The 72,089-nt window shown below is 38.7% G+C and overlaps 1 protein-coding gene across 1 annotated transcript; it reads right to left on the bottom strand.

The window, feature by feature from the left end:
- Positions 1-23,245: 23,245 nt before the first annotated feature.
- LOC148123047 (uncharacterized) lies at positions 23,246-68,997 on the bottom strand. Its single transcript, XM_087897940.1, is given in 6 exon segments — positions 23,246-23,329; positions 23,331-23,576; positions 23,727-24,464; positions 56,228-56,417; positions 66,900-67,059; positions 68,934-68,997. Coding segments are annotated over 6 exon segments (1,482 nt in total).
- Between the last annotated feature and the right edge of the window lie 3,092 nt (positions 68,998-72,089).

Here is a 72,089-nt window from a genome sequence, read left to right as displayed (position 1 = left end):
TAGCGGGGATGACCAGTTCAGGCATTCTTTCCACTATTGCTAGGAGTCTTAGCTGGGGTCCTTGTGGATTCCTGGGAAATTCCCTAGCACCAGGTTTCTTGCTAACCCCATAATAGCTCCCTCTTTCAAGATATCTCTTTCATTGTTATCCCTTTCCATCCTTCACCCAACTTGGCCATCCCAAGACCCAATGTTGCTATTCCCCATTTGTTAACTTTTACCTCCCCTTGCAGTTTACCCACAAGATCTTAACTATTTCCCTTTCCTGGGGCCCTCCATATGTATCACTCGTTGGGTCCTACTTGTTTCCTTGCATTTCTGGAGTTACAGACTATAGTTTGGTTATCCTTTACTGTGTGTCTAATATCCACTTACAAGTGAATACAAACTCTGTTTGTCTTTCTGGGTCTGGGCTGCCTTACTCAGGATGGTTTTTCTAGTTCCATCCATTTGTCTGCAAAATTTTAAGATGCCATTTTAAAAGAAATGAGTAATACCCCATTGAGCAAATGTATGACATTTTCTTCATCTATTTTTTCAGTTGAAAGGCATCTAGTTTGTTTCCACATTCTGAATACTATGAATAATTCTGCTATGAACACGGTTGAGTAAATGTCCTTGTAGTATGATTGTGCATCTTTTGGTTTTATGCACAAGAGTTGTGTTGCTAGGTCTTGAGGTAGATTGATTCCCAATTTCTGAGAAACCACCATACTGATTTCCAAAGTTGCTGAACAAATTTTTCACTCTCACTAGCTGTGGGAGAGTTTTCCCCTTACTCCAACAGATGCTGTCATCAATGTCTTTGATCTTAGCCAGATTGACAGATGTAAGATGCCATCTCAGAGTTGCTTTGATTGACATTTCCTTGATGGTTAAAGATGTTGAGCAATTCCTTAAATGTCTTTCAGCCATTTGAGTTTCTTCTGTTGAGAATTATCTGTTTATATCTGGAGCCAATTTTGAAGTGGATTATTTGACATTTTGATGTCTGGTTTCTTGAGTTCTTTATATATTTTGGAGATCAGCCCTCTGTCAGATGTGAGGTGATGAAGATATTTTCCCATTGAATATGTAGGCTGCCTTTTTGTCTTATTACAAAAGCTTCTATGTTTCAGGAGGTGCCATTTATCAACTGTTGCTCTCAGTATCTATTCTACTGATGCTATATTTAGGACATGGTCTGCTGTGACCATGCATTCAAGGATACTACTCACTTTCTCTTCTATCAAGTTCAGTGTAACTGGATTTATAGTGAGATCTTTGATTTATTTGGACTTGATTTTTGTACATGGGGATAGATATGGATCTACTTGCATTTTTCTTTTTTTTAAAGTTTATTAAATTATAAAAGATTCCCTTTCCGCCCCTCCTCCCAACACCCTCCCACTTCCCTCACTCCCTCTCCTCCTCCCTCTCCATCCCTAAGAGTAGTCAGGGTTTCCTGCCCTGTGGGAAGTTCAAGTTCCTCCCCACTCCCTCCAGGTCCAGGAAGGTGAGTATCCAAACAGACTGGATCCCAAAAATCCAGTATATGCAGAGGAAACAAGTCCCAGTGTCATTGTCAATGGCTTTTCAGAAAGACTCCGGGCCAGCCACATCCAGAGAATCCGGCCACATTCAGAGAATCTGGTTAGATCACGTGCTCACTCAGTTCCAGTCCAGCTGGCCTTGGTGAACTCTCATTAGATCAGTCTCCTTGTATCAGTGGGTGATGGCGCCCGTCGCAGTCCTGATTTCTTTTTTCATTTTCTTCATCCTTCTGCTCCTCATTTGGACCGTGGAGGGTTCCGTCCGGTGCTCCAATGTGGGTCTCCGTCTGTATCGCCATCCAACGTCGGATGAAAGTTTCCTCTGCTCTTGCCCTCTTTGTTCACGTTCTCCTTCCTTCTGCCTCTCGTTTGGACCTAGGGAGCTAGGACCAGTGTTTCAACGTGGGTCTCTGCCTCCATCTCCCTCCATCGCCAGATGAGGGTTCTATGGTGATATGCAAAATGTTCATCAGTATGGTTGGGGGCCAAGGCCGGTTCAGACACCCTCTCCTCTGTCCAGAGAACAATCTGGGGATCTCTCCTTGGACCTGGGATCCCCTTTATACTCAAGTCTCTTGTAAACCATAATATGACTCCCTTAGTTGAGGTATATACTTCCCTGATCCCATATCTATCCATTCTCCCTCCCCCCCATCCCAGTCCCCCGATCTTTCCCCATTCCTCCCCTACTCCCTTCTCTCTAACCCTCTCCCCTTCCAACAGCCCCCCCACACCCCCATGCACCCGAGGTTACCTGGGACTCTTGTCTATTTCCAATCTCCAGGAGGATAGCTACATGATTTTCGTCAGGTTCACCTTCTTATATAGCTTCTCTAGGATCACGAATAATAGGCTCAAAGACCTTTAATTACGGTTAGAATCCACTTATGAGTGAATACATACCATATTCCTCTTTTTGAGTCTGGCTTACCTCACTCAGTAAAGCGTTTTCTATTTCCATCCATTTGCATGCAAAAGTCAAGATGTCATTGTTTTTTACCGCTGAGTAAAACTCTAATGTATATATGTTCCACACCTTTTTTAACCATTCTTCTATTGAGGGGCACCTAGGCTGTTTCCAGGTTCTGGCTATTACAAATAGTGCTGCTATGAACATAGTTGAACAAATACTTTTGTAGTATGATAGGGCATCTCTTGGGTATATTCCCAAGAGTGGAATTGCTGGGTCCTGAAGGAGGCTGACTCCCAGTTTCCTGAGAAACCGCCACACTGATTTTCACAGTGGCTGCACAAGTTTGCATTCCCACCAACAATGGATGAGTGTTCCCCTCATTCCACATCCTCTCCAGCATAGGCTATCATTGGTGTTTTTGAGTTTGGCTATTCTGACAGGTGTAAGATGATACCTCAAAGTTGTTTTGATTTGCATTTCCCTGATCGCTAAGGAGGTTGAGCATGACCTTAAGTGCTTTTTAGCCATTCAAAGTTCATCTGTTGTGAATTCTCTATTCAGTTCAGTTCCCCATTTTTTAATTGGGTTAATTAGAGTTTTAGTGTCTAGTTTCTTGAGTTGTTTGTATATTTTGGAGATCAGACCTTTGTCTGTTGAGGGGTTTGTGAAGATCTTCTCCCAGTCAGAAGGTAGCTTTTTTGTCTTACTGACAGTGTCCTTTGCTTTACAGAAGCTTCTCAGTTTCAGTAGGTCCCATTTATTTATTGTTTCTCTTATTATCTGCGCTCCTGGGGTTCTGCTTAGGAAGTGGTCTCCTGTGCTTATGTCTTGTAGACTACTTCCTAATTTGTCTTCTATGAGGTTCAAAGTGGTCGGATTAATGTTGATGTCTTTAATCCATTTGGACTTGAGTTTTGTGCATGGTGATAGATATGGATCTATTTTCATTCTTCTACAGGTTGACATCCAGTTATGCCAGCACCATTTGTTAAAGATGCTATCCTTCTTCGATTGTATAGCTTTAGCTCTCTTGTCAAAAATCAGGTGTACATACGTTTGTGGGTTAATACCCGGGTCTTCTATTTGATTCCATAGGTCTACTTCTCTGTTGTTATGCCAATACCAAGCTGTTTTCAATACTGTTGCTCTGTAATAGAGTTTGAAGTCAGGGATGGTAATGCCTCCAGAAGTTCCTTTATTGTATAAGATTGTGTTGGCTATCCTGGGTTTTTTGTTTTTCCATATAAACTTGATTATTGTTCTCTCCAGGTCTGTGAAGAAGTTTGATGGGATTTTGATGGGAATTGCATTGAATCTATAGATTGCTTTTGGTAGAATTGCCATTTTTACTATGTTGATTCTCCCAATCCAAGAGCAGGGGAGGTCTTTCCATTTTCTGGTATCCTCCTCAATTTCTTTCTTCAAAGATTTAAAGTTCTTATCAAATAGGTCATTCACTTCCTTGGTTAGAGTTACCCCAAGATACTTTATGCTATTTGTGGCTATCATGAAAGGTGATGTTTCTTTGATTTCTCTCTCTGCTTCTTTATCCTTTGTGTATAGGAGGGCTACCGATTTTTTGGAGTTGATCTTGTATCCTGCCACATTACTAAAGGTGTTTATCAACTGTAGGAGTTCTTTGGTAAAGTTTTTGGGATCGCTTATGTACACTATCATATCGTCTGCAAATAACGAAAGTTTAACTTCATCCTTTCCAATTCGTATCCCCTTGATGCCCTTATGTTGTCTTATTGCTATTGCTAGAACTTCAGCACTATATTGAAGAGGTATGGTGAGAGTGGACAGCCTTGTCGTGTTCCTGATTTTAGAGGAAAGGCTTTGAGTTTCTCTCCATTCAATTTGAAGTTAGCTGACGGCCTGCTGTATATTGCTTTTGTTATATTTAGGTATGATCCTTGTATCCCTAGTCTCTCCAATACCTTTATCATAAATGGGTGTTGAATTTTGTCAAATGCTTTTTCAGCATCCAATGAAATGATCATATGGTATTTTTCTTTCAGTTTATTTATATGATGGATTACATTGATAGATTTGCTTATGTTGAACCAGCCCTGCATCTCTGGGATGAAGCCCACTTCATCATAATGGATAATTTTTCTAATGTATTCTTTTATTCGGTTTGCCAGTATTTTATTGAGTATTTTTGCGTCAATGTTCATGAGTGAGATTGGCCTGTAATTCTCTTTCTTGGTCGTGTCTTTGTGTGGTTTTGGTATCAGGGTAACTGTAGCCTCATAAAAAGAGTTTCGCAATGATTCTTCTGTTCCTATATTGTGAAATACATTAAGGAGTATAGGTATTAGCTCTTCCTGGAAGTTCTGGTAGAATTCTGCATTGAAACCATCTGTTCCTGGGCTTTTTTTGGTAGGGAAATTTTTAATAACAGCTTCTAATTCTTCACGACTGATAGGTCTGTTTAGATTGTTCACTTGGTCTTGGTTCAACATTGGTATATGGTACTTATCTAAAAAAATGTCCATTTCTTGTACATTTTCCAACTTTGTGGCATATAAATTTTTGTAGTAAGATGTAATGATTCTCTGAATTTCCTCTGTGTCTGTGGTTATGTCCCCCTTTTCATTTCTGATCTTATTAATTTGCATGTTCTCTCTCTGCCGTTTGATTAGTTTGGATAGGGGTTTGTCGATCTTGTTGATTTTCTCCAAGAACCAGCTTTTTGATTCATTGATTCTTTGGATTGTTTTTTCTGTTTCTATTTTGTTGATTTCAGCCCTCAGTTTGATTATTTCCAGTCTTCTACTCCTCCTGGGTGAATCAGCTTCTTTTTTTTCTAGAGCTTTCAAGTGTGCTGTTAAGTCTCCAATGTGTGCTTTCTCCGTTTTCTTTAATTGGGCACTTAGTGCTATGAACTTTCCTGTTAGCACTGCTTTCATAGTGTCCCATAGGTTTGAGTATGTTGTGTCTTTATTTTCATTAAATTCAAGGAAGACTTTAATTTCTTTCTTTATTTCTTCCTTGACCCAGGCGTGATTCAGTAGTTGACTGTTCAACTTCCATGAATTTGTTGGCTTCCTGGGGGTAGCACTGTTGTTGAATTCTAACTTTAATCCATGGTGGTCTGACAAGACACAGGTAGTTACTAATATTTTTTTGTATCTGTGGAAGTTTGCTTTGTTACCAAGTATGTGGTCAATTTTCGAGAAGGTTCCATGAGCTGCAGAGAAGAAGGTATATTCTTTCCTATTTGGGTGGAAGATTCTATAGATGTCTGTTAAGTCCATTTGATTCAATACCTCCAATAATTCTCTTATTTCTCTGTTAGGTTTCTGTCTGATTGACCTGTCCATTGGTGAGAGAGGAGTGTTGAAGTCTCCTACTATTAGTGTGTGTGGTTTGATGACTGCCTTGAGTTCTTGAAGTGTTTCTTTTACATAAGCAGGAGGCTTTATATTAGGAGCGTAGATATTCAGGATTGAGACTTCCTCCTGATGAATTGTTCCTGTTATGAGTATAAAATGTCCATCTCCATCTCTTCTGATTAATTTTAGTTTGAAGTCAATTTTGTTGGAAATTAAAATGGCCATACCTGCTTGTTTCTTAGGTCCGTTTGCTTGAAAAACCTTTCCCCAGCCCTTTACTCTGAGTAGATGTCTATCTTTGTGTTTGAGGTGTGTTTCTTGTAAACAGCAGAATGTTGGATCCTGTTTTCGTATCCAATCTCTTAGTCTGTGCCTTTTTATAGGTGAATTGAGTCCATTAATATTAAGTGATATTAAAGACCAGTGGTTGTTGACTCCGGTTATTATTATTTTTTGTTTATTTGTTTAATAGAGTTTGTATGTGTCCCTTTTTTGAGTTAAGCTCGTGAAGGGTCGCTAGATGCTTGAGTTATTGTAGGCAATGTTGGATTCCTTGGGATTAATTTTTCTTCTAATATTCTCTGTAAGGCTGTATTAGTAGTTACGTATTGTTTAAATTTGTTTTTATCCTGGAATATTTTGTTTTCTCCGTTGATAGTGAATGATAGCTTGGCTGGGTATAGTACTCTGGGATTGCATCCATGGTCCCGGAGTTTCTGCAGTACCTCTATCCAGGACCTTCTGGCTTTCATGGTTTCTATAGAGAAGTCTGGTGTAAGTCTGATAGGTTTACCTTTTTAGGTTACTTGACCTTTTTCCTTTGCAGCTCTTATTATCCTTTCTTTAATCTGAATGCTTTGTGTTTTGATTATTATATGGCGAGGGGATGTTTTTTTTTTCTGATCCAGTCTATTCGGTGTTCTGTATGCTTCTTTCACCTTCATAGGAATATCACTCTTTAGGATGGGAAAGTTTTCTTCTATAATTTTGTTGAATATATTTTCTGGACCTTTGATCTGCAATTCTTCTCCTTCTTCTACTCCTATTATTCTTAGATTTGGTTTTTTTATTATGTCCCATATTTCCTGAATGTTTTGTGATAAGAATTTGTTGGATTTGCTGTTTTCTTTGGTCAGGGCATTTATTTTCTCTATGGTGTCTTCATAATCTGAGATTCGTTCTTCTATCTCTTGTATTCTATTGGTTATGCTTGTTTCTGAAGTCTCTGTTTGTTTATCTAGATTTTCCATATCCAGTTGGCCCTCGGTTTGTGTTTTCTTCACTGCCTCCATTTCAGTTTTCAATTCTTGAACTTATTCCATTACCTGTTTGATTGTTTTTTCTTGATTTCCCAGGTTATCATTTACGAATTTACTCATTTCTTCAAACTTTTTGTTATATTTGTCTTCCATTTCTTTACTCATTTCTTCCATCTTTTTGTTATATTTCTCTTCTATTTCTTTAAGTGAGTTATTCATACCCTGTTTAAGAGACTCTATTGCTTTCATAATGACACTGTTTCCACTTCTTCTGGAATAGGGTGTTCAAGTACTTCTGTCGTAAGATCGCTGGGATCTGGTGTTTTCATGTTGTTTTTCAGATTGTTGGAGGAATTCTTGCCTTGGCGCCTGCCCATCTCTTCCTTCAGATGCTCTCCAATGGTTCTTCCCTCCGCTGGGTCTTCTTCTACTGGATTAGTGCCCCTTGATATCCAGGAATCACTCTGCTTGCAGCCTTAGCTTGCTGCAGGCAGGCTATTAGAACAAAGGGACTTCCGTTCCTTTGCATTCACCGCCTGTCCGGCCCGCAGTGCCCACCCTGGCTGAGATGGAGGAATTTAAGCCCCAAAAAGGGAGAGGGGAGGGTATGGGTTCCATGCAGAAAGCTGGGATGGCGTAGCAGGAGAGAGGGTTTAGCTGGGGGAAGCTGCCCCTTTGGAGTAGCCAGGGAGATAAGGATGGCTGGAATATTGTATGTTCCATAACAGGACTTGTGTGGCGGTCAGGAACAACACACTTACCCCTCCACAGGATCAGAGCCCCTCGCTGGTCAGAAGTCTCCCTGCCTGCAGTCTTAGCTTGCTGCAGGCCGGCTATCAGAACAAAGGGACTCCCGTCCCTTTGCACTCACCGCCTGTCCTGGCCCGTGGTGCCCACCCCGGCTGAGATGGAGGAATTTAAGCCCCGAAAAAGGGAGAGGGGAGGGGAGGGGTTCCAGGCAGAAAGCTGGGATGACGTAGCAGGAGAGAGGGTTTAGCTGGGGGAAGCTGCCCCTTTGGAGTAGCCAGGGAGATAAGGATGGCGGGAATATTGTGTATTTCCTAACCGGACTTGTGTGGCAGTCAGGGACAGCACACTTATCCCTCCATTGTATCTTCTGGTACAGGATCAGAGCTCCTCGCTGGTCAGAAGTCTCCCTGCCTGCAGTCTTAGCTTGCTGCAGGTCGGCTCTTGCCTTTATTTTGATTAGGTATGTTCTATGTTCCTTGAGTTCTACAAGACCTTTATCATGAAGGGGTATTGAATTTGTCGAAGTCTTTTTCAGCATCTAGGTGATGATCATGTGTTATTCTTCTTTTAGTTGGTTTAAATGGTGGATTTCATTGACATATTTTCTTATGTTGTATCATCCCTGCATCTCTGAGAAGAAGTCTACTTCATCATGATGGATGAAGTGTTCTTGGATTCAGTTTGCCAGTATTTTATTGAGTATATTTGCATCAATGTTCATGAGAAAGATTAGTCTGTAATTCTCTTAGTTAAGTCTTTGTGTGGTTTAGATATCAGAGTAATTGTATCCTCACAAAAGAGTTGTCTGGCTATGTTCCTTCAGTTTCTATTATGTGTAGCATTCTATTGGTTCTTAAAAATAAAAACCTGGATCTGAATGGCTGTTCTACCTTGTCTTGGCAAAGTTCAACAGTCCTTTCTTTTGTGTCCTGTTTGTCCAATTTGCACAGCATACTGTCATCAATTGAGGCAAGAGCACTTTCTTACCCTGTGGCTAACCTTTGCCACAAAGAAAGTAAGTTCCATGTGCAGTTTCTTTGATGCCCATCATCTTCTCTGAAGTAAACATGTGCTGCCAGAAGCAGACATATCTCTTGGGAATGTGGGCATCATGTTCTTAAATTTACTTCCTTCTGCCTGAGGGTGATGGTATCATTTGGTATTTCAATAGAGCCGTTTACTCTTTCCTTGATTCATTATTTTCTGGATGATTTGTCCTTTTTCTTTAGATATCTCATTTGTCCAGTGATCTTCAGATTCCTTAGCTAGATACCTTTATTCTCCTGAAAAGATGAAGATAAAACCCTTCCCCAATCCTTACTTTTAGAAAGATTCCCTTACAGCAAATTATAAGTGAAGAAATGTAAAGAAGTTGTTAGTTTTAAAGTTAGTTTAGATTGAATGCCCATGCTCTTTGATTTAATATTACCTCTTCTAATCAAGGATTGTCTCTTGTTCAAATCTAATCTTTATCAATTTTGATGGTATCCATAGCTTTTCTTCTCCAGTGGAAACAAAAGCAAAACCCCTTCCCCAACCTAACCTATGTCTTGGATTCCATTCTGAGGTCAATCCATCTTTAAAATATACTGATTGATTTCATTCCATAGCTTTTTTCTACTATCCAGTGTCTTTCCACAGCTGTTTTTTCTAATTAGAATTTAGAAAATTCAAAGTTAATAAATCAATACACTGTCTATTTCTGGGGGTCTTTATCATACCTTTCTGTTTATTTAACATATCCCTTAGAGCTTGATTTGATTTTATCTTTAAGAAGTGGAGCCTAGGTAAGGCATGGGTTTCTGGGACCCGAGGAATAACCTGTGCACTGCCCAGTGTTCTTTCTTGCACCATTCTGGCTGAGCACTGCTGTGCTTGTTTTTCTCATTTCCTATTTTGTAAGTTCCCCCCTTATAATAATCAAAAATAAAATTGTTGTATCCTTCAGTTGGCCTGGTGATTTCAACATCTATATACTCATGTGTAAGAATTGCTACTAAGTTTGCTCAGACTACCTGACATTCATATCCTAAATTAAACTGACCCTTCTTCCTCCAAAAGCCATCAACTGCCACCAATTTCTCAGTAATGCGTGGGGCCTGTGAGCACCTTTCTCTTCCATTCTTGAGTGTTGACTGGCTTGACTTTGGAATTCATGAGTTCAGTAGTCTTGTACTGTATAGAGGGTACTGTTTTATTTCAAGCTTTCTAATATGCTACAAGCATTTCAGAGATAATCAAATTTGACATAAAATTTGAATAGTGTTGACAAGAAATCTGAAGAAACTGTTACTGTTTTTAATTTGACTGATTATATTCCTACGTTCATGAATTATATTTAAACTAATCAAGACATTACTGTATCACGAATCTGGTTGTTGCTTTGTATACTTGAAAAGGTTTGAGATATTTCTTATACCTATATAATTTATAAACTGCAAAGCCAAAAGCTGAATGTAACAAAATCCATTGGAAACTGAACGGAGCATACATCCATAATCTTGATATCCCAGATAGAATGATTGCATTCAGTGCTTGCAAGCTTGTTAGCCTAAAATCTGGGACACACTCAATTTTGTACTAAACCCAGTTTTTCTATTACACATTATCAGAAAGATTTACATTAAATATCGTGATTATCTTTAGTACTTGAATTGGCATTTTGGAGACCATTCATTTTGGAGGAATACATTGCTCAGCCTAGATATATTGAGGAGGGCCTACATCCTGCTTCAAACTGATTTTCAGACTTTGTTGCATCCACTTGGAAAGTCTTACACTCTGAGAACTGTGATGGAATTCAGGGGTGGAAGAAAGGAAGAGAGAGCAGGAAGAAGGAAGGGATTGGAATGTGGGATATGTGAGTGAAATGAGAAAAGTTTGTTCTAAAAAATAAATTTAATAAAAAAGAAAGTAGGCGTTGAACTAGTTGGAGGAAACAGATATTTGGGGACATACTAGAAAGGATATATGTTGTCATTTACCACATCTGCACATCCCTCCTCATTGTGACCATGAATTATAACCTTTGAAATTGTTATAAAATCAATATTACCACCCTGTAAACATATCTTATACAGTATGGGCTTGATTTCTCAAAGAAAGATCCCCATTGTACTATTTTGTATAGTCCCATGATGATGTGTAATGACAATCTTTAAAGCATTAACAAATAGAGGCTGTCCTCAAATTTTGTCAGGTTTCCTCTCATATTTAACTTTCCTTATTCCGACTTTTTTGATCTAACCTTCTGTAGTAAACCACCTCATCTGAACCTTTCAACTGTAGGTACCTCTACATTTCATCTCATCAACTTGTTGTGTCTCATATTTCCTGATAAAATTATAAGCCAATCATTAAATGGGGTTGTCTGTGGGTTGATGAGTTCAGTGCTAGAAACCCCCCTCTATGCAATGATATCTCCAAAAGACAAACTAGATAGTTCAATATATTCTAAGAAAGCCTATAAGAATGTAATGCTCAAAATAATTCAATTCCTGTTAGGTTTTAAAGGGGTATTTATTTTGGGAGGTAAAACTTACAAAACACCAATCATTAGGGAAAGAGTCTAGTTACTGGAGCTGGAGCTGGAACCCAGAGCCGAAACCAAGAGAGGGAACCGAGGCTGGCCACTCTTTTTTAAAGAGAAATATACCATGTCCCAGTGGGCTGGTATTTCAGCTGCTATTGGCTGAAGGAGCGGAAGGTGCTCCCACAGCACAATTCGCTCGTACTTCAGTGGCTATTGGCTGAAGGAGCAGAATGTGTTCCTGAAACATCTCCCCCTTTTGCTTAAGTAAGAGAGTTCTAAATCTACTACAAAATTATATACATTAAGAACAAATATCCTTTCCTAATTAGCCTAAGTCTCGCATGATAATTAACTTGGCCAAGTCATGAGAGAAAAGTAGCTAAAATTATCTAGTCTTCAACCCCATAGAAGATCCAAGAAGGGAAATAATGTTACCTGAGTAATAATGAAGTGCAATCAAACAACTTCCAAAACATGCAACAAATCACAGAGACAACTGGCTACATGGTCAATCACCAAAGTCACGCTTGCAGTGTTGAAGCAACCAACTTTGACTAAGGCCTAAAATAACTGACAGATTATTTTTAAAAGGCAAGAGATTTTTCAAAACTGTCTTACCCTGTCTTGACAAGATTTCACAGTTCTGCTTACTCATTTTCAGATTTTATCCATTTCTGGATTTTAACCGGCAAGAGATTTTCCAGAACCATCTTACCCTGTCTTGACAAGATTTCACAGTTCTGCTTATCCATTTCTGGATACTGTATATTTTGTCAGTAGTTGAGGTATGGGTAGTTCCTTGCCCAGAGGCCGGTTTTGTCAAGAAGACAAACTCCAAGTGGAGTGTCTTTGGCGCTCAACCATCTCTCGATTACAAGTTGGTGTTGTCAGGAGTGATTGTGTCTCACTTTCACAGAATTCGAAGATTAAATTAAATGACATTTTCTGTAGCTCTTTGAAGAGGTTGAAGATTATTTATACAGAATATAATCTCTATGAATCTAAAGAATTTGATTAGTTTAACTATAAATATGACAGACATAGATGACTATTGATCTACAATTCTTAATACCTATCTAACTTAAAGACTAAGAGAATAAACAACTGTGCAATAAATGAAGACAATTACCTCCAAATGTAAACAATGAATAACAATACATAAACAATATGTAAGTATCTTAATCAGAGATAGAATTGTACACTGCCATATGGTATACATATATCAATACAATATATATATCAATACATAAAAATGTTTTAAACAGAGGTAGAAGCATGCATACATACAATATTCAATATAATTTAACTTTGTATCCATATACAAAAATCTATGCCAATGTAAATATCTATAAACTATAACTCATAAATTCCAGTATTATCTATCCAATTTATTGGAGCATCGTGTACAATTCGAGGAAGAATCCAAGAAGTTTTCTTTATAAGGTTAAGTCTACCACTTTTTGGATAGTTGCTATTAATTTCTCCAAAAAAATTAGCACAAACCCTTTGCCATGGTTCATTGTCTTCCCATAACTTTTTTATTTCATCAGTAGTGAAAGGCACTATAATTTCTACTGGGTCTGTACCTGCTAGTTGACAAAGTCTCAGTTTACCTTTTATCATTAATTCAGAGACCATTTCTACATAAGTTTTCATTTTTTTTCTTGTTTTTTATGGTCAAAAGATCCCTTCTAAAATAGTATCTTTGTTCGGCATTAAAATTCCCATAGGAGAAATTCTGGAAGGCAATATGACTAGAATACAACTAAGAGTTGGATCTACCCTATCTACCTGTGCCTCCTGTAATTTTTTCCTCAACCATTGTCAATTCCTCTTCTGCTTCAACTGTTAACTCTCTGGGACTATTCAAATCTTTGTCACCATCTAAGATTTTATTTAAATGAATTATTAGATCAGGTGTTATCCCAACAACTGGTTACTCCTGTGTTCAGAGCTTTAAGTAATTTTTGTAAAATGTCAGTATAGGGTTCTCCCTTTCCCTGCCTAACCGTACTATAAAAGTCTACCTTTCTTCCTTGCTCTGGTAATCTATCCCATACATTTAAAGCTGCCTTGTGGCATAGAGACAATACTTCATCATCATAATGAGCTTGTACCTGTGGATCAGCATAAGCTCCTACACCAAGAATTTGATACCGTGAAACTTCCACACCTTTTGCTCTTCCTTGCTGTTCCATATGTTTGGATTCTTCCCTGAAATAAACTCCAAACATCAACGAAGGTCCACCTTTCAGGATTGCTGAAGCTAACTGTGAGAAATCCTGGGGAACAGCCCTGACATTAGAAGCCCAAGTCCTTATCATTTCCTTAACAAATGGAGAGTGCAAGCCATAATTAAGAATGGCTTGCTTAATTTTCTTTAGGTCATCTAGCTTCCATCTGGCATTCATCTAGCTTCTTTGGCTCCCTTTGAGCCTTTAGAAGTTGATGCTTTGTCAGAATAAATTACAGGGTATGTCGCTAAAACCCTTGGTAAGCCAGTTCTAACAGGTGGTGGTAGCATTGTATCCTGTCCTTGTATCTTCTCACCCAGTTCATCGGTTCCAATAATTTTTTCAATCATTTCAAATCTTTGTATCATTGTCTCCCTTAAATCCTGAATCTCCTGACCTGCATGTGTTTCTAGTAATTTCACTAAGGTATCAATTTTTTGGTCCCCATTCTGTACCTGTGAGTCCAAGGTCTTAATATTTCCTTTTAAAGATAATATCTCCTCCTTGAACTGCTCCTGGAGATTATGTAAGTTGCCATCCTGAACGTATATTCTGTCTGTTACCTTATCAAACCTCTGTGATAATTTCTCAAAGTCAAATTCAACAGCTTGGACCCTTTCAGGTAAGTTCCTAGTACCATTAGAGAAGGAGTCACTTTTTTTCTATCATGGTATTAATCCTCTCAATTAATCTCTGGTGCGGGAAAATTATCTATATTCTGTCAATCATATTTTAATAAAACGCTGGTTGGCCAGGCAGGCAATATAGGCAGGAAAGCCAGACAGGAAGTAGAGGTGGAGCAAAAAGACTGAGAGTATTCGAGGAAGCAGAAAGCTCCCTCCGCCACTCCTGCGCAGACCACAGAAGAGGCAGGATGGAACCTGCCCAGTTGAGAAAGGTACCGAGTCATTTGGCTAATGTAGATAAGGATAATGGAGTAACATAAGTTATAAGAGTTAATAAGTAGCCTGACCTAATAGGCCAATCAGTTTATAACCTAAAGTAGACTCTGTGTGATTTTCTTTGGGACTTGCTGGTTGTGGGGTACCGGGTGGACAGAAACGCCAACAAGCCGGCCCGCTTGCTACATATGGTGCCCAACTGAAGTCAAAAGGTATGTTACTTTGGAGAAGAGATTTTGCTTCTGTTTCCACAGAAAATGAGAGGCTATGGATTCATTCTGAGTTAAGAAAAATCAGCTTTGATGAAGGGAGGCCACCTGAAAAATCTCAGATAGGAACAGATGGCCCAGATGACAGAGTTCTACATCCAGAACAGATTCAAGACTGCTGCCTGAGATGATCAAGACTCACAGGATACTCCAGTCAGGACTTGATTATAACTCTAAATTTTCTTTAGGTCCCCATAAGATCATCAGCGCCCCTAACCAGCAGGAAGTGGCCTGAAATACTACGCCCACATTCCCAACAAATAGACTATGGGTATTTTACTTTGTTTAAAAAAAAGAGGGAAATGGTGTGGGAGAACTGTCTGTATTCTGTCAATCACATCTTAATATAACGCTGATTGGCCAGGGAGGCAGGATAGGCCAGAAAGCCAGACAGGAAGTAGAGGTGGAGCAAAGAGACTGGGAGTATTCTGGGAAGCAGAAAGCTCCCTCCACAGTTCTGCCAGACCACCAGAGAGGAAACATGTAAGCTGCCCAGCTGGAAAAGGTACTGAGCCATTATGGCTAACATAGAGAATGATAATGAATTAATATAAGTTACAAGGACTAATAAGAAGCCTGACCTAATGGGCCAATCAGTTTATAATCTTATGGAGTCTTGTGTGTGATTTTCTCTGGGGTTTGCTGGTTGTGGGGTACCAGGCAGGACAGAAACCCCAACAAATCGGCCCCTCATGCTACAAATCTCACATATTTCCACCATGACATAACATTAAGAAAGAAACTAAATCTAATAACCAGTAAATTGAGGCACCTCCATTGGCATATAGGCCACTTGTGATTTCTATCAAAGTGGCAGCAAAAGCCCTGGCTAGAGTCCCATTAAAAAAGAAACCTGCCATTTTACCTCTCAACCACCAGATGGTGATGTTTCCGAGTCACAACTGGAACCACTGCAGGCATCATGACAAATCCTGTTTTACAATCTGCTCTGTTATTTGTTTAAAAACTGTGGAATATGAGTCAATTGAGAGGTCAGATGTACACAGAGAGAAAGTCTGGAGGCTAGGCACAGAGTACAAAATTGTGCTCAGAGAACTTCTATTGGCCAATAAACAAAGCAGCCTGGCGTACCCTGGCCCAGCTCTCTTGCCCTGCTGCTCTGCTCAACCCTATGTAGAGGGTCATGACCCAGTCACTGCACTATTGCTAAAGAGGCCAAATGCTGTGAGTCCTGAGTCCCTGCCCTGGGATTAAGGGTCAAGCTGCTTGCCGAGCTCCCAATCAGTTTATGGCGAATGGCGGGAATTTCAAGCAATGTTGCTGGGACTTCAAACTCATGTTGCAAGGGAAAACAGGCCCAAGGAGAGGTCCCCAGATTGTACTCTGGGCAGCAGAGGAGAGGGTGCCTGAATTGGCCTTGGCCCATAACCATACTGACGAATATTTTGCATTTCACCACAGAACCTTCGTATGGCGATGGATGGAGATTGAGACAGGGACACATATTGGAACACTGGACTTAACTCCCTAGGTCCAAATGAGAAGCAGAGGGAGGGAGATCATGAGCAAGGAAAGCAAAATCAGAGGGGGCCTTCATCCGACGATGGATGGAGATAGAGATGGAGACCCACATTGGAGCACTGGAAGTCAGGACTGCGAAGGGTGCGTTCACCCAATGATACAAGGGGACTGATTGAATGAGAGCTCACCAAGGTCAGCTGGACTGGGACTGAACTTGCATTTGATCAAACTGGATTCTCTGAATGTGGCTGACATGGGGGCTGACTGAGCCCCCAAGGTCCAAATGAAGACTGAGAAGCCATTGACAATGGCACTGGGTCTTGTTTCATCTGCATGGACTGGCTTTTTGGGATCCTGGCCTGTTTGGATGCTCACCTTCCTGGACCCGGATGGAGGGGGGAGGAACTTGGATTCCCCACAGGACAGGAAACCCTGACTTCTCTTGGGAATGGTGAGGGAGGAGGAGAGCGAGTGGGGGGAGTGGGAGGGTATTGGGAGGAGGGGAGGAAGTGAAAAGAGTGTTTTTGGATACTTGAATAAACAAAAAAATGCGCTCAGAAGAGATCAAATTATGTCAGCAGATGTAATATGAGTGGGGCCTGTTTGTTGGGGATTTTTCTGTCCTGCTCGGCCCCCCAGTTGTTTAGTCCCAGAAAAAATCACCCACACAGGACTCCATAATTTATAATGCTGATTGGCTCATTAGGTCAGGTTTCCCACTGGCTAACTCTCATATCTTGATTAACCCATTTTTCTGATCTATTTTACCCATGTGGCTCAGTACCTTATTCAGTGGGGCAGCTCACATCCTGCTTCTTTGGTGATCTGGGCAGGTGTGGGAGGAATCAACTTCCTCTCCCCAGAATTCTCCTACTTTCCTTGCATCATTTCCACTTTCTGTCTGGTTTTCCCACCTATACCTCCTGCCTGGCCAATCAGCATTTATTTAAAACATGATTGACAGGATACAGACAATTCTCCCGCAACAAGCAGAGACTGTTTGAACATGTGTATCCAGGGAGGCATGGAGGTTATGGCTGAGGGAGGGCTCCTGCCAAGCCGAGCTGGCCAAGCCCAGCTGGTCGCAGGCAGCCCAGCTGGTGGATGGGGGTTTGTGGGGGTGGTTCGAAAACAAAACACTGGGCGCCAGATAATGCGCTAAACAATACCACACCAATTAGGTTTTAAAGGGGTATTTATTTTGGGGCGTAAAATTTACAAAACACCAACCATCAGGAAAGGAGCCTAGTCATTGGAGCAGGAGCTGGAACCAAGAGCCAGAACCAGGAAAGCAAGCCCAGGTTTGTTGCTATTTTTAAAGAGAAATATACCACAACCCAGTGGACTGGTATTTCAGCGGGTATTGGCTGAAGGAGCAGAAGGTGCTCCTGCAGCAAGATGTCATCAGACATAGGTAAGAACCACTATAAGTCTTAAATCCTCTGTTTCATTCTTATGTCCATAAAAATTGGGGGTTGGGGATTTAGCTCAGTGGTAGAGTGCTTGCATAACAAGCCAAAGACATTGGGTTCTGTACTTACCTCTGGAAAAAATGGCCTAATTTTTAGTTTCAGAAAATCTAGCATGTTACATATTTCTGGACCAGAAACTCTTGCCTCTCCTTTACAATAACCTTTATCACCATGTTAGAATTCATCGTGTTTTGTCAAAACTTTCTGTATCATCTGCTCTATCCAGGGTTCCTTGTTCCTTTTCTGGAGTTCTACACAAAACCTGGAGAATTTCTTTAGAGAGCTTTTGGGGAGCCTAAATAGTTAGGAATTTTTGAATGGCCAGTATTTCTCCCACCTAACCTCACATATCAGTCTTAATTAAAAGTGGGATCACAGAGAAACAATTAGAATGGAACTAAATGTGAGGGCTATTTCTGGGATAAATGGCCCAGATTCAAGGGGCTACAGATGCTGGAAGAAAATTTTTGAGTTCTACACCAATGCCTAGTTCTCTGACCAATAAGTTAAAAAGGAGTCCATCCTTCCTCCAGTGGAAACAATAAAATATGAAACCTGTATATACTCTATCTGTATATCTATCTATCTATCTATCTATCTATCTATCTATCTATCTATCTATCTATCTATCTATCTATCTATCCATCCATCCATCCATCCATCCATCCATCCATCCATCCATCCATCTATCTATCTATCTATCTATCTATCTATCTATCTATCTATCACCTATATAGCTTCAACCATCCATCCTTCCGTCTGTGTTTTATTCTCTGTATTTTCCCACCCAAAAGATTGGTAATCCATATCTTCTCCAACACTTGTTTAAGTGTAACATTCCTTAAATCTCTGACTTTGTGACACTAAAAATATTGTGTAAAAGAGTCTTGGATAAAAAATGTAAGTTGTACTTAAAACAAAAGAGCAGCATCTAACAACTTTAGAAACACATTATCTTAGTCTGTTTCTTTATATGACAAATGTCAAATAATGAATTTAATGAGTTGGTATATTCAGTTTTTATTGCTTCTCTGCCATGAAGTTCACAAAAAATTTTCTCACTAAATATGCTTTATCAAGAGTTAAAATCTGTAGAGTTTTAGAAATGGAAATGGAGTGATGTGAACAAAGCCAGAAAATAGACTTATCATAAATCAGAAGGTTTATAGAAGATAAAGAATCAGGATCATATGTGAAACTGCAGTGTCCATTAAAATTCTAAGGACAAAATTCAGTACACTTGTATATAATTACAATGAAATCCTCTGTTTGGAATAAAAGTGATAGAAGAGGCCACTTATGTAACTCTCTGATTGGAAAAAAGTTGATAGAAGATGCCACTTAGGTTCAACCTTTTATACAGGGAAAAAATCCACTCTAGAGCTTGCTTTTGAACATTAAAATGGCCTGCAATGAGACTGTCTTAGTCGGGGAGGGTTTTTTTTTGCCTCTCCACTGCTTGACGTACAAAAGACTTTCAAAAATACCAATGAAACATTCTGCTGCTAAAGCTTGACACATGAGATTGTAGGCTATGAAACCAGGTGAGATCTGACTGCTATAAAAGTTGGAATGACAGTCACACACTTACTTAAACCTCCTTGACAAAATAGGTACATAATCTAATGAAATATTCATAAAATAATTCCTGATGGACTGGCTCAAAGGAAGCACTGGAATGCTTGGATATTATAAGCAGAGGTCTTACAAATATCATGGACTGGAAGATGATGAATGATAGGTTTTGCTGAAAAAACTATGTATGAGAGAAGCAGTGTTTATGGCCGAGTCACTAAACATGATGGAGCTGTGTTTAGAGAGGAGGTGAACAATAAGGATTGCTTCACCTGGGATATCCAGACGGGTATGCAGCTTTAGTGCCTTTGAAGAGCTCCATGATAGACTGCACTTTTGTGCAACCACCTAACATTTTAAGGAAAGGGTGAAGTATTGTGTAACAACTTTCCCTTTTTGACATAAATAGTCTCTGTTATTTTTGAGATTATAATTGCAATTTTCCTATTTCTTTTCATCCAGGCAAACTATCACTACACTAACCCTTGCTCTGCTTCTCATTTATGACCTGTCTTTTCATTGCTGTTACATGCATAGACATGTTTATGCATGCAGTATATAGTCCTAAATCTAAACCAATCATTCTTTAAAGCTAGCATGTATGCTTTACAGACTCACTGTTTGATATGGGATTTACAACAGGTGTGTTCTTCCCTAAGTAGGAGTATTTCCTTAAGTCTCACAAAGCTCTATGGAAATAGGAAGAGACTTCATAAGACTAAGCATTTAAACCATGGATGGGAAGGCATGAACTAGAAGATTAATAAGGATCTTCTACTTCCAAGCATCCATAGTTGGTAAGTAAGGAGAACTGAAGAAATGAGAACTTCTGTCTCAGTCAGTTGCAAACAAGTCATGCAGACATGTTCATGGTTCTAGTTTTGCTGAGTCACCCATTTTGATGTGAGCCTTTATGATACCACATATTTGCATTATTCATACTCCTGTAAGCAATTGTGTACCTATATTCCTGTATTAATCTCAATAAACTCATTAAATTGAGGGAATAGAGATGACACAGTCTTTCCTGGGAGGCAGAAAAAGAAAGAGTGGAAGTGGGGAACTGATAAGTAATACAAATGGCCATCTTTGAGCTTTCTTTTTATTTTCTGTACTGAGACTAAGGCTTAGGAGGCATTTTCTTCCACCAGCAGGCTATCTCCTCCAGCTGTCCAGTTCAAGATAGATGTTCACAGTCAGTTGTAAACATGATCACCTGAAGCTGCAGGTGATCACAGCTCTTTTTGAGTGAGCAGTGGCTGGGTCATGTTCAAAGACAGCATGTCACAGCAGTCCTCCTCACGCCCAGGCAGGACATTAAGGACCCACATCCATGACATCCCCTATGTCTAGGGGGAATGGCTAGTCCAAAGGTACCATTTAGAAATGAGCATTCAGGGACACTCCAACATTTTGAAATTATGAGGCTGTGCATTTGCTGTTGTGCACTACATAAAGGAGAACCTCTGACCAAGGTTGACAGCTGGAGACATTTATCAGTAGAAACATTTACAAAGAAGTTATTCTTGTCACACAATGTAACAACAGTGGCATCATCTTAAAGAAATATATTGCTCATCCAGCCATGGTCTTTTGACCATGGACACAGGAACAGATACTAATTCCTACCTAGAGTGCAGGCCTCATTAGATCAGCAGAAAGTTAAATACACAATAATGCTCAGGTTACTATTGCACCAGTGATTTTCTAATATTCTGTATGACCCATTTAAATGATAATTTCTTATGCTGAAATAAAAAGTTTTAATTTCATAGGATCCTATTTGTTGATATTTGGTCTCATGTACTATTGGACAAGGGTCCTATTCAGAAACCCCTTACCTGTGCTTATGAGTCGGAGTATTTTCTCTACTGTGTCCTTTGGAATTTGTAGGGTATCAGGTCTCATTTTCACATCCATGACACATTTTGTGCATTTTGTATATGGTAGATGATAAAAAAGCAGAGTTTTATTGTCTGCATGCTGAAAACAATTATCATAATCAGCATATCTGAGACAGTATCTCAAATGCCAACATACATATGAAATACAAATATGTGTACAAAGTTACCCTAGTTACTCACAAGTACTTTCTGCTTACCAGGGGGACCATGTTGAGGTACCCAGGCATGGAGTAATATAAGGTTTAGCTCTGACCACTCAGGGTTAAGTCACGGCAACCACTTGCATTAGAGTACATTTTCAACAGAACTTATAACCTGGATCAAGTACTTTAGATTTTGTGGTCATTTTCTTGGGTCCCAGACTCATTTCTCACAAAGTAAAATAATATTTGGAGTGTTCCATAATTCTAACTTTGAGTGCCATTTTAGTGATTACATTTTTTGACAACTCTAAATTTTTCTAAATGCTGCAAAGAAAGTGGGAAAAATGAACACATATGCTATGGTCATTGTAAAATAAGACATCCCAGGTACTGTGGATGTTATAATGATAGTTATGACAGAAAATTTACTATAGACATACCAGCTGAATCACTCCTAGAAAAGCATACTTATCAAAGTGAGTTCACTATACTGAATCATATATATGTGTGCGTGAGTTTGTGTGTAATTGTTATCATTGCACTTCATATAATTGATGATTTGGGGAATGAGCTTAGATAATCACCACTATATTTAAATATATGGATATTAAAACATAATATGCATAAATAATGCAAGATAATCAATCAATGAATAAAATTATAGAAAAATTACATACCTCTCAAGAAAATTGAGGCAACTCTGTATCATTAAGTCAAAGAATTAGACAACTCTCTAAAATACAAATAGCACATATCTTCTCTCAGGAATTAAATCTAGAAAAACTATGAACAGAGGATGAAAAATTTTGCAGAACTGTGAAGGCAAATATTTTAGATGGAGGGAGTATAACAGGGAAACAAGGGGGTGTATACAAACACATTACTTATTTTATATAATTAAAATGTGCAGAATAATAAGATTAATTTTGTACTTAAAATATCCTACCTCCAACTCTACTATATACCACAATCTCTGTTCTCTTTCAAATTAATGTCTTTTATTCATGCATTGCTATTTTTTACATAAATTTTTATATGCATATGTTCCTAAATACAAGGAGACCTATCCATGGAATGTTACAATTCTATATGTTTTCAGGGATGTCCATTGGTTACTGGACAATCAGTTTATGTGTTTCTCTATGGAGAAGGCCACCTCTGCCACTACCTGCTTTCCTAAATGACTAGACATTTTTGTTTGATTTCGTTGCCTTTTAGCTGTTCCTTGTCCAGTTTTGCATGCCCATTGATATCTTCCATCTACCTCACACTGACATGAACCACAATTATAAAAAGTTTATAGTAATCTATGTAGTGTGTCATTCTCTGTCCTACCAGCTCATTCATGGAAATTTCACACTTAAGATATTCTACTTTTAGAGAATAGACTATCAGAAAAAAATGCAATAAAAATTGGGCAAAATGTTTAACTGTTTTGTTGCAAAGACACAAATTAAAAAAACTTGAATTTTAAAACAAGCTAATATTTATTTAGGAATCACAGAAAAATAATGTTTATATAGAGTATAATCTCATTACATGAGCAACCATATGCCAATAAATTAAGTGTGCATCAAAATCCGAACTAGTTTGACACTGGTTGCTTTTGTCACACATCATCTTAACATACCGTCAAGAAATACTATGTTCAATTTACACCTACTAGAAATATTTACCTATTCATAGCAATTAATTCTTGAGTAGCATGTTTACAATGATATATAAATTCTGTTTACAAGAAATGTTTGATTACAATAAAGTTCAAATCTAGATACAATGTTTCTAAATTCATAAGAACTGCAAAGCTGTTTAAGTATTGATTCAGATTTGAAAATTAATTGAAGGATGTGAGTCTGTGAAATAAGTTGGCTATTGTGTGAAGAGATGTACAATGAATTAATGTGAGATATACTAAGACGATTTATGAAATGTACACATTACATGCATTTTGTGATGCTTTCTAAGAATTGAATTCGTGTGAAAGGACTTGCCACATTCTTTGCATTTGTAAGGTTTCTCACCAGTATGGAGTCTGTGATGAGTCTGAAGACTTGAGGCCCGGGTAAAGGACTTGCCACATTCTTGACATCTGTAAGGTTTCTCACCAGTATGGGTTCTGTGATGTGTCTGAAGATTTGAGGCCCTGGCAAAAGACTTGCCACATTCTTGACATCTATAAGGTTTCTCACCAGTATGAATTCTTTGATGATCATGAAGATTTGAGGCCCTGGCAAAAGACTTGCCACATTCTTGACATCTGTAAGGTTTCTCACCAGTATGAATTCTTTGATGATATAGAAGAGTTGAGACACTGGCAAAGGATTTGACACATTGTTGACATCTGTAAGGTTTCTCACCAGTGTGAATTCTTTGATGAATAAGAAAAGTTGAGGCCCTGGTTAAGGACTTGCCACATACTTGACAGTTGTAAAGTTTCTCACCAGTATGAAGTCTGTGATGAGTCTGAAGGGTTGAAGCCATGGTAAAGGACTTGCCACATTCTTGACATCTGTAAGGTTTCTCACCAGTATGAGTTCTTTGATGGTTATGAAGAATTGAGGCCTTGGCAAAAGACTTGCCACATACTTGACATCTGTAAGGTTTCTCACCAGTGTGAATTCTGTGATGAGTTTGAAGATTTGAGACCTGGGTAAAGTACTTGCCACATTCTTGACATCTATAAGGTTTCTCACCAGTATGGGTTCTGTGATGAATTTGAAGATGTGATGCCCAGGGAAAGGACTTGCCACATTCTTGACATCTGTAAGGTTTCTCACCAGTATGGGTTCTGTGATGAGTGTGAAGAGTTGAAGCCGTGGTAAAGGACTTGCCACATTCCTGACATCTGTAAGGTTTCTCACCAGTATGGAGTCTGTGATGAATGTGAAGAGTTGAGGCCCTGGTAAAGGATTTGCCACATTCTTGACACTTGTAAGGTTTTTCAACAGTATGGATTCTCTGGTGAGCTTTAAAATTTGCATGACAAATAAATGACTTATCACAGTCTTTACATTTGCATGCCTTCTCCTTGGAATTCATTTTCTTATGCATAGTGGGGCATGCATATCTGTTGATGCATTTGCCACATTTTATATAATTGTTTTGTCTCTCTTCATTTTGATCTTTTGTATAACGCCTCCCTTGTTTCTGGTCATGCTGAAAAAAAAAAGAAGGTGTGTTACAATCAAAATCATCCTTAGAATTATCATGTATGTATTCGCTCTTAGGAAAAACAGATGTCTTCTATGAACTTATATAATGAGAAAAGACATACTGTGATTTGATTTTTTGGCAATTTGTCCCTTTAAGGAGAGGATTCTGGAAATTATTATTCTAAGAGTTCCCAGGAAAGACTTTAATAACATCATTAAATGTGTAATATTTCTCATGACTGAAAATTCTATGATATATTTTCAGTCTCATTTGATTGAGAGAAGCTTCTCATGTTTATCTCATAAATAGCTTGTAACAAAATGTAATTTTGTTGAGAAAATTCTAGTGAATGTTTAATAGAATACATGTCATCCAATTTTCAGGTTTTTCAATATTCTTTGTAGAAAAAAAACACGTTTTAAAACTTATTTTTATTTTTGTACTGAAGAAACTACTTCTGAAATTGTAAGTGATCTATTGTGAACTCTTTCAAGACAAGATAGAAATTATTGACCTTTATTTCTAGTAGCAATCAGGATGGCTGATGAATAGAGACTATGTCAATCATGACATAATCCATTGTCTTTTTTCTTCACCAAATATTGAAATCATCCTTAAATGGAAGGTTTTAAAGTCACTACTTACAGCTATTCCTGATACCAACTTCTGGATACAATCTTGTCTATTCTCCTGTGAAAACATGTCTTGTATTTGATAAGAATATAAAACTGGAAGAAAGAAAAAATATTTAATATTCTGAATTAGTATATTTAGGTTAAACTTTTGTCTTTCTTTTATTCATTTATTTTTTATTTTAGCTGATTTTTTTAAATATATTTATTAAAAATTTCCACTTCTTCACCACCTCCCTTTGCCCTTCCTTTCCACTCTTTCCCCTCCCTCACCAGTCCTAAGAGCAGTCAGGGTTCCCTGCCACTTCTGAAGTACAAGGTCCTCCACCCTCCATCATGGTCTATGAAGATGAGCATCCAAGCAAACCAAGCTCAGACAAAGCCAGTCCATGCAGTAGAATAAATATCCAGTACTATTGTACTTGGCTTCTCAGTCCGCCTTCATTGACAGCCACATTTAGAGAGTCCGGTTTGATCACATTCTCCATCACTCCCGGTCCAGCTGGTCTTGGTGAGCTCCCATTAGATCACTCCCACTGTCTTAGTGGGTAGATGCACCCCTCGTGGTCTTCACCAACCCCTCATCAGACAAAGGTCTGATATCCAAAATATATAAAGAGATCAAGAAACTAGACACTAAAACTCTAATTAACCCAATTAAAAAATGGGGTACTGAACTGAACAGAGAATTCTCTACAGAAGAAATTCAAATGGCCAAAAGACACTTAAGGTCATGCTCAACCTCCTTATTGATCAGGGAAATGCAAATTGAAACAATTTTGAGATACCGTCTTACACCTGTCAGAATAGCTAAAATCAAAAACACCAATGATAACCTATGCTGGAGAGGATGTAGACTGAGGGGAACACTCATCCATTGTTGGTGGGAATGCAAACTTGTGCAGCCACTTTGGAAATCAGTGTTGTGGTTTCTCAGGAAACTGGGAGTCAACCTACCTCAGGAGCCAGCAATTCCACTTTTGGGAATATACCCAAGAGATGCCCAATCATACTACAAAAGCATTTGTTCAACTATGTTCATAGCTGCACTATTTGTAATAGCCAGAACCTGGAAAAAACCTAGGTGGCCCTCAATAGAAGAATGGTTAAAAACGGTGTGGAACATGTATACTTTAGAGTTTTGCTCAGCGGTAAAATCAATGACATTTTGAATCTTGCATGCAAATGGATGGAAATAGAAAAGACTTTACTGACTGAGAAACTTTTTCAGATATATAAGTGACACAATTATATATATATGTAGACATATATGCAGGATGGCATATATAAAATAAACTTCAAATGATTTATTCTAATGAAACAATCTTCTTGATGTAAATGGATAGAATATTTATTGGAACATTCATTAAATACATTAAAGAAATGGAAGGGTTGAATTTATGTTACCTAAGAGATTCCAAACATAATTTTCAAAATAATAATTGAGATTATGGTGGTTTGAGTGAAATGACCACATACAATCAGATATCTGAATATATAGCCTAATGTCGGTGGATTTTCATGGGTAGGATAAAGAGGTATCAACTTACTGGAAAATCTATGTCCTTGGAGACTGGCTTTGAGAATTTTAAAGCCTTCTAATAACAACAGTGAGCTATCTACTTCCTATTGTGTTTCTAGATGGGACTTCTCACTGCTTCTCCAGCCCCTTGCCAACTGCTATCTGTGATTCATCATCATGGGTATTTCTTCTAAATGTTGCCTTTATCTTGGAATTTTATCACAGCAATAGATAAGTAGGTAATACAAAGACTATAACACAAGTGCAAAAAGTTACACTCATAAAATTGCATTATCTTAATGAATTTAACTCACCTCTAGAATCACATGAAATGAATAAATTGAGTAATATCACGAAATAAGACAGAATATTAATTAATAAGGAAAGAAAATAATGATGAACTGGAAACAGTTACTACTAACTGGACTACAGAGAATCATGTATACCCCAAGGAAGAGATCCATAGAATAGCAGACATCGAGGAAATTCACTAGGACTGATTTTTTTTATCAGAGATATATTTTCTCTATTTCTTATACAGAAAATAGATGCATTCATAAAATATATTCTGACTATGACTTTTCATCCCTAAAATGCCTTGAGATCATCCCCATGTTTACTTATGTCTGAATTTCCCCAGTTTCAGTCACTTCTTCAAAAACAAATAGTCATCTAAAGAATAACAATAAAATAACATAATCAGAATCAAAGAAATCAGAAAGGATCAGAGAATAATGGGAAATAAATAAAAACCACAGTAAGTATTTGTAGAGAGAAAGAAACACACAAAATTACATAAAACAAAGCAAAACAAAACTCTAGAATGTGTAAGGTACATAAAGATTTTGTAAGGTCATAAATAAAAATAAATAACTTTCCAAACTAAACATTATAGGGGGAAATGAATGTACAAAAGTGCCATTGAGTTGTGTTGGTGATATCCTTCACGTGCAGGTTATGGGGAATTCCTGTGTTACTTTTATCCTCACTGAAACTCTTTTGGAGAAAACTATTTTTTCTTTGGGAACTTATGGTCTGTTGGAAATAGCTTAGGTAAGACAGGATTAAATGCACTTATTTTTAAAGTGCATTTTTCTAGATTCTTTTACAAAATGAATGTAGTAGATGAATGGATTTAAGTTAGTATCTACAATTTGATTTTTGGATCAATATATCTGTTTTTCAGCCATACCAGTATTTTACTATACCTGATAGTATAAAAAATATAGTATAATTTAAAACTCTGAATGGTATGTTATTTATAGTTTTATTTTCCATGGTAGTTTGAGCTATTTTAAGGTTTCTTTTTGTTGTATCTCTATGATGCTGAAAACTGTGTTTTTGAGATCTGAGAAGAATTGGATTAGAATTTTGATAGTGTTTTCACTGAATCAGGATATTCCCCTATCAATTGAACAGTCTTTGATCATGTGTATTTTTCCATCTTCCAATATCTTTTTCAATTCATTTCTTCAGTGTCTTAAAGTTTTTATAAAGGTCTTTCACTGTTTTAGTTCAAATTACCCAAATCTATTTTTTGAGGTTATTGTGAAAGACATCATTTTCCTGAAATCTATTTTGGTCTTTTCTCATTTGTATATAGGAGGGCTACCGCTTTTTGTTAGTTAATTTTGCATTCCTTATCCTTGTTGAAAGTGTTGCTCAGTTGGGCAAGGTTATTCATAGAGTTCTTATAGTATTTTATATATAAAAACAAAGCATCTGCATATAACATTCTTTTGATTTGTTTCTTTGCTATTGTTGACTTCTAGATCTTCTTCATTTGTGTTCTTGTTCAAGCTAAGATTTCAAGTACTGTATTGAATACATATAGAGAGATTGAGTATACTTGCATTGTTCTCTTTTTTAGTTTAGAGGCTTTGAATTGTCTCCATTTAGTTTGATGTAGGCTATATACTTTCTGTAAATTGCATCTTTTAAGTAGACATATATTTGTTGTAGCCCTTATATCTCCAAGACTTCTATCAAGAAGGGATTTTAAAGTTGTCAAAGGCTTTTCTGCATCTAATAAGATATCTTCTGGAATTTGACTTTAAGTTTGTATGAGTGGTAGATTACATTTATTGATTTTGAACTTTTTATCTATCCCTACATGTCTTGACATAAAACCTATGGCAGACTATATTTTTGATATTTTCTTGGATGTAGGATGCAATTATTTTATTGAGGACTTTTGTATATATGTTCATAATAAAATTGGCATATATTTCACTTACATTTTGGGTGTATATGTGGTTTAGGTATCAAGGTAACTGTTTTCATGAAAAGAATTTCACAATGTTCTGCTGTTTTTATTTTCTGGAATAATTTGAGGAGTATTCATGCTAATTCAAGAAGCATTATTAAAAGACAGATGGTACCACCTACTACCATTATTCTTCTTGGTACTAAAATTATTTTTAATGTCCTATTTATTCACCCACAGACTGTTGCATCTCCATTCCTTCATTCCCAAATTCTCTCAGAATTTAACAATTAAAGGTGACTCACAGGTGGACATAGTACAAACAACAAGAAAATGTTTAATTTTAACTTGTATGTTCATAGCAAACCAATTCCATGGACTGTTCAGAGCTCAATCAGGACAGAATGATAATACATAACAAGGCAGGAAGTCATGAATGACTATAAGAAAATAGTGTTTTCTGTACAAAACATGACAGTTGCCCATATAAACTCAAGTAATTAGGATAGAATGTATCAGACCTGAGCAATCCCAAGCTAGATTAAAATCCTTGAGGGACAGTACGAAGGAACCTGGAGAATCATGTTTTGCTGAGATGCTACTATCATCTTAAAGATGCTTGGAGAAAGGAAATAATGCTGATTTTAAGAACTTCTGATTATTCATCCATTTTGTAGGCCATAGTCAACACCCAGAATTTTATGGGAGTTTCAGATTGAACTCTGTGAATGTTAAAAAAGAAGAGGAAAAAAACCAAAGATGTCTGTGGGAATTAGAACATGGGAAGAATGGAGAGTTGAATTTGGTCAATTGACACTGCCAGGTATTCTTAACTCACTAATAAAAAGTATTAAAACTAAAATATTGTGGATATACAAATTTGTTTCTCCAAACAAATTCCAATACAGATATAAAACACAAAGGAAAATAAGTGCATATACAACATTTATGTGGATATTACCACATAAATTTTGATAGTCAGAAATTAGTAGGTGACATTAGATTAGACCAATAACAAGTTTGATACTAAAAAGTCTTAATTTTTAAAGAATATTTTGCTGAAATAGAAAAAGTTACCTTTAAGTTCTGTAGTATCTGACACAAAGAATGAACTCTATAATCTTCCAAAATGAATACAACTATAAGATTTATATTTCCTGATTTTATTTGAGAGAACACAACAGTGAAAAACATGTAATTCTGTCATTAGAGCAGAAAAATAGACATGAACAGGTACAGAGCAATACTCCTTCCAACACTGTGAAACATTTTGATGCTAATTTTCATTTCAATATTGTTCATTTCAAGGCCTGGTAGAGTTCAAAGATATGGGCAAATCATTTTACTTTTGCTTTATACCATAGTTAAAGTTAATTATTCAAAGTGAATTTTTAGCTCATTTTACCTATAAAGATATTTGGAATAATCATTCTGTTCTTGGGAGAATTGTCTATAATCTGTCAATCATATTTTAAATAAATGCTGATTGGCTGGGCAGGAAGTATAGGCAGGAAAACCACACAGGTAGTAGAGGTGATGCAATGAGAACAGGAGAATTCTGGGAAACAGGAAGCTCCCACCACCACTCCTGCACAGATCACCGAAGAGGCAGGATGTAACCTGCCCAGTGGAGAAAGGTACTGAGGTGTGTGGCTACGTAGATAAGGATAATGGGGTAACATAAGTTATAAGAGCTAATAAGTAGCCTGACCTAATGGGCCAATAAGTTTATAATCTTATGGAGTCCTGTGTGTGATTTTCTTTGGGACTTGTCAGCTGTGGGGTAATGGGGGGGGACAGAAACCCCAACAAGCTGGCTACAGAAATCCCAACAAGCCGCCCTTCATGTCACAATTCAATGTGAATTTTTCCATAATCTAAGGAAAAAATATTTGTGCATCTGTTACAGGGAAAGGGAGCCTTTTGATCCAGCCACCCGGCTAGCTTACACCCGAAAAAATCACAGAAACTATATTAATTAAAACACTGCTTGGCCATTACCTCTAGCCTCCTATTGACTAACTCTCACAATTTGATTTAACCCATTTTTATTAATCTCTGTTCACCACAAGTCTTTACTTACTGGGAAAGATTTCGCATATCTGACCTGGTGTCTCCATGGTGGCTCTCTCATTCTGATTCTGCTTTTCTCCTCCCAGAATTCAGTTCTGTCTTCTCCACCTACCTAAGTTTTTCTCTGTCTGGCCAAGCAGTTTTTATTGATTAACCAATGAAAATATAAAGGACCTCCTACACCATGCATCCCATATCAGGGCAGAATTTCTCCATGCCCTATGTTTCCCACGTGAGCCAATACTTCATTCTGGCTTACCTTGTTCATTGTCTTCTGTCTCTCCTATGTTTGCATTCCAGGGCTCTTTGCTTTGTTCAAGAAAACTGATCAGGTCTGGTTTTGACACTGAAAGACCTGCATATTGGAAAAGATCTATGATTATAACTTGGGATAACAATAAAACACATGGATTTCTCATAAACCACCATACTGATTATATAAGATGGCCTATAATTTAAAATTCCAAATATGAAGTTCTAATTGCTATCTCCAAATATTTTAACACACTCAAAACATTTTTGTTAATATATTATACCATGAGTTTCTTTGTAAATTACTACAGGATCAAATGCAAACACATTATGAATCATTAAGATGCAAATCAATATTTAATCTATGATGTATCTGAAAAGTAAAATGTTTTATGAAAGTTTGAATGAGGAATGTCATCTCCAGGAGTCAGGAATATATTGACAAGATAAAGTTACACAAAACATTATGTTCTACATAATAAACTCCAAGATTTTTATTAAATGGCAAATGAAAGTGAGGTAGACAGTTCAGACATAGATGTAAAACACACTTGAAAGAAACAATTATGATAAAGAAGGAATCAGGAATGAAAAAAGTCTCACCCACAGAGACCATGTTACTGTAGTTCTCCAACATGACTTCCCTATACAAAGCCCTCTGTGCAAAGTCGAGGCAGTCCCACTCATCTGGAGAGAAATCAATTGCCACATCCTGGAATGTCAAGATTCCCTGCCATGAAAGAAAAGAGTTTATCAAGTGCCCACATAAAAATTTCTTTACTTAGACGAAGGATAAAAGAGTTCATCACAAAACTTGGTGTGTTTTTGCTTAGCATTATTCTAAAAGATATACTCCAAAATATAGTCTATACTAAATATCTGTGTTCTGGAAATATTAAACCATGTAGGAAAAGCTGCAGATCTATGGGCTAAAATAGGGTATGTGAATGGGAGCCAGATTATCTTCATGTGAAGTTCCAGACTTCATCCATGCCCTTAATTATCTATCCTCATAGCAAATTTTTCTTTAGAAACCACACATTGAAGAAACATGAGCTGTAAAGTTGCAACCATGCAGGCATACACTGCCATCACATAAAAATATGTCAAACATAAGATATGTAGCAAAGGCAGTATTTCCATATCCAAGAAAGAAGCAGAAATTCTTACTGCATATGATTCTAATGACATTAGTGGGTAGATCATGGAAGGGCTGACACCTCTGTGTGGCGAGCTTGAAAGAAACTAACTTCTAAGTCCTGAATCATTGCTGGGAACACAGCTGGGCAGGTTTATAAAGGACAAGTGAAGGATGTAGATTGGGTAGCAGATGCATGGCTTGGATCAGCTGACATCCAAAACTTACTCTCCCCTACAGGTCCCATCACTGCTTCAAGAACACAAGATAAGAATGAACTAAAGTACAATAAGTTACTCAATAAAATATCGAAAGAATCAATAAAAATACCAACAAAAATGTGACTAAACAATTCTGTGATCAGCTATCCCATAATTTTTTTCTAGATTAGATATAACATTACAAACAGCACCTTGCCCTTTATTAATTTTTTCTATATAAATCGTCATGGAGAAGATAGGATAAAAAGGACAAATCACCAAGAACATGCCATAATGGACAGTATAATTATATTATTCATCATACATTTCCCTGTGATTTTTTTCTATTCTAATTCTTTTACACATTCATTATCACTTAACTACATCTTAAATATTTTCTATGTTTTTACTGTTTCATTGTTTAATTGTGCTTTATGATTTTTTTTCTGTATGTTTCTGTAGTTTACTACACTACACTATTATCTTCCATTTTTTTTCTAGTCACATCCTGGGCAGATGTGCTGCTGACTTGAAGATACCACAAATGCTATCCCAGACTACTAAAACCAGCAAAGTTTTAAATCACCATCAACAAAAAAAAAAGATAATCCACAGGAAACCAGATTTAAATAACACCTATCCACGAATTCGGTACTACATAAAGTACAAGGAAAACTCTAACCAAACAAAGCTACCTGCACACGTAAAAATTCATGCAACAGAAAACCTCCCACCAACAAATCCCAAAGAAGCAAAACACACACTTTCATCAAAAACTAACAGGAATTAACAAACACTGATCATTAATATCTCTTAATATCAATGAACTTAATTTACCTATGGAAAGTCACAGGCTAGGTAAATGATTATGAAAGCATGATCCAGCCTACTTCTGTGTACAAGAAACAGACTTCAACCCCAAAGACATATAATAACTCAGATTAAATGGTTGCTAAAAGATTTTCCAATCAAATGGACCTAAGGAACAAGAGGGTGTAGCTATTTTAATATCTAACAAACTAGACTTCAAACTAAAATCAATCAAAATGATGGAGAAAAACACGTTATACTCATAACAGGACAAATCCATCAAGGTGAAGTCTCGATTCTGAACATCTATGCCCCCAATACAAGAACACCCACATATGTAAAAGAAACATTACTAAAGATTAAATTGTAAACCAAACCTCACACACTATTAATGGGGAACTTAAACACTCCATTCTCCCCAATGGACAGGTAAAGCAGACAAAACCTCAAAAAGAAACAAGAAGACTAACATTTTAATGAATCAAATGTAATTTACAGACACCTACAGATCATTTCAACCTAACACAGAAGAATATACCACCTTCTAAACACCTCACAGAACCTTCTATAAATTTATCACATATTTGGAAGCAATACAAATCTCAACAGATACACAAATATGGAGTAACCACTTGGATATTATTGAACTGTGGTTTAACTTTAGAATTCAACAGTAACAATAATTTCTGAAAACCCACTAACACAGAGAAAATAAACAGTGCTCTACTGAACCACCCCTGGGTCTCAGGAAGCTATAAAGAAAGAAATCAAAGACTTCATAGAATTCAATAAAAATGAAGGCATAGTGTACCAAAAACCTATGGGACACTGTGAAAGCAGTGCTAAAAGGATAGTTCATAGCATTAAGTGCCCACATAAAGAATGTGAAGAAGCTCACACTAGTGACCTAACAGCCCACCTGAAAGCTCTAGAACAAAAAGAAGCAGACCCATGCAGGAGGAGTGTAACAGGAAATAATCAAAATGAGGGCTGAAATCAACAAAATAGAAACAAAACATTACAAAGAATCAATGAAACAAAGAGCTGGTTCTTGGCGAAAATCAACAATATAGACAAACCCCTATCCAAACTAATCAAAAGACAGAGATAGAATATCCAGATTAATAACAAAAGAAATGAAAGGTGGGGGGTAAAACAACAGAGAGTGAGGAAATCCAGAGAATCATTAGGCCATACTACAGAAGCCTATACTCCACAAAATTGGAAAAAGAAAAAGAGTGGGACAAATTTTAAAATAGATACCATATACCAAAATTAAATCAAGACCAGGTTGACAATTTAAATAGATATATAAACTGCAAGGAAATAGAAGCTGTTATCACAAGCCTCCTAACCAAAAAATCCCAGAGTTGAATGGTTTCTGTGCAGAATTCTAGAAGAATTTCAAAGAACAGCTAATAACTGTACTCCTCATAGTGTTCAACATAATAGAAAGAGAAGGAACATTGTCCAATTATTTTCCTAAGGCTCCAGTTATCCTTATTCCAAAATCATCCAAAATCACAACCAAGAAAGACAACTACATACCAATCCCACCCATGAACATTGATCCAAAAATACTCAACAAATTACTGTGCACACCTTTAATTCCAGCACTCGGGAGGCAGAGGCAGATTAATCTCTCCGAGTCGAGACCATCCTTGTCTACAAGAGCAAGTTTCAGGATAGGCTCAAAAGCTACAGAGAGACCCTGTCTTGAAACCCCCCACCAAAAAAAAAAAAAACGAAAAACCAAACAAAACCAAAACAAAACAAAAAACAGGCAAACTGAACCCAAGAACACATCAATTTAAAAAAAAAATCATCCACCATGATCAAGTCAGTTTCATCACAGGATACAGGGGTCGTTCAATGTACAAAATCTATCAATGCAACCCACCAGAAAATAAACTAAAAGATTATCATATGATTATCTCATCAGATGCTGAAAAAGCGTTTGAATCCCCTTTATGATAAATGTCTTGGAGAGAACTGGGATACAAGGACCATATCTAACCATAATAAAAGCAATGCACGGTATGATGACAGCCAATATCAAATTAAATGGAGAGAGTGTCAAAGGGATTACACCAAAATGAGAAAAAAGACGAGGTTGTCCACTCCTTCCAAACCTATTCAACATAGTTCTTAATGTTCTAGTTGGAGAGATAAGACAACAAAAAGAGATCAAGTGGATATAAATTTGAAAGGAAGAACTTAAACATTTGCTATTTGTATATTATATGACAGTATACATACATGACCCCCAAAACCCTACTAGGGAACTTCTATAAATGATTAAATTACCTTCAATAATATTGAAGGATCCAAGATCAACTAAAAATAATTAGCAACCTTTTGTATACAAATGATAAAGAACCTGAGAAAGAAATCAGAGAAACATCACGCTTCTCAAAAGCCACAAATAACATAAAATATTTTGTGGGTAACACTAATCAAACAAGTGAAAGTCCTGTTCGATATGAACTTTAAATATTTGAAGAAATTAATTGGAGAAGAAACCAGAAAATGGAAAGATCACCTGTGGTCTTGTATAGGTAGGATCAACATAATAAAACTGGCAATACTACCAAAAGAAATCTATTGATTCAATGCAATCCTCATTAAAATTCCAAAAGAATCTTCACAGTCCCTGAAAGAACAATAAGCAACTTCAAATGAAAAAACAAAAACCCTGGATAGCCATAAGAATCCTGTACTATAAAGAACTTCTAGAGGCGTCAACGTCCCTGACATACAGCTCTATTATAGAGTACAATAATGAAATGGTCTGGTATTGGTATAAATCAGACTCTTTGATCAATGGAATAGAGCTGTAGATCTGTATATTAATCCACACACCTATAGACACATAACTTTTAACAAAGAAGTTTAAATTATACAATGGAAAAAAAGACAGCTTCTTCAACAAACCATGCTGGCATAACTGGATGTCAACATGTAGAAGAATGAAAATAGATCCATATCTATCTTCAAACACAAAACTCAAGTCCCAATGATTTATAGACCTCATTATAAATCATACAACACTGAACATAATAGAAGAGAGTGGAAAGCATCTTTTAAAGCAAGGGCACCGGAGACCACTTCCTAAATATAATAACCCAAGAAGCGTAGACATGGAGAACAAAAATAAATAAATGGGACTTGCTAAAACTGAGAAGCTTCTGTAAAACAAAAATCACAGTCAATAAGATAAAAAGGCAACCTACTAAATGAAAAAATGTCTTCACCAACCCCATTTCAGACAGAGGACTGATTTCCAAAATATATACAGAACTCAGGTAATTAGACATCAAAATACTAAATAATCCAAGTACAAAATGGGGTACAGATCTAAATAGAGAATTTAAAAAGAAGAATCTCATATGACCAAAAGACACTTAGGGGAATGTTCAACATCCTTAGCCACCAGAGAAATGCAAATCAAAATGACTCAGAGATACTATTGTACACCTGTCAGTATTTCTAGATCAAAAACACCAATGAAAGCCTATGCTGGAGAGCATGCAAAGTAAGAGGAACAGTCCTCTGTTGCTGGGGAATGCAAACTTTACAACCACTCTAGAAATCAGTATGGAAATTTCCAAGAAAATTGGGATTCAACCTACCTCAGAACCCAGCAATACCACTCTTGGGCTTATGTCCAAAGGATGCTCAATCATACTACATGGACAATTGCTCAACTATGTTCATTGAAGCACTATTTGTAATAGCCAGAACCTAGAAACAACTTAGGTGTCCTTCAACCAATGATTGTATAAAGAAAATGTGGTACATTTACACAGTGGAGTACTACTCAGCAGTAAAAGACATTGGCATCTTGAAATTTGCATGCAAATGAATAAAACTAGAAACACAGTCCTGATTGAGGTAACCCAGATAAGAATTTACTCTCAAAAGTATGCTGCAAGGCAAGCCTCAAAAAAATTCCAAAAGAGAACTGGGCGGTGGTGGCACACACACTTTTAATCCCAGTACTAAGCAGGCAGAGGCAAGTGGATCTCTGTGAGTTTGAGGCTAGCCTGGTCTACAAGAGCTAGTTCCAGGACAGGCTCCAAAGCTACAGAGGAATCCTGTCTTGAACCCCCACCCCCAAATTTAACAGCATCTTGGACATTCCTTGTCTCATAATGTCAAGTCAGAAATTTACATAATTTCTTTCCCTTATCTCTTATATTATATATACATTTTCTTGTCATATTTTCACACACACACACACACACACACACACACATATATATATATATATATATATATATATATATATATATTACAGATTCCAGTTGAGTGTTTTGGGGAATTTTGTTTCTTTTGACTTTTCTAGGGCTATTTGTCTTCTAATTGTTTTTTCTATTATTCTGTGGTAGTTATTTTCTATCGTACTACATCATAGTATATTTTTTGTCATTATTATTCCTTAGAATCCAGTTTTTTTATGATGAGAGAAAGAAAGGGGTGGGATCTGGATTGGAAAATGATGGGGAGGAATTGGTCATAGTAGAGTTGGCAAAAACACAACTAGGAAACTATTTAAGGAAAACTCTTTTTAATAGAAGGACGTGTAAAAACATATAAATAGACCCCTATTTTTTAAAATGTATTCATATGAAAACAATGGTGTTCATTGGTGGAAATATGTGAAGATCCAATGCTAGGTAGTTTCCAATGTAAGGAATCTAATGTAAATAATTAGGGAAAAGTTCATTTTCTGCAAAAGATGTGGTAGTTTATGTTCATCACTTGGCAATGCTTCAAAATAATTATTTCCGACAACATGAATCCAATATATCCTGAACTACATAATCAAACAGTGTATATGAAACCAGGAACAAAAAAAAAACAACAAAATGATCTCTGAAGTGGTAGATATATTTGCAGAGAACCAAATACAGGGGAATGAAGTCAAAATCAATACCTTAAGAAAAACTGATGACAGTTTTTCACACACAGAGTGACATCATTATTGCTGGGATAGTGATTGCCCAAGAAATAGAGCATGGAAACTGTAGTGTGAATACAACAGCATCAATTTTATGCCACACATAAACTACATCTGTCTGGCACATTCCAGATTCTCAAGTGAATTCCATATATGTAGTTTTGCTTTCCACAAGACTATGCCATTCCTAAGTGTACTTTCTCATAACTGAAAAGTTATGCCAGGCTATGCATTTCATGTGAATGACCGTGCATATCTATAAGCCAGTAAACCAAGAGAGCTCGAGCAGGAGTCCTGCCATATATTTGCATTTTCTGTCTTATATGAGGATGTGAGTTGGTCTCTGGAGGAATTAGGCATCAGGAAACTACAATATTCCTCTGTCACAATGGAATTCTCAATGATAAGCCTCATCAGTTCTTTGAGGATCTATGTCCTGAAAAAAATTGAGCAGGCAAGAACAAAACAAAACAGTAGGAATTTGACCCCGTGTAAAGAGTATACATTTAAAGACTCAATCATAACTGTCATAATTTAGCACAGACAAGCAAATGTCAATAGAAATAAACTCCTTAGACAAGACTATGAGAAGCAGAGAAAATGTGCAACATAAATATTTCAACTTTGTAGAAGAAATTGAGCATAGCTGCTGTGCAGAGACATACTTACTATAGAACCATCCATCTCTTCTGAGCTTCTGATTCTGGATTCTCTCTAGAGGATTTGCTTTTTTAAAAAGTATCAGTAAATCCCATTCACCTGCTACACGCACACTCACCATCTGCAGAGCCTCAAAAATCAGGAAGAATTTACTCCTGGCTTGGTTAAACAGATACTCCTGAAAACAAAAGAGATTAAAATTCTGAGTTTCTCCCTTGCTGAGTTCAAGTGGTCTGCTCAGCAGTCACATTACCCAGTGAGATCGTGGGCTGCACTGGCTTGTTGTATTCAACCAAGGCAAAGCAGCAGTGGGGAAAGGAAAGCTGAACTCAAATGGAGATCAAAATCTTATGAAGCTTATCATAACTTCTCCCCTGCTTTTACTGGCAAGGTTCACAAAGATGTCGGGGCTGCTAATTAGATTGACAAATAGAACCTGTGGAATGAAGCACAAGTAAAAGCAATTTTATTCCAACATGCAGTTATTTGTGATTTTGAAATTTTGAGAGAACTCTAAGTATTTTTGACTTCTCTCAATGGAAGCAGTAGATTTCAAAATGTTTCAACACTAGATATTGTTCATTAAGCATGTAGCATATTACCACAGTATGTTATGATACATTCTAATGGACTCATATATTCTTATATGAAAAGCAAATACTGAGCTTTTTATTATTCCTATGAGAATGTTAGAAACCATCTTTTTACTTAAACATGAGTAACAAAGAGCTATGCATGAAGGATGTGGGGATAGGTAAAGAAGGACACCTAGTAAATAAGAATGGAACCTTTGAAGTTCGGTTTTCACTCTACTTATTTCACTGTCACAAGGAGACAGTAGACTCCATTAGACCCTGATGAAGCACAGATAGACGATGTATATGCACAACACAACCACATAATATGGTTTGAAAAAATTCTGTTCCTTGTCCCTGATTTTTGCTGTCCTTTGCACAGAGAGTTTTTATTTGTTTGTCTCTCCTCCCTGACCATTTATTTTTATTTTTTTGTATTTATTTATTTATTAAAAATTTCCTCCTGCTCCTCCACGCCTCCCCCTCCCTCTCTAGTCCTAAGAGCTGTCAGGGTTCCCTGCCCCGTGGGAAGTCCAAGGTCCTCCCCGCTCGATCCAGGTCTATAAAGGTGAGCATCCAAACAAACCAGACTCCCACTAGTCAGTGCATGCAGTAGAATCAAAGCTCAGTGCCATTGGCCTTCACTTCTCAGTCAGCCTTCATTGCCAGCCACATTCAGAGGGTCCAATTTGATCACATGCTCCATCACTCCCAGTCCAGTTGGCCTTGGTGAGCTTCCATTAGATCAGTTCCACCGTCTCAGTGGGTGGACGCATCCATCATGGTCCTGACTTCCTTGCTCATGTTCTCCCTCCTTCACTCCTTATTTGGACCTTGGGGGCTCAGTCCAGTGCTCCAATGTGGGTCTCTGTGTCAATCTCCATCCATTGTCGGATGAAGGTTCCTTCTGATTCTGACTTCCTTGCTCACGTTCTTCCTCCTTCTGCTTCTCATTTGAACCTAGGGAGTTAAGTCCTGTGTTCCAATGTGGGTCTCTGTCTCTATCTCTGTCCATCGCCAGATGAAGGTTCTATGGTGATATGCAAAATATTCATCAGTATGGTTATGGGCCAAGGCCAGTTCAGGCACCCTCTCCTCTGCTGCACAGGGTACAATCTGGGGACCTCTCCTTGGACCTGGGAACCCCTCTAGAATCAAGTCTCTTGCAAACCCTAAAATGGCTCCCTTAGTTGAGATATATACTTCCCTGCTCCCATATACTTCCTCCCTCCCTCCCCACATCCCATGCCCCTAAGCTATCCCCCATCCTCCCCTTCTCGCGTCTCTCTAATCATCTTTTCTTACTTCCACCGCCCACCCCCCGTGCACCCAAGTTTGCCTGGCGATCTTGTCTACTTCCAATATCCAGGAGGATAACTATATGATTTTCTTCAGGTTCACCTTCTTATTTAGCTTCTCTAGAATCACGATTTATAGGCTCAAAGACCTTTAACTAAGGCTAGAATCTACTTATCAGTGAGTACATACCATATTCCTCATTTTGGGTCTGAGTTACCTTACTCAGTACAGTGTTTTCTACTTCCATTCATTTGCAGGCAAAATTCTATATGCCATTGTTTTTTACTGCTGAGTAAAACTCTAATGTGTATATGTTCCACACCTTTTTTAACCATTCTTCTATTGAGAGGCACCTAGGTTGTTTCTAGGTTCTGGCTATTACAAATAGTGCTGCTATGAACATAGTTGAACAAATGCTTTTGTAGTATGTGAGGGCATCTCTTGGGTATATTCCCAAGAGTGGAATTGCTGGGTCTTGAGGTAGGTTGACTCCCAGTTTCCTGAGAAACCACCACACGAATTTCTAACGTGGCTGCACAAGTTTGCATTCTTCCCACCAACAATGGATGAGTGTTCCCCTCTCTCCACATCCTCTCCAGCATAGGCTATCATTGGTGTTTTTGATTTTAGCTATTCTGACAGGTGTAAGATGATATCTCAAAGTTATGTTGATTTGCATTTCACTGATCACTAAGGAAGTTGAGCATGACCTTAAGTGTCTTATGGCCATTCAAAGTTCTTCTGTTGAGAAATCTGTTCAGATCAGTACCCCATTTTTTATTGGGTTAATTAGAGTTTTAGTGTCTGGTTTCTTGAGTTCTTTGTACATTTTGGAGATCAGAACTTTGTCTGATTTGTTTAATCCATTTGGACTTGAGTTTTGTGCATGGTGATAGATATGGATCTATTTTCATTCTTCTACAGGTTAACATCCAGTTATACCAGTACCATTTGTAAAAGATACTATCCTTCTTCCATTGTATACCTTTAAATCCCTTGTCTAAGAACAGGTGTCCATAGGTTTGTGGGTTAATATCTGTGTCTTCTATTTGATTCCATAGGTCGACTTCTCTGCTGTTATGCCAATACCGAGCTGTTTTCAATACTGTAGCTCTGTAATAGAGTTTGAAGTCAGGGATGGTAATGCCTCCACAAGTTCCTTTATTGTACAAGATTGTTGCGGCTATCCTGTTTTTTTTTTCCCATATAAAGTTGATTATTGTTCTCTCAAGGTCTGTGAAGAATTTTGAAGGGATTTTAATGGGATTGCACTGAATCTATAGATTGCTTTTGGTAGAATTGCCATTTTTACTATGTTGATTCTCCCAATCCAAGAGCAAGGGAGGTCTTTCCATTTTCTGGTATCCTCCTCAATTTCTTTCTTCAAAGACTTAAAGTTCTTGTCAAATAGGTCTTTCACTTCCTTGGTTAGAGTTACCCCAAGATATTTTATGCTATTTGTGGCTATCCTGAAAGATGACGTTTCTCTGATTTCCCTCTCTGCTTCTTTATCCTTTGTGTATAGGAGGGCAACCGATTTTTTGGAGTTGATCTTGTACCCTGCCACATTACTAAAGGTGTTTATCAGCTGTATGAGTTCTTTGGCAGAGTTTTTGGGGTCCCTTATGTACACTATCGTATCATCTGCAAATAACGATAGTTTAACTTCTTCCTTTCCAATTCGAATCCCTTTGATCCCCTTATGTTGTCTTATTGCTATTGCTAGAATTTCAAGCACTATATTGAAGAGGTTTGATGAGAGTGGACTGCCTTGCCGTGTTCCTGATTTTAGTGGAATGGCTTTGAGTTTCTCTCCATTCAATTTGATGTTAGCTGTCAACTTGCTGTATATAGCTTTTATTATATTTAGGTATGATCCTTGTATCCCCAATCTCTCCAACACCTTTATCAGAGAGGGGTGTTGAATTTTGTCAAATCTATTTTCAGCATCCAATGAAATGATCATATGGCTTTTTTCTTTCATTTTATTTATATGATGGATTACATTGATAGATTTGTGTATGCTGAACCTGCCCCACATCTCTGGAATGAAGCCTACCTGATCATAATCGATAATTTTTCTAATGTGTTCTTGGATTTGGTTTGCTACTATTTTGTTGAGAATTTTGGCTTCGATGTCCATGAGTGAGATTGGCCTGTAATTCTCTTTCTTGGTTGTGTCTTTGTGTGGTTTTGGTATCAGGGTAACTGTCGCTTCATAAAAAGAATTTGGCAATGACTCTTCTGTTTCTATATCGTGAAATACATTAAGGAGTATAGGTTTTAGTTCTTCCTGGAAGTTCTGGTAGAATTCTGCATTGAAACCATCCGGCCCTGGGCTTTATTTGGTCAGGAGGTTTTTGATAACAGCTTCTAATTCTTCGTGACTAACAGGTCTATTTAGATTGTTCACCTGGTCTTGGTTCAACTTTGGTAAATGGTATTTATCTAAAAACCAATCCATTTCTTGTACATTTTCCAACTTTGTGGCATACACTTTCGTAGTAAGATCTAATGATTCTCTGAATTTCCTCTGTGTCTGTGGTTATGTCCCCCTTTTCATTTCTGATCTTATTAATTTGGGTGTTCTCTCTCTGCCATTTGATTAGTTTGGATAGTGGTTCGTTAATGTTGTTGATTTTCTCCAAGAACCAGCTTTTTGTTTCATTGATTCTTTGCATTGTTTTCTGTGTTTCTATTTTGTTGATTTCAGCCCACAGTTTGATTATTTTCAGTCTTCTACTCCTCTTGGGTGAGTCTGCTCCTTTTTTTTCCAGAGCTTTCAGGTGTGCTGTGAAGTCTCCAATGTGTGCTTTCTCTCTTTTCTTTATTTGGGCACTGAGTGCTATAAACTTTTCTCTTAGCACTGCTTTCATTGTGTCTGATAGATTTGAGTATGTTGTGTCTTTATTTTCATTAAATTCAAGGAAGACTTTAATTTCTTTCTTTATTTCTTCCTTGACCCAGGGGTGATTCAGTAGTTGATTTTTCAACTTCCACGTGTTTGTAGGCTTTCTGGTGTTTGCATTGTTATTGAATTCTAACTTTATTCCATGGTGATCCGGCAAGACACAGGTGGTTACTAATATTTTTTTGTATCTGTGGAAGTTTGCTTTGCTACAGAGTATGTGGTCAATTTTCGAGAAGGTTCCATGAGCTGCAGAGAAGAAGGTATATTCTTTCCTATTTGGGTGGAATGTTCTATAGATATATGTTAAGTTCTTTTGATTCATTACCTCTAGTAATTCTCTTATTTCTCTGTTGAGTTTCTGTCTGATTGACCTGTCCATTGGTGAGAGAGGTGTGTTGAAGTCTCCTACAATTAGTGTGTGTGGTTTGATGATTGCCTTGAGTTCTAAAAGTTTTTCTTTTACATAAGTGGGTGCTTTTATATTAGGGGCATAGATATTCAGGATTGAGACTTCCTCCTGATGAATTGTTTCTGTTATGAGTATAAAATGTCCATCTCCATCTCTTCTGATTGATTTTAGTTTGAAGTCAATTTTGTTGGAAATTAGAATGGCCACACCCGCTTGTTTCTTAGCTTCGTTTGTTTGAAAAACCTTTTCCCTACTCTTTACTTTGTGTTGATGTCTGTCTTTGTTGTTGAGGTGTGTTTCTTATAAACAGCAGAATGTTGGATCCTGTTTTTGTACCAGTCTCTAAGTCTGTGCCTTTTATAGGTGAGTTGAGTCCATTAATATTAAATGATATTAATGACCAGTGGTTGTTTACTCCGGTTATTTTTTTTTTATTTTTTATTTTTTGTGTGTAGTAGAGTTTGTGTGTTTCTTTTCTTTGAGTTGTGCTTGTGAAGGGTTGCTAGATGTCTGAGTTATTGTAGGCATTGTTGGCACCGTTAGACTCCTTGGGTTATGATTTTCCTTCTATTACTTTCTGTAAGGTTGGATTTGTGGCTATGTATTGTTTAATTTTTTTATCCTGGAATATTTTGTTTTCTCCATTGATAGTGAACAATAGCTTGGCTGGGTATAGTAGTCTGAGCTTACATCCATGGTCTCTTAGTTTCTGCTGTACCTCTATCCAGGACCTTCTGGCTTTCATGTTTTCCATAGAAAAGTCCGGTGTAAGTCTGATAGGTTTACCTTCATAAGTTATTTGTCCTTTTTCCTTTGCACCTCTTAATATTCTTTCTTTAATCTGTACGTTTTGTGTTTTGATTATTATATGGCCAGGGGATTTTTTTTTGATCCAGTCTATTCAGTGTTCTGTATGCTTCTTGAACCTTCATAGGGATATAATTCTTTAGGTTGGGGAAGTTTTCTTCTATAATTTTGTTGAATATATTTTCTGGGCCTTTGATCTGCAATTCTTCTCCTTCTTCTCCTATTATTCTTAGGTTTGGTCTTTTCATTATGTCCCAGATTTCTTGAATGTTTTGTGATGAGAGTTTGTTGGAGTTGCTCTTTTCTTTGATCAGAGCGTTTATTTTCCCTATGGTGTCTTCAGAATCTGAGATTCGTTCTTCTATCTCTTTTATTCTATTGGTTATGCTTGATTCTGTAGTCTCTGTTCATTTACCTAGATTTTGCATAGCCAGCCTGTCCTCAGTTTGTGTTTTCTTCATTGCCTCCATTTCAGTTTTCAATTCTTGAACTGTTCCCATTATCTGTACGATTGTTTTTTCTTGGTTTCCCAGGGTATCATTTACGGATTTACTCATTTCTTCAAACTTTTTGTTATACTTCTCTTCCATTTCTTTACTCGTTTTTTTTCAATCTTTTTCTTATACTCCTCATCCAATTCTTTAAGGGAGTTATTCATATCCTGTTAAGAAACTCTATTACTTTCATAAAGGCACTTTTTTCCACTTCTACAGGATTAGGGTGTTCAAGTACTTCTGTTGTTGGGTGGCTGAGATCTGGTGTTTTCATGTTGTTTTTCAGATTGTTCAAGGAATTCCTGCCTTGGCATCTGCCCATCTCTTCCTTCAAATATTCTTTAATGGATCTTCTGTTACTGGGTCAGGTTCCCTTGTTGGTCAGAGACCTCACTGACAGAAGGCCTACTTTTCTTCAGGCAGGCTATTGAAACACAGGAACTCCCTTCTGCTGGGTTTCTCTTACAGCCCAGTCCCAGCATGCAAGCCGACTGAGCTGGGGGTTTTTATGGCCCCGAGGAGAAAGGGAGGAGTTAAGGAAGGGGTTCCTTGGTGAAAGCTGGGATGGGACAGGAGGCGAGAGGGCTTAGGCCCTGCAGAGCTACCAGGAAGTCAAGGGGCTCAGGGAATGTCTGAGCTCCTCCTTTCCAGGCTTCTGCTGTGGGTCAGGAGCAAACTCACCCCTCTGATGTATCTTCTGCTAGAGGATCAGTGCCCCTTGCCTGCCAGGAATCTCTCTGACCTGATACAAGGCCCACCTTTCCACAGGCAGGCTATTGAACACAGGAACTCCCTCCTGCCGGGTTGCACTTACAGCCCAGTCCCAGCGCCCAACATATTTTATTTTAAAACACCAAAACCTTTTCCAGCTGTCAGCTCAGATGTTGCTTCTTCGGTTGTCTGGGCAGAAAACAGAAAAATTTGGTTTAATTTTCAAGGGTCAAGTTCTGTGAGAGGAAGCTATACCCATTTTGTCCAGTCTATATATAATGGGAAAATGTAGGTCTTATCTCAAGTCCTGACTAGAGTAGTCTGTGAGTCTAGGTCATCTGAGAAAGACACCTCAAAATTGTTCTGAGCAGTTTGTAGTCCAAAGACAATACTTAAGTTGTGTTATCAGCTGAATGACACCATATGAACTAGGTGGAATCATTGTTGTGTGGTATCATCTTCTTACTGGAAACTTGAAAGGTTACTGAAGGAAATTTATTGTTCACTGTGCAAACTTAAACATTACTTATATCAAAACAGAAAGTTGTGATTACAATAGATATGTATGCAAATAAAAGTAATATAGAGATGAAAATTGCTACGAGTGAAGTAAAATTTTTTTTTCAAAGATTATTAAATTATAAAAGTTTCCATTTCCGCCCCTCCTCCCAACACCCTCACACTTCCCCCACTTCCTCTCCTCCTCCCTCTCCATCCCTAAGAGCAGTCAGGGTTTCCTGCCCCGTGGGAAGTTCAAGTTCCTCCCCGCTCCCTCCAGGTCCAGGAAGGTGAGTATCCAAACAGACTGGATCCCAAAAATCCAGAATATGCAGAGGAAACAAGTCCCAGTGTCATTGTCAATGGCTTCTCAGAAAGACTCCGGGCCAGCCACATCCAGAGAATCCGGCCACATTCAGAGAATCTGGTTAGATCACGTGCTTGTTCAGTTCCAGTCCAGCTGGCCTTGGTGAACTCTCATTAGATCAGTCTCCTTGTATCAGTAGGTGATGGCACCCATCGCAGTCCTGATTTCTTTTTTCATTTTCTTCATCCTTCTGCTCCTCATTTGGACCATGGAGGGCTCAGTCCGGTGCTCCAATATGGGTCTCCATCTGTATCGCCATCCAACGTCAGATGAAGGTTCCCTCTGTTCTTGCCTTCTTTGTTCACGTTCTCCCTCCTTCTGCCTCTCGTCTGGACCTAGGGAGCTATGTCCAGTGTTCCGACGTGGATTTCCGCCTCCATCTCCCTCCATCACCTGATGAGGGTTCTATGGTGATATGCAAAATATTCATCAGTATGGTTGTGGGCCAAGGCCAGTTCAGGCACCCTCTCCTCTGTCCAGAGAACAATCTGGGGATCTCTCCTTGGACCTGGGATCCCCTTTATACTCCAGTCTCTTGTAAACCCTAAAATGACTCCCTTAGTTGAGGTATATACTTCCCTGATCCCATATCTATCCATTCTCCCTCCCCCCCATCCCAGTCCCCCGATCTTTCCCCATTCCTCCCCTACTCCCCTCTCTCTAACCCTCTCCCCTTCCAACAGCCCCCCCCCCTGCACCCGAGGTTACCTGGGACTCTTGTCTATTTCCAATCTCCAGGAGGATAGCTACATGATTTTCATCAGGTTCACCTTCTTATTTAGCTTCTCTAGGATCACGAATAATAGGCTCAAAGACCTTTAATTATGGTTAGAATCCACTTATGAGTGAATACATACCATATTCCTTTTTTTGGGTCTGGCTTACCTCACTCATCATCTTACACCTGTCAGAATAGCCAAACTCTAAAACACCAATGATAGCCAGTGCTGGAGAGGATGTGGAGAGAGGGGAACATTCATCCATTGTTGGTGGGAATGCAAACTTGTGCAGCCACTGTGGAAATCAGTGTGGCAGTTTCTCAGGAAACTGGGAGTCAACCTCCCTCAGGACCCAGCAATTCCACTCTTGGGAATATACCCAAGAGATGCCCTAACATACTACAAAAGCATTTGTTCAACTATGTTCATAGCAGCACTATTTTTAATATCCAGAACCTGGAAACAACCTAGGTGCCCCTCAATAGAAGAATGGTTAAAAAAGGTGTGGAACATATACACATTAGAGTTTTACTCAGCGGTAAAAAACAATGACATCTTGAATTTTGCATGCAAATGGATGGAAATAGAAGTGAAGTAAAATTTTTGAAAGCAGAGTTTTGATAACCTTAATCCCTAGATTTTATCTTCCTTCTGTCCCAAACTATGTGGCTTCTGATATGAAATAGAACCTCTAAATTTTTCTTTTTACAACATTCTTCGATTTAGAGAAGGAGAGCCAGCATCCAACTCCAAATCTAGGCTTTGATTTCTAAGTGAGTCATGATTACCATTATACTGAGAAGTCAGGAAATATGTATGTTTACATAGTGATATTCAACCCTGCAGAAGATATTAGTATCAGAAACCAGATATATTTTGCTCAGTGATTCCTTCTGGATAGCAATCTTTCTTCTTTAAGCATCTATGTGTACAATGTCTCTTGACATTTCAAAGATGCTTATTTTCCTGCAAGATGAACAGAACCCTGCCCCAGCCATTATGAGGTGTCCTTACAACCTGTAGGTTTATCAACTCTGTGGATGGGCTGTTATTTCTCTTTATTAAGAGGATTCTCCTTTTCAAACCAAATCCTGATTAATTTTGATGCTATCCATAGCTTTCCTTCTCCTGTGGAAAAAAAAGCACAAAACCTCATCCCTGGCAAGCACAAAACTTACCACATCTCCTTGTTTCCATTTTGAGGTCTATACATCCTTGAAGCACACCAGCACATTTTATTTAAGTTTTTTGCTATTATCCAATGTCTCTCCACAGTGGTTGCTCCTTTCTGATTATCATTAAGAAAATTCCAGGTTAATAAAACATTGTGTGGTCTATGTATGGGGGTCTTGAATAACCCTTTCTGTTTGTTTAATATATCCTTATAGATTGATTTATCTTTTTGTAAGTGCCTTACTTGTAGGATTGTGTGGTGTTTCTGTGATAGGCTTTATATTATTGAAAAAAAACTGCTTCAATTTCTTAAAGACATATGTTGGAGTTTTGTCTGTCTTTATTTTTGCAGGTATACCATGATGGCCCTTCTCTGAACCCAAAGCAGTTGTCCATTGACAACCTGAATAAGGAAAACCATCCTAAGCTCCATACCCTCTGAGGAACTCTGAAACAGTTCTCAGTGGGGTACTCCACTCTATAGGCCCTTCCTACCAGGGCAAAACCCCAGGTCTTTCCCCCACTTTCTCAGCCTTGCTAGTCTGTCAGTAGGCAAGCTTCCTTCAGGTAGGCTGCTCAATCACCCCCACTCTACCAATACTACCCTGTAAGCTACAAGTTCCACACTGTCCCCCAAAATTCCTATCTCCCTGTACTCCATCCGCAGAGGAACTCTGGAGTATAGGCTGCAACAGCATAGAGAAGACCAAGAGAGAAACTGTGAAGCACAGACTGCAACTGCACAAAATGGACCAAGAGAGTAGACCAAGAGATTGGACCATGTGAGTGGACTAAGAGAAATCTTAGTGGCTCCCTGAGACAAAGACTGCCACAGTACAGAGCAGACCAAGAACAATTTCCAAAGACATAGATGGCAACTGTAAGAATTGGACCAAGAGGCAAAGACACTGTTAGAACAAATTGGAAGAAGAGATGATTAGGTGCCAATGCAAAAATTCTTTCAACAACCTAAAAAGCACTAGAAACCAGTGGCCATACAACAGGAAGACTTGATCATCCCAACCCAGAAGAAGCAGAAGAAAATGATTTTAAACTAAATTTATGAGGGATGATAGAGATTTTTAAGAAGATAGAGACTTTTATTAGCTAAAATAAAAAGATGGCTATAACTAATATAAGAAAAACTATATACATTAAATACAATAACCATATACACTATATACAGGCAATAAATACATCAACAAAGTCTAGTCTATTTCCATTTGACAAATTCACAGAAAATACTCTATTATCTATCCTATTTTGGTGAGTCCAAAGTCTTGTACTTAATTTACTTTCTATCCTAACTTGCTTTCTGTGTCTGGTAAACACGGAAAACTATAACTAACTAATCTTCAAGTCCCTCAGGATCAAGAAAGAAATATTATTAACTGAGTAAGAAGGAAGTGCAAGCAAGACCCAAAAAATGAGAGAAATGACAGAAACAGCTGGCTGCCTGGACAGTCAGCTAAAGATCTTCTTCAATGTCCTACAGGCCTGCTTATCTGTAAAGTAGGATATTCTGAATATCCTGTTTATCCTTGTCTTGGCAATGTTTGACAGGTATTGTCTTTTGTGTCCTGCCTGGCAATTAGGACATCATATTGTCAGCACTTGAAGCAAGGGCATTTTATTACCCAGTGGTTTAGGTTTGCATGGAGTTTCTTTGATGCCTATTATGGTCTCTGAAGTAGATTGCTGCTGCCAGGAGTAGACATGTCTCACTGTCATAAAACCCCTTGTTATTAAAACAACTTAAATGCCATATTCTGTAGATCTTCAAATGTTGAAAATGATCTGTCCATCTAAAATATATTTCTCTTTGGCCTTGAAAACATACCTAATATGATTACAAGTTTAATTGTAATAGGTGACTAGTTACTAACCTGCATTGCCATATTATCTTAAACAATAATGACTCAATTTTCATTCCTACTTCTCTAATTCTGTCCCACACATTCAAAGCAGCTGCACAGAATAAAGCCAGGGAATCCAGGGTGTGGTGATCTTATGGGTGTGGTGATCTAATGGGTGTGGTGATCTTATAGGTGTGGTTATCATAAAGGGATTTCCTTTTTATAGCTGCATGATCTCCTTCTACAAGAAGTTCCTCTTGGGAGATATCCATACCTCTCGCTTTACTCCATTTTTCAATATTCTTAGCCTCTTCTGCGAACCAGGTACTCCATTGTAATTGTGAACCGACCTCTAGACAGCTTTAACCAAGTCTATTCAGTATTTGGAAATGATTCTATTACAAATGGACCACGGGTTAAACAACTGCTTTACAAAAGGCAAACCTATGCCATATAAGACAAATGATTCCTTAAATCTCCTTGAGTCTAACTGTAGTGGTGGGAGCAGTGGGCTGCAGCCCGGCTCCCAGCTAGCTTTACCCAAAATAATTACACAGAAACTGTATTCATTTAAATACTGCCTGGCCCATTAGTTATAACCTCTTATTGACTAACTCTTACATATTGATTCAACCCATTTCTATTAATGCGTATTGCCACTTGGCTGTGGCTTACCAGGACGAGTCTAACTGGCATCCATCTCAGAGAGGAGAGCTATGTCGTCTGCCTCACACTGCCTTCTTCCTCCCAGCATTCTGTTCTGTCTTCCCCACCTACCTATATTCTGACCTATCAGGACAAGCAATGAAAGTAACAGATAGATAAAAGACTCTCCTACATCATCTAACATTGGCACAGAAGACCAAATAGCACTTACAGAGTCTCTATCAAATTTGACAAATCCTGTAAGGCTACTGGATATATTAATGTTGGTTGTTTGAAAACTTTAGACTGTTCCTCTATAACTTTATAATGCAATGCTGAAATTGATTCTCCATTAAATTTATCTGTCTGGACTATCTCTACATTATGTTTTATTAAGGTTTTCTAAGGCCAGTATCTTGGCAGATAAACCAAACAACTTTTTGACAAATAAACCAAGAAATATCAAAACAACAAGAAGTATTATCAAAATCACAACACTATGTCAATTCCATTTATGCTGCTTATCCCTTCATTGATTTGTTTCATTTTTAAATCATACATTACATAATCATACAAAGACATTTCTCTATCTTAATTGTGTCTTCCATTTTTTTCATGTGGGAAAAATCTTTCTTTTTTAACAAATTTCTCCATTTAAGAATTCCCAATTTTATCACCAAATCTTCTAGTGATGATGATGATGTGAGAGTTACTGCTGCTGCATAAAACAGTAAAAGCCTGACTGAATTTAAAGGCAGCTGTCTAGGCTGGCAGCAGCCTCAGAGCAGGGTCCAGGAAAAGCCCACCAGGAGAGAAGAAAGGAAAAGCTAGCCGGTGTGTGGTGACTCTGGCTGTGTGGAGCTCTGGCCTATGCTCTGCCTGCAAAGCCACAAGCAAATGGCTTTTATTGTGAGTTTGTACTCCAAAAGTTGACTACCACATGTATCTCGAATAATAAATCACAGAGACAGACATTGGGGTTCAAGCTGAAAGATCAGAGAAGCAAATCAGCCAAGTCACTAGAGAACTCTTACCTCTATAAAATCATCAGACTGAAAAGAGAGCAAGGTTCTGTCTCACTCTGCTCTATATTCCTCTCTAAGTGCTGTGGTTAAAGGTGTGTACAACCATCTCCCAGTTTCTATGGCTAAATAGTGTGGCTGTAGGTATTAAGGACAACGCTGCATGGCCTGTATGGCTTACTAGTGTGGCTAGCTTTGCACTCTGATCTATCGGTTAGATCATAAGCAAAATTTCAGCACAAGTAAGTTTCTATTAGAAACATGAGGAAAACCACAAACACAACTGCATTTCAGAGCCTACCACTTACTTCCTATCCTTATAATCTTCAGTGAGTTAAATTATTCTGTGATTTAAATGTATATACTTATTTAACAAGCATTGGGCACTAACACTTAAAAGTTTAGTTTCTGCTACTTTATGTAACCTGTTTTAAGCAGAGATCTGAATCAAAGCTTCACATATACATGAAACAGATTTGTGCAAAGGTGAGTCAATATCCTGGTCTAAAATGTCCTGAATATATAGTAAAGTACCTTTTAGTAGAGCCACTGTAGCAAGGGCTTAGTTCATTTTGTTCACATTTATAAAATACCATTTAAGATGAGCACCCTGTTTCTAAAGTAAACATAGAGTTACAATATGAAAGGAAACCTGTTTTAAAGGATTCAGAGGTGTTTTCAAGACCTACTCTGCCAAGATAATGATAATAATATTGATTTTAGAGTTCCTTTGGTTGGAATAAAAGGACCAAATTGTTTGATATTCAAGTGATAAATCTCAAAATACAAAATATTACTAATAAAAATTAGATATTAGACATGTGTATAAATCTAGTAAACCAAAAGGGCATTGGTTTACACACCTCATAAGTGAATCATGGATCTGAAATAAAAGATGTCAAATTTCTGCAGTTCAACACATCTCAAACCAATTCATTGCAAGACTTTAGTAGACTCCATTGCCTCGTAAAGGCAGTGTACTAAGTGTAAAAGCATGGACTGAGACAGACACTGTTAGTTCTTATTTTTACAAGCTAAATGAGCAACAAATATTTTATGTTATGTTGCCTTAACTAGTCTCTAACACTTTGTGTAGAACAGGCTAGCTTTGACCTCAAAAATTGGCTTCTGACTTCTCAGTCAGCCTGAGTTTTGATTCTACTGCATGGACTGACTTTGTGGGAGCCTGGTTTGTTTGGATGATCAACTTTATAGACCTGGATGGAAGAGGGAGGACCTTGGACTTCCCACGGGGCAGGGAACCCTGACTTCTCTTAGGACTAGAGAGGGAGGGGGAGGTGAGGAGAGGAGGGAAAAGAGAGGTGGGGAGGAGATGGAAATTTTTAATAAATAAATAAATAAATTAATTAAAAAATATGTTCTGGCTCTGCTTTCCTAGTGCTAGGATTAAAGACATACGTGACTACAGCTCATGAAATGGATTATTTTAAATGTTTAAATAGGAGTTGAAGAAAAAAACTCATATTTCATTTTTCAGTCATTTTCATTGTTCCTACTTTCCAAATTGTTGTTATCATGGTAAAGTAACCACAGGCCTATACCATGTACACTTCTGACTAAAAACAGAGGGAGATGATAAAAGTGTTAAAACCACAGAGGTTTTGTTTTTGTTCTCTTAAAGTAAATTGCATAAGGAGCAAACAACAAAGGAAAAAAACTATGAACTGGAAAAGTTTGGCAAATTTCCCATCAAACATATTTGTTCCTTGTTGTCTGACATCATCTCTTTTGCTGAAATCATTAAAACAGTTGCACATGACCACTTTAGAAACTTTTGACAAGTATATACACATGCACATTATTTTTATCATAAATTTGTCTTAACATTTTTGATTCATCACCACTCTGGGCTATACTATTTGGGTAGATTTGGGGATTTTTTAAACCTTAGGTAGCATATAAAAACAGCAAACATACAGGATTTTCAGTAGACAGGGTGAGTGCTTGGAGTTAGTTGGCTTAGTGCAATCCACGCTGTGTGGATGCTGCTGCACATGGAAACTATGTCCCAAAAGAAAAGATGTTTTGCTTTCACTAGCCAAAGACACACCAAAGTACTGAGGACTGCTGTATCTGCAGAGCCAAGTACTCCAGCTCTCAGTTCATGGGCAGTAAACATTATGACAAGGACTTCCACAGCTGTTTTGGCTTGCACTAGACTCACTCACTCAGTGGACACATGCACTCCCTGTGTACTGCTTGTGAAAAGATGGAAGAAGTTGACAGAGGATAAAGGAAAACAAATAAAAATTAAGACAAAACAAAACTAGATTCATCTGGTAGATGAAAGGGCAGGACTCAGCCTAAAGACAAATGATCTTCATAGACTTGTATATGAGAACACTTGGTTCTACCTGATGGCAACTATGTGAGTAGGTGAGTGTGGGTGTGGGGGGGTGAGTTTGGATGTGTGGATGGGTGTATATGCACTACATGCATGCTTGGTGCTGAGGACAGAAGAAGGTATTGGATCCCCTGGAATTTTACTTTCAAATAAATGTGAGCCCCCTTATGGGTGCTTGAAACCAAACTCAAGTGTTCTCCACTACTGAACCACCTCTCTAAGTGCCAAACTTACACTCCTTAAATTTAGTAGATGAAATGATGTTCTGAGTATGCTATATGAGATAGTCTTATGGAATTTTATCAACTGTTTTGTGACATAAACCAATGAGAAGGACCATTTCAGAGCTTTGAATGAATCCTTCTGAAGCAGTTCCTGACATTCCTACTGTAAGTAGATGACAGTGCTGGAGAAGGCCCTTACTCTGCAGCTCCCCAATGTAACAGTCATGATTTAAGAGTGAGAGGTTGGAAGGCATCTCCAGAATCCAAACTTGCAGCTCAGCTGTTTCCCTCTGCTGCGGGTACACTGTGCTCATGCATTTCAAAGGCCACATTCACTGGTTTGCTATCCCAGGATCACAATGAGCAATTGTGATTGGACACTGGGATAGAACTAATGAGGTGAAGAGCGGAGTTCCTTTCTTCCCAGAGCCCTTCTTCATTACATTCTCTTAAATCTGGCTGTTAATATAAAGTCAAGGTTGTAAAGACAAAAGTAAGCCAGACCATCCACATTCAAGGTACTACCCTCCTGTGTAGACCTTTGCAGACCTGTGTGGATGTGAACTCACTATGTAACCAAGGCTCCTGGAACGTGGGGAAATCCATCTCTGCCTGTGAGTTCTGGAGTCACAGGAGAGCAACCCCACATCTGACTCTAGAAGGGTGGTAAAATTGAGAAGTTGAAAATTGCTTTTTATTCAGAAATATAATCATTTTACACAATAGGGGCTTTAGAAAAGGTAGTCAGTATATACAGTGTAGATCCTTAACCAACTATTAAAACAAGAAAAAAGTCATTATCAAAAACTAACATAATTAAACCAAAGCAAAGAAAAAAAAATCAAGCAAATAAAACCTAAATAACATCAGAACCTCCCCCCAAATTAAACTAAGCATATTCTCTTGCTCTAGATCCAACAAATCAATTGAGAACATCTGGCTCTCTAAGAACACCAAAGGTGACCAGACCTCCTCTATAGACCGTTTCTCAGGTCTGGTCATGCCAGTCCAGGCTGTGAAACTGGAGAATCCACACACACTTTCTTTATGAACGATCAATGACTAACACAGGTGAGCGATGCTTTAGTCTGTGTAACGTGTTTCTTCAGCAGCACTTTCCTGTGACATGGAGTCTGCCTCAGCACTGCACAGGAGACGGAATCCTGTTCTTTTCTCTGTGGTGTGTATAGACTACAGCACAGCATCAGTACAGTCTTTCTTGTGAGATTCCTCACCACATATGGAGGGCTCAGCCGGCTTACTAAAGACATGGAGAGTAACCTGGCAGAGTAAGCCTTGCTCAGCATCAAATCCTCCCCATGCTGCTGTGCGCCACTCATGGTCCACCTGCTGACCGATGTCGGGATTCTGAGTAATTCTTGGTGGGTCCGCTGAATCTCAGGCTTCTTTCTGATGACTTTCTTTCTCCAGGAATAGTGCACCAACAGAACTTGAATCAGATTGAGGATGGATCCCCCGCACTAGGTAGATTTTTTCCTCACTGGTTAGTTCACATCTACGATGAGGTGTCTGTTTTTCAGTAGGTGTTGCTGCTAGAGTGGATAATGTGTGAAGCTTCCTTCAGCCTCCTCCGTTCTACAAAGCAGAGCTGTCAGAGAAGGAAAGGCAATCAGACCCATAGGCAGCCTCACTGGACCATGGCCTAGGCAAAACCAGCGCCTGTCCACACATGGGAAACAAACGTCAAGGAAGAAAACCCACCCCATGAATGCCAAGGTTGCAGGGGATAGGAGTCAATGGTGGCTCTTTTGCCTGGCACACTCAAGGCTCCTGCTGGAGGAGGTCTGTCTGCAGGGAGCTCTCATCCTGGACTGTGGCCAGTTTCAGATCATGCTGGAGGTTTTCAAACCTATGGGAGGAAGGCAGCTGGGACACAGGTCTGTTGGGGACCTGCCCTGCCAGCTTTTGAGCTCCCACTAGCTCTACTCAGCTGGATAATCCAGCATTACATCTGAGCTGGGCTCATTCACTGCTTGCTTCCTCAAGGATAAGAGAGCACCTGAGTTTCTTTGCTTTCTCCACTTTTAAAGCTGTTAAAATTGAGCGGAGAAATACTCACCATGGGGAACTAGAAAAACAGCCCATTTCTCCAATAGTTCAGATACATTCTTTTGAGGAAAAAAAAAAGCAGCATAGCAATGTCCGAGTCACAGTCCAGGAGATATTCATGGCCTTGAACAGATGCCAGGAAACTGTGAGCAACCTGGGAAATTATATGTATGAGGCCATCTCGGGGAGCATACACAACACTTCAGTGAAGGCTCGGTTTATTCCTTCAGCACAGAACCTTCCTTGGGTTCAACATGTCAAACTCTAAATCTGATTTTAATTCCAGAGAAACCTTCTTATAGGAAACAGATGCAAACTGCAGAGAAACCATATTCAATAAGAATGTGCCACATATAAATCTGCCCAAGTGTAGGACTTTATCTCTAAAGATGATACTCTAAAGGGAAATAAAGTCGCAGGAGGAGACACTGCCTTCCATATTTAACACTGTCCCTGTTAGGTTTGGGACTACCATAGGGAGGATCAATGTACTCAGAACACATGAGAGCCCTCAGAAGTGAAAAAGTGCACACAATCGAGAAAGATTAAGGATAATACATATTGTTTCCTGTGCAGACATTTCTGTTGACTGAGTCAGCCCAATACTCTCAGATGTTCTTTCCCTGGCTGTGACTGAAAGGCCATGCAAATGGACAGGAATGCAAATAGGACAGAGATTCAGGTACTGGGGAACTACTTGGTATAACTCCCTCTTTAGGGCCTGGGATCCTACCTCATCTGGGAGACAATGAAGTGATTCTGCAGCTTTTCTGCCAAGACTATTTGCTTGGTGACCAGATCCCTCTGCTTCAGCAGGGATTGTAGTCTTTCCTCCAATGTGTCCTGTTTCTGTTTATTGGAAAATTACATTTTTAGTGAATGGTTGGACACTCAAATGCACACAGACACAGATATTTCTGAGTACACACTCCTGGACATACATGTACCAGCATATATACATACAGCACAATAACAGAAATTAATCATTTGATTATATCTCTATCAATGGCCTCATTTCCTTAATAAAAACACAGAGAATGACAGAATGGATGGAAAATCAGGGTCCATTTTCTGCTGCATACAAGAAACAAACTTCAAAGTCAAGTTTAGACATTACCTCAGAGTAAATGATTGGAGAAATTCATCCAAGCAAATGGACCTAAAAGACTAGCTGGTGTAGCCTTTTAAATATCTAACCAATTTGGTCTCAAACGAATATTAATCAAAAGTGATGGGGAAGGGTACACCACAATAATGACATTTTAATTCATCTTTTTCTTTTCTTTTCTTTTCTTTTTTTTGAGACAGGGTTTCCCTGTAGCTCTGGAGCCTGTCCTAAAACTAGCTCTTGTAGACCAGGCTTGCCTTGAACTCACTGAGTTCTGCCTGCCTCTGTTTTCCAAGAGGTGGAATCAAAGGCATGTACCACCACTGTTTGGCTGACATTTTAATTCTTAACATCTATGCCTTAAGTACTTTTGTAAGAGAAACATTACTATAGCTTAAAACACATATTGACCCCCACATGCTGATATTTGGGAACTTAAATACCCCAGTCTCACCAATGTGCCTGTCATCAATGTGCAGGTCATGCAGACAAAATTAATAAATTCTGAATTATCTGAAGTTTAATCCAAATAAACATAACAGATATTTAAAGAACACTCTACCCATTCACCTAAGAGTGTATCTTCTAAACTTCATTCCAAGGAACTTTCTCCAAAACTGATCACATACTCAAACATAAAGCAAGTCTCAACAAGAAATTTGAAATAATCCCCTGTACATATTAGACCACCATGAATTAAAGCTGTATATTATCAACAGAAAGAAAAGAATGCATAAAATTCATGGAAACTGAAGATCTCTCTATTGAATGAAAAGTGGAGCAAAAATAAAGAAAGAATTTAAACACTGTCTAGAATTCAATGAAAATGAATACATAATATATCCAAACTTATGGGATACAATGAAAGCAGTGCTAAGAGGAAATTCATAGCACTAAGTGCCTACATTAAAAAATGGAGAGATATCATGCTAACAACTTAATAGAGCATCTCAAAACTATTGAACAAAAGAAGTAAGCACATCCAAGAGGAGTAGACCAGAAGAAGTAACCAAACTGAAATCAATAACATAGAAATGAAGAGAACAATACAAAAAATATCAAAGATACAAAGAATTGGTTCTTAGAGAAAATCAACAAGATAGATAAACTCTTATCCAAACTAAATAAAGATGAGCAGAATATATCCAAATTAATAAAATCAGAAACCAAAAGGGGACATAACAACAGACACTGAGAAAATCTGGAGAATCACAATGGCAAAGTTTAAATAATATACTTCATCAAATTGGAAAACCTAAAAGAAATGGATAATTTTATCAGTAGGTACTACTTACCAAAGGTAAATTAAAATCAGGCCTAGATCCCCCAGTGAAATAGAAACCATAATTAAAAGTCTCCCAACAACAACAATAATAACAACAACAACAACAAAACAAACCCAGGGCCAAATGACTATAGCACAGAATTTTACCAGACTTTAAAAAAAGAGTTAATTGCAATACTCCTCAAATTAGTTTACAAAATAAAAAAGCATAAGAAACATTGCCCAATTCATTGCATGAGGCCACAGTTACCTTGATACCCAAACCACAGAAAAACTCAACAAAGAGAATTGTATACCAATTTCCCTCGTGGATATAGATGCAAAAGTACTCAAAAAATATTTGCAAACCAAATCCATGAATATGCCAAAAATATCATCTATTATGATCAAGCAGGTTTTACCTAGAGATGTAGGGATAGTTCAACACATGAAAATTAGTAAATGTAATGTATCATATAAACTGAAGGAAAAACATGATGGTCATCTTACTAGAGATTAAAAAAGACTTTGACAAAATCCAGTACACTTGGATGATGAAAGTTTTTGAGATATTATGAATATAAGGACATAACTTAACAACAAAGACAACTGACAGCAAGCTTATGGCCAACATAAAATTAAATGGAGAGAAATTCAAAATAATTCTAGTAAAATCAGAAACAAGGCAAGGCTGTCTACTTTATCTATATTTATTCTCTATTGAGTTTGAAGATCTAATTGGTGCAAAAAGACAACCGAAGCAGATCATGAGGATACAAACTGGAAAGGAAGAAGACAAAATATCATTATTTACAGATGATATGATAGTATATACAAATGACCATAAAAGTTCTACTAGATTACTCCCACAGTTGAAAACACCTTCAGTAAAGTGGCTGGATACAAGATTATCTCAAAAAATTATTAGTCCACACATATATGAATGATAAATGGACTGAGAAAGAAATCAGAGTAACAAAATTCTTCACAATAGTCAAAAACAATATAAAATGTCTTGTGGTCATTCTAACCGAGAAAGTGAAAGACTTTCATGATACAAACTTCAAGTCTTTGAAGAAAGAAAATGAAGAAGCTATTAAAAATTGGAAAGATCTCCCATGCTTGTGAATGAGTTGGATCAACATAATAAAAATAGTCATCCTCCTAAAAGTAATTTCTAAATTAACACGGTCCCAATCAAAATTTCAACACAATTCTTTACAGACCTTGAAAGGGCAATTTTCAACTTTATATGGAAAACTGAAAAACATAATCCAGTTAAACAATCCATAACAGTAACAGATCTGCTCAGGTATCACCATCTCTGATTTCAAGCTTTACTACACAGATATAATAATAAAACACATAAGGTATTGGTATAAAGCAGATACATTGATCAATGGAATCTAATTAAATACCCAGACATGAATCCACAGATTTATAGACATCTGATTTTTATAAAGAAGCCAGAGGGACAGATTGAAAAAGAGAAAGCATCTTCAACAAATGGTGCCAGTCAAACGGGGTGTCTGCATATTGAAGAATGCAAATATGTAGATATTATTTGCACTGTACAAAGCTGAAGTCCAATAGGATGAAATACCTCAACATAAAGCCAGACACATTGAACCGGATGGTAGAGAATATAGGGAACATCCCTGAACACCCCAGCAAAGGAGATGACTTTCTGAAGAGAACATTGGCAAATGGGTGGAACTAGAAAAAAATCAAGCTGACTGAGATAACTGAGATCCAGAAAGACACATATGATATATAATCACTTATAAGTGGGCATCCCTTGTTATGTAAATGATAATCAAGCTACATTCCACAGACCCAGAGAAGTTAGGTAAGAGAAGATCACTAGAGGGAACAGAAGAAATTCCCTGGGAAGATAAAATAGAATAGATTTTTCAGGTGAACTTTGATTGGGTGAGGAGAGGATGGAAAGGGATCATGTGTGGGGGGAGGGATGAGCGGAGAGTGCAGAGAGACAGTTGGAGTGGGGGGGGGCTCTTATAGCTGCTATAGAAAGCTAGTACAGATAAAATTTCCTGTAATCTATGTGGGGGATCTTAGTGAGGGCTCCTAGTAATTGAGCATACTGAGTCTGAACTGACCATCTCCTGTAGCCAAGCAAGGTTTCCAGTGCTGAGCATGGATTGCATTCAGTTGACTATTTGGTTGAAGGGGATTCTGTGGAGATCCCTAAACAGCTCCAGCTCATGCTACCGCAGAGTGTTGCTCTCTGAAAACTGATAGTGGGGTCCCATTGTTGTGGACAACATCTACACATCATTGAACCTAGAGAGGTCAAGCTTTTGCCTGCATGGAGCCTTCACTCATATGCTCTACTCTGTTTGGCATGGGAAGATACTTTGTAGGTAACAGAAAGAGAAACACGACATCAACTCTGCCACAAAAAAACCACAACCTACAATCTGTCCTCTCTGCAAGTTATGCTGGGGCACTGTTGGTGCAGAACTTGAGAGAGTGGTCATACAATGTGTGGTTTTACTTGAGACCCATGCATGGAGAGGCAGTCCATGCCCTACAATTCCTGGAGTGCTAGAAATTGGAGACCAAATAGCCCAGAGACCTAGGGTAGAAGTAAACATAACTAAAAAAATTCAATGAAATCATTCCTATTATTCCTATCAATGTTCTGCTCTACTCATAGATTGGTTCTTTGCTGGTGGTCATCAGACAAGAGTTCCAGATCCTTCATCTGGCAATAGATGGAGATAGAGATGGGGTCCCACGTTGGAACACTGGACTTAACTCCCTAGGTCCTACCGAGAAGCAGAAGGAAGAAGAACGTGAGCAGGGAGGGCAAGATCAGAGGGAACCTTCATCCGGCGATGGATGGCGATGCAGACGGAGACCCACATTGGAGCACCGGACTGAGCCCCCCAAGGTCCAAAGGAGGAGCAGAAGGAGGAAGAACATGAAAAAGCAAATCAGAACCGCAAGGGGAGCGATCACCCAATGATACAAGGCGACTGATCTAATGAGAGTTCATCAAGGCCAGTTGACTGGGACTGAAGGAGCGCTTGATTCAACCAGATTCTCTGGAGGAGGCTGATTCTCTGAATGTGGCTGGCCCGAAGTCTTTCTAAAAGGCCATTGACAATGACTCTGGGAGTTGTTACCTCTGCATATTCTGGATTTTTGGGGATCCAGTCTGATTAGATACTCACCTTCCTGGTCCTGGAGGGAGCGGGGAGGAACTTGAACTACCCACAGGGCAAGAAACCCTGACTGCTCTTAGGGATGGAGAGGGAAGAGGAGAGGGAGTGGGGGAAGTGGGAGGGTGTTGGGAGGAGGGGCGACAATGGAAACTTTTATATTTTAATAAACTTTGAAAAAAAAACACGCACACACAACCTACAATCTGTCCTCCCTGCAAGTTATGCTGGGGCACTGTTGGTGCAGAACTTGAGAGAGTGGCCACACAATGTCTGGTTTTACTTGAGACCCATGCATGGAGTGGTAGTCCATGCCCTACAATTCCTGGAGTGCTAGAAACTGGAGGCCAAATAGCCCAGAGACCTAGGGTAGAAGCAAACATAACTACAAAAATTCAATGAAATCATTCCTATTATTCCTATCAATGTTCTGCTCTACTCATAGATTGGTTCTTTGCTGGTTGTCATCAGAGAGATTTTCTCTAGCAGCAGATGGGTACACAGACCCACGGACAGACACTATGTGGAAGTGAGTGTCTAAATTGGAACTTTCTATCAGTTCCATCCATAGGAGCTCAGGAAACCCTTCAGAAGAAATGGGGAGGGAAGATTTTAGGAGTGAGTGGAAATGATGGGGTAGAGGACACTAGAATGTGGCACATTGACTCAAGTAAACAGGGCTCTCATAGGCTCACAGAGACTGACGCAGCAAGCTTGGGGCCTGCATGGGTCTGCACCATGTTCTCTGCATATATGTTGGTGTTTTGGTGGAACTCCTAATAGTGGGAATGGGTGTGTCTCTGACTCTTTTGCTTACTCTTGGGACACATTTCCTCTTATTGGAATGCTTTGTCCAGTCTCTATATGAGGATTTTTGTCTTGTCTCGTTTTGTCAGGTTTGTCTGTTCTTTTCTGAAAAGAAACAAAGGGGTAGCAGATCTGGGCAAAAGCAGAAGTTTATAGGATCCGGGAAGAGTGAATGGAGGGAAACTATGGTTGAGATCTATTGTATGTCAGAATAATCAATTTTCAATAAAAAGGAAATAAATTGTTCACTCTATAAAAATGTGTATCATTGAAGAGTTACAATAACACTTTAAAACAGTGTTATTAACTATGTAGTCTCTACCCAATGGAGAGCTTAAAATTTCTTCCCTTTAAAATATTAATAAAAAGCAGGAATGCCTATGATTTGATGACATATAATCATTTTCATTTACAGCTGGGAATTGGAGGCTGTGGCTAATGGGCAGGAGGTAAAATTGCCTTTTCTGTGGAGACTGAATTTTATGGACAGATCAACAGGAAGGGTTGGATTCGGCCTATTGCAGAAAAATCCTCTGTTAGTGGAGGTCTCAAACACAATGAGAGCTGGAGTGTTGCACTGAGCAGAAACCAGCTACAGTGTAAGAGATCGATTAAAGGTAATAACTTCATCAGTTCCTTTGACCTCTGACATTTGGATTAACCTTTAATTTTAATTTAAGTATTTAGCCTAGGTTTGAGCTTGTGATGCAAACCCTTAATCCTAGCTACCCAGAGACTGAGACATTAAACTCTGGACTGAACTAGATTATGAGTTCAAAGCTAATCTGTGGAACTTAGTATGATCACATCTCAAGATGTTAAAAGGATCTGGTCAAATATCTTATTGTTAGAATGCATAAAAAACAAAAGCAAAGCCCAGGGTTTAATGTTATTTCAGAAATTAGATCAAATAACCATGAGAGACCTGCTATTTTCTGAAAGGAAACTAAGGAGGACTGGACATGAGGAAGGGGAGAAGGTGGTGAAGGACTGGGAGGAGAGAAAGAAGGGGAACTGACGTTGAGATGTAATATATGAGAGGAGGTAAAAAGGAAAACAAAGATAACCAATCTTTCGGCGTTTACCCGGGGATCTCTTCTTTCAAAATTGCTTCAAGGCATTGATATTGCAAGATGTTAAATCCCCAGAAATACTTGTGAATGATCACAGAAATCAACAATTGGATGGGATGTTAGTGAGCTGCTGGATAAGTGGGTGAATGATCACGCACGTGTGAGTGTGTGTGTGTGTGTGTGTGTGTGTGTGTGTGTGTGTGTGTATTATTAAAGATGGTGGACGGTCTGCCTACACTGCTTTAGCCTACCTGCCTCTCCTCGGTACATAGCTCATAGATCTTCCTATGGGCCTCATCAGGGAGATTCTTCACCTTCTCACAGGACTCTTGCAGTGAAATCTGCTCCCTCCATAGATTTCAGTTCTCCTCTCTCAACATGCTCACTTTTTCCTTCAACTGAGTTCGCTCACTCAGGAGTTGGTTGTGGAGGATGCTGAACCATCACAAAAACATTGTGAGTCCCATCCAGCCAACATCTACCACTCTCACATCATCCATGCAAGGTCCTATGTCCCAGGAAGCCCCAGACTAGAGCCCACAGTAACCATGCCAGCATAATATATTAGCTGGTAAAAGCCAGAGAAAAGCCCAAGTCCAGAAAGACTCAGATTACTTCGGAAATCCCTGACACTAAAAGGGATCCATGTACTTCTGAGAGCAGTGTTTCCTCCCATCACATGAACTTAACTGTTCATGGTTTGGAAAACATTATGATGTTGAGAGGTAGAAGGCAAATGTTCTCTAAGGGAGGCCAGAAGACCCAAGGAAAATATATTCCATCTATGAGTCCCATGGGATCACCTCTGTAAACCCTTACCAGAGCTCCCACAGACCCACAGATGCTTGACACCCACATAATGGTGCAAATAGATTTTCTATCCAGAGGGTCCTGAGGCTGGCAGGACAATGCTGGGATGGGCTCACAGATACTTCACTCTTAGCAAAACAGGTCGAAGAGGCCCAAGTCAAGAGCATAAGACAGGCTACAATGAAGGTCCTCACTTTGGTTCAAAGACAAAAACATTGCAAAAACAGTAACTCCCAATGAATGGGGGAGTCCCAGTGAAGTCCCCCACTCACCTGTAGGAGACAGTTTCCTCAGTCAGCTCCTTGCACTTATACAAGGCCTCTCTAATCTCCTTGGGGAATTTCTGCAGGTCCAGCATCACTTTCTAATTCTCCATATTCACCATCTCCAGCTAAAATTCAGCCTGTGGTAGGGTATGGCCCAGGGACAAAGAGCCCTATTAACGCTGGACTTATTGATCCTATGAATTCAGGCTGTGCCCTAAACACCCCAGCACAGTCGATGTTACATTCTGATGTCTATCAAATAGGACAACCTGGTGCTTGTTAAACTTGCTGACCTGGCCCCAGACCAGCAGTCTGGGGTGCAACGAGAGTGAGCCAAGGCTGCATGAGTTCCATCAATGGGCCTGAAGGAGTAGAATAGTTTAGTCTTCAGCAGCCTGTGTCACAAGTCTGGGCCCACCAGAAATCTCTGAAAATGTTGTTCCTGTCTTCAGAATGAGGATTCTATTGCTTCATGGGTGTCTGAAGCACAAAATCAGTATTTCCAGGGTGGAGTACTGACTTAAGGATAGATTTATAAGTCTTCAGTGGATTCCAATGGGCTGCCAAGGTGAGCACATGGGACAGGACCAATTGCTGCTCGGAGTGGAGTTCCCTGACCTTAGTGCTGGCATCACCTGGAAACTGTGACACAGAAAGAACCACAAGCCCTGCCACACACCTCCACCTGCCAGGAGTATACACAGACACACATACACTCACACAGACACACAGGTACATACACGCACACAGACACACACTACAACACACACACACACACACACACACACACACACACACACACACACAGAGACAAAGGATGTCAAATAAATTTGGCGAGGTGCAATTGTCTCAGAATATAAGAAACCAGACTAGAAAGGAGCAGTGATGAAGTTCAGACTTCAAGTCACACACTGAGATGGACCAAGATGACCAGGCCCCTGCAACTGCTACCAGGAGCAGCCAGTACTCAAGCACCTGTTGGTTACGTTCAAAGACTCACTGTAAACTCACAGCACCTAGCATCTTCCACAAGACAACACCTGTCAAGGCCTCATGAAATGTATCCTGAGAGTTCACAAACTATTGCGCCATCCCCAAACTTGTCCAGGCCATAGGCTCTGCTTTTCATCTGGAGGAATCACAACAGTCTGTGTCCTGATATCATTCCTACCCAGGTTTCAGCTATGCCTCTCAGATGCCCTCAGGACAATTAGTTTGGGCAGGAGGACACTCTGGAGGTGTAACCCTCTTTGACCTAAGGAATGATGGGTTTGACTCAGTAGAGTAAGACAGTGACCAAGGAACTGAGAAAATTGACTACCTGTTGTTCAAGTCCTTGTTGGTAGAATTAGCCAGGATTCCACGAAGCTCATTCCTTTCTTGGGTCATCATCTGAAGCTGCAGAGTCAGTGTATCCACCTTGTTCATCTGCTGCTCCTGATAGGTGACAGAGGTTGGGGTTGATGTCTTTCCAGTACTCCCTGCAGGTTGATAAACATGAGTAAATTTATTCAGTAGTATGACACAGGTCCAGGAGAGACCATGTTGAGTTCATGAAGAGGCCTGAGGAAGAGTGAAAGCATGGAACTCAGTAAAGATTCCAAATAGCAGGACACCTATCCTCAAGCTGGGAGTCCATAAGCCATGCCTCTGTCTCCATTCACTGCGGCTAGCTCTGTGCATCAGCCCCCCTCCCCACACTCCCACTGGCCCTTGAAGGCAAATGTCACCCAGCCATCCTGCTTTGGAAATATCAACTCATATCTGATTGTGATACAGAAAATTCCTGGACTCGCTAGTGCTTAGCACGAAGAATCCCTTTTCACCTGTGGCCACGAATGAAAGTAACTAAATGCCTGAGACCCTGGTGCATAGATGAAGATTTTTCACGTGAGATACTCACAGAACCTAAAGAATCTACTGATGATGTGTTGTAGCAACACTCGAAACTCACACCTCAATTGTCTGTGCATCCTGCTGGCCTTCTTTGCCACGCAAAATAAAATCAAGGAACTCCGAGAACAGAAGCTGTAGCCTTGACAACTCCTGGCTTTCTGCCAAGCTAACCATCACCAATCCTTGACCATGGGTTTGCACTTTATTAACCCAGAGGCAGCATAGAACCATCTCTTCCAAAGATCCCAGCTACTGGACCCCATTTCTGGAGATCCAGCTCAAGCCCCAATCCCCTCTTCAAAAGTCAGATCTCTCTGCCAACCAGTGTGCTCAATCTTACCAACGTGTCTTTAAGTGAACTTATAAGTACTTAATGAGTGTCCCAAGGACACAACACTGATGATTTCACAAAAGCAGTCAACGACTCTCCATGATGCAATAGAATGTCCAGAGAATGGACTGTTAGGGTCACTGCCAACTGCCTTCACTTATCTCATACCCATCTCTTCCCCAGTTCACCAAGAGTCAAACTGGCTTTTCCATGTTTCTTCCCTGAGACACGGGGGAAGCTCTTCAGCATCTCCTTCTTCCAATCCCGCTAACTCTCTGATTAATTAGACTCTCATTACTTCTAATTTAATACTTCACCATGTATGGAGGTCAAGACTCATTTTCCAAACATTCTTAAGGAATGGCTCTTCCCCTCCAAAGATCTCTAAATAATAACATGAGAAATGAAAGATACTAAGAAATTAGCTCATGCTGATGTGGAAGTAAGTTCAGTTTCATGAAGTGAATGAGTACCTCAGGAAAGATCCACAGGACTGTTAAAATATGTTGGGGTGATGGGGATTGTAGGTGTCCCATCAGACCAAAGATAAGTCACATGGATATTAATGAAAATTTCCCCAAACATCAGTAGAATACAGTCCATCAATTATGACATCAGCAAAGGCGAGATCACCTAGTGACAGGACAGGCTGGAGACACCTAAGGACAGGGCATCTACAGGTAAGCCGTCACACACCAAGAACAAACACATTTAGGAAGAGTGATGGCCCATTCCTGCACTCAAATTAAAGATGATGGGCTATTGAGAGGCATGACTCAGAAGCCTTAGTAATACTTTAAGGTTCCTGCCCTGCAAGTGGCTCTGAGGTAAAATGTGAGAAGCTCCAGCTTTGGCCAGAGGACTTTATTCTCCCTGTTATTAGTGACCCACAACCAAAAGAAATCCAGTGTGGGTGAAGTACAGTGCTGAAACTGAAACCTCATTCATCCTTCTCTCCTTCCTTCCCACTCAGAGTTAAAGCAGAGCACAGCAGCTGCAGGGTTGACCATTACTGCCTCTCTCCCAAACTAACTATAAGGTACCCTAGACTCCAGGTCTACTCTTCAGGAACAAAGAGAAGCAGGATAAGTCCATTACTTTCCAAAGTTCTAAGATCCAGTGTCCTACCATGAAAAACCAAGCTGAAGTCTTCCACCATCAAGTAGTTATCCACTCCCTTCCTAGGATTCATTGTGTTTTCCACAAAACCATTTATTTCTTGATGTGCAACACTGAGGTTGAAGGCCAGATTCCTTCTGCCTCTTTCTAATCTCGTTATGTTCTCTCTTCTGTCTCTCACACAGCCTGCTCAGTTTTGAAAACATGGTTATGACCAAAACCTGTAGGCAATGAACAGATGCCCCAGTGGCAGTTGGTGTTGCCACAGCACTGGTGACATCACAAAGAATGCCAGGGCTCTCCGGTATACAATAGAATGTTCAGGGAGGGGTCTGCTGTTGTCCATGGTATAGTCCTTACCTCTCTGGCTAATTTCCTCACTCCAAAATGACCTGAAACCAAGGTACCATATCAGGGGCCTCTCTGACATCAGAAAGGAAGCTCTTTGGCTTCCTTATTTCAAAGCCTGAGATCTAGCTCCCTGCTTCATTAGAAACATTATCTGTATGAAGTTGAAGGCTCACTTTCAAAGCACTCTGCAGGAACGCCTCTTCCCTTCCTTAAGATCCATACTGAGTAAGATGAGAAATGAATGATCCTTAGAATTTAGGTTCGGATGATGGGGATTAGGAAGGATGAGTCCTCTGAAGTGAACAGCATCTGGGGAAGATCCTCAGACTTTTAGAGAATGGTGGGTTCCAAACAAAGAGAAGTCATACAGATAGTGATAAAAACTTCCCCTGGTGAATCAACAGAGCTCACTCAAGCTATGAGGTTGTGAGTGAAGATGTGATTTACTCTTGACAGTTCTGGCTGGAGAGACATGATCCCAGATGAGCCCTCAGATATAAAGAAACAAACCCTCATGGAAAGAATATAATGGTCGAAACCTTGAATCAATAAACAGAAGAGAGAACAGAGCCAAGTCAGAGATCACTCTGGTCTAAGTAGAGGCACTATAAGTTGGAAACACACATGCACACACATACAGATTGAAGAGGCACACAATTATAAGGTAGAACATGATGTACATCACTTCTATGGTGCTTTAATAAGCAAACAAAAGCCAAATCCCTTGGCGTTGAGCCAGTAATTATGTTCAACGTGTTTATGAATGGCTGGCACTGCTATCTTTGGGTACAATGCCCATTAGGAGATCATGAGAAGGGCAGGCAATCGGAGAGCCTGGTGTTATTGAACCAAAGAGCATTGTTATAGCCTAACCTCAGCTTTCTACTTCTGACAGTCCCTGTAAAGTGGATTCAGCCTATGGTCAGCCTGGAATACTTTTTCTCCAAATCTATGGATTTTCTCAACAAAAGCATGTTCCTTGGAACCTAGGGCTGAGGAGCTTTGTCAGGTGAGCGGTTTCATTTCAGATGTTGAAGCACTAATACTGTAAATGTGGTTATCAACCTTTTTTTTCTAAATAGGGTTATATAGAGACTAACAAGTTGAGAACCTATTGGAATTCAAAAGCAAAGCATTTGCCAAAACTGGAATGGAAATGTATTATGAACATAAAGAGTGCTGCTGTGGTTAAAAAGAAGTGAGAAGTGAGATAGAGATAGAGAAAGAGAGAGAGAGAGAGAGAGAGAGAGAGAGAGAGAAAGAGAGAAAAGGGGAAGAATAATATGATTCGCAAATCAATCCGAGATGTGAGTTTCTAGAAAGCATGGTATAAAGAATCACCAGCAAATTCCAGCAACTGAGAAAGAGGCCTGGACCCAGTTACATCCTTGGTACTTCAGACAGCTTGGCGTTTTCAATAATTAATTGTGAGATATCACACTTCCATGAACACACTTCTCCAGCCAAGGAGATATACTTATCCACCCTAGACAAGAATGCACAAAACCATTCTGTATGTGCCTTCCTCTTATATCACCAATCTTGCATACAAAGAGACTTCACTGTCTTCCAAATGCCCTGAGATTCAGTTGACAGGGGACAGCACCTGTCATCCACAATGCTTCCTTTCAGTCCACCCTTGGAATCTAGAAAGTGCTCTCATGAAATGAACTGAGAGATAAGACTTTGCCCACCTGATTCTCAAAATGCAGTCTTGAGAGTCTCAGTCTCTGGATGACAACCCTAGCCCATCACTCTACAGGAAAGGGAGTCTTGCTGGTCAGCTAGTTTTTCTCCTTCCCATTACATTTTTCAGGAACCTAGGGGACAGCCTCCTCAAGCCTATTCACAGCAGCACAGGATACAGCTTGGCTGCGTAAACCTCAAGTCTGACCTCAGAAGTCAAGAGAAAATTGACCGAGTTCACAAAGACTCACATGGTTGAAGATGGTGAGGTTATCGATGATTCACTCTAGTACTTTACAAGACCAAAATGTGGTCCCCAGACTAAGCATGTTATCTTCTCTGATATCATCCCAGGACACCCAAATTATCATGGATGGAGCCAGGTTCTTTTCCTTTCCACTATTTCATAGGTCCTTAATATTGTGAGGTAAGTACATATATTATTTTGCTTGGACATTTGCCTATTAAAGAAAACTCATGTACCCAAAACATAATAACTTCTGTTATCTCTGGTTCCAACAGAATCTTCTTCTAAGTCTGTACTCCTTAGTAAATGCAATTTGTGTCTTCTAATGCTTATTTTTTTTATTTGCATAGTAGACACCATTGGGAGTTTGGCTAAATCATCAAGAATTGGCGAACACAGTATTTATCATCGATTCCCTTTAATTTAAAATTATTGAGTGATGTGCCCTAAAAACAACAGGCTTTTATGTTACCTGCACTTCTATATTCCAAAAAGCTTTCAGAGATCTCACATACAGAAATCATAAAAGAATTACTTGCCCAATTTTTTATAAATCCAAAAGGGTCCTTAAGGGTTCTATGTATATTTACCATTAAGTCTGCAAATTCTTCATGCTTGATGCTTGCAGCCCTTATCTTGGGCTGAACTTAAGACATACTTCCAGGCATAAAATTATCTCAGAGAATAATTTAAAATAAAAATATGAATATAAACCTAAATTAACACAGTTTTTCAAATAAAAATTCAGTCCTGTACAAATGACGTTACATATACTTCAGCATCTTTCCACATAGGTAGGTATCAGAAATACTTGGAGTGCTTGTGTAGAAAGTGTACATGTTGATTTATCAGGTTGATAAAAAATGCTACAATCTCTGCTG

Source organism: Myodes glareolus, chromosome 2 (assembly GCF_982192425.1).
Source record: "Myodes glareolus chromosome 2, mMyoGla1.1, whole genome shotgun sequence".
Lineage (NCBI taxonomy): Eukaryota > Metazoa > Chordata > Mammalia > Rodentia > Cricetidae > Myodes > Myodes glareolus.
Note: the sequence above shows the minus strand (reverse complement) of the source record. Positions and strands in the feature narration are given on the sequence as shown.